Genomic DNA, 72,089 nt, shown 5'->3' with positions numbered 1-72,089 from the left:
TGGGTTTTTTCATCGCTCTGGGTAGGCATCTGTTACCCAACCCTGCTTGCCACTGAGCCCCCATGACCGGCATGTCCTTGTTCCATTTCCCCGAGCCTCCATTTGCTCCATTCCTGCTTGTCTCACCTTCTTGCTACGTTTTTATAGGAGGGGATCTCTCCCCTCCCACCCGTGTCTGCCATTTTCCTGTCAGCCCCATCTGGGTTCTGTCCACCGTTCTCCACTGGTCTCAACACTCTCTCCTGTCTTGATCTGGTGCATATGGCTACAGGCTACCCCTGCACCCTGTTTAAGGTTCAGGTCTACCTGAGGTGAACCGTTCTGGAGCCCTAACCCTAATCGTTTACCTACATTGCTTTTCGTTGCTCCCGCTCTCCACACACCTAAATAAGAGGCGATCAATTTTAATATTAATTATTATTATTAATAAAATTAAATAATATTATCATGGTCAATAACTATAGTCATATTGTGATGAAGATTGTCTTTCGACCTAATGTCACATTATGATAATTATGGTCATTCGTGGTCAAACATGGTCCAATGTCGCATTGTGCCAAAGATTGTCTCAATATGAAAATTAAGCATGGTCAACCATGGTCTAACATCACATCATGACAAATATTGTCTCAATATGAAAATCAACCATTGTCAACCATGCTCCAACATCACATTATGGCAAATATTATCTGAATATGAAAATCAATCGTGGTCAACCATCGTCCAATGTTACATTATGACAAAGATTATGTCAATATGAAAATAAACCATGGTCAATGATGGTCAAACATGTTTATTTTAGAGTTTTTAATATCTATTCAAACATCACATTGTAACAAAGATTGTCTCAATATCATAATCAATCATAGTCAACCATGGTCAATTATGGTCAAATATGGTAAAATATTGTCAATCATTGTCAATCATCATCGATATGAAAATCAACCATGGTCAACCATGCTCAACCATAGGCCAACAACGCATAGTGACAAAGACTGTCTAAATATGAAAACCAAATATGGTCAATCATGGTCAGCCAGGGTTAACCATGGTTAATAACCATGGTCACATTTTGATGAAGATTGTCTCTTCCTCCAACATTACATTATGACAACCATGGCCTTCGATGGTCAACTATGGTCCAAAGTTGCATTTTGACAAATATTTTCTCAATATGAGAATCAATCATGGTCAATTGTGATCCAATGTTGCATTGTGAGAAATATTGTCTCAATATGAAAATAAATCTTGAATAACCATGGTCCAATGTCACATTGTGACAAATATTGTGTCAATATGAAAATCAACCATAGTCAATGACGGTCAACCATGTTCATTTTATGGTTTATATACCTTGGTTTTATAATATTAAACCATTGGGTTTATAATCCTTTGGGTTTTGAGTATTGATCCCTTGCATTTATTAGTCCCTTTAGTTTATAATATCAATAACTTGGGTTTATAATCATGGTCAACCATGGTCCAATGTCACATTGTGACAAATGTTATCTTGATATGAAAATCAATGATGTCCAACCATCATCAACCATTGTCATATATGGTCAACCATGGTCGAATGTCACATTATAACAAATATTTTCTCAATATGAAAATCAACCATGCTCATCCATCTTCAACCATAGTCAACCATGGTCAAGTGTCACATTGTGAAAAAGATTATCTCAAAGTGAAAATAAACCATGGTCAACCATAGTCTAATGTCACATTGTGACAAACATTGTCTCAATATCAAAACCAGTCATCGTCAAGCATGGTCAACCATTCTCAACCATGGTCCAACATCACATTGGGACAACAATTGTGTCAATATGAAAATCAACCATGGTCAATCATGGTAAATTATCATCAATACCCATGGTCCAATGTCACATTGTCACAACCATGGTCATCAATGGCCAGCCATGGTCAACCATGGTCAAACTCCGCATTGTGACAAAGATTTTCAATATGAAAATCAACCATAGTCAACCATTGTCAATTAAGGTCAATGATGGTTAACCATGGTCCAATGTCACTTTGTCACAAAGATTATCTCAATAAGAAAATCAATCATGGCCAAACGTGGTCCAACATTGTGACAAATATTGCCTCAAGATGAAAATCAACCATGCTTAACCATATTTGTTTTAGATTTATAACATTTATCTTAGGGTTTATATACGATGGTTTTCGAGTATTAATCCTTTGGGATTTTTAGGCTTTTAGTATTAACCCCTCGTTTTTATTAGTTCCTTTGGTTTATAATGTCAATCCCTTAGGTTATTAATGTAAGGGTTCATATTCCTAGGTTATAATATTATTGATAGAGTTTATAATATTAATCCTAAGATTTAACATATATCCCTTGAGTTTATAATCCATTAAGTTTATAATATAATTTCCATGGGTTTATAATATTAATCATAGGGTCATATTCCTAAGGTTTAATATTAAGCCTAGTGTTTACGATAATAATCTCTTATGTTTATTAATTTTATGGTTTATATTCCTAGGGTTTAATATTCATCCTAGGGTTTAATGTTATTCGCTTGGGTTTATAATCCCTTGGTTTTTTAATATTAATCCTTTGTGTTTATTAATCCCATTTGGTTTATAATATCAATATCCTAGGTTTATAATCATGGTCAACCATAATCAACCATGATTCAATGTCACATTGTGACAAAGATTGTCTCAATATGAAAATCAGCCATGTTCAACCATCGTGAACCATGGTCAACCATGGTATCTCATTGTAAACCATGCCCGAACATCATATTATAACAAAGATTTTCTGAATATGAAAATAAACCATGGTTAATGATCTTCAATCATAGTCAACCATGGTCAAATGTCAAATTTTGACAAATATTGTCTCAAAATTAAAGTCAACCATAGTTAATCATGGTCAACCATGTTCCAACATCACATTGTGACAAAGATTGTCTCAATTTCAAAATTAGCCATCGTCAACCATAGTCCAACATCTCATTGTGACAAAGATTGTCTCAATATGAAAATCAACAATGGTCAATCATGGTCAATGATCGTCAATAGCCATGGTCACATTGTGACAAAGATTGTGTCATGGTCCAATATCACATTGTCACAACCATGGTCATCCATGGCCAACCATGGTCAAACTTTGCATTATGGCAAATATTGTCAATATGCAAATTAACCATGGTCAACCATTGTCAATTGAGGTTAACCCTAGTTAACCATGGCCCAACATCACTTTGTGACAAATATTATCTCAATATAAAAATCAATCATGGCCAACCATGGTCCAACATTGTGAAAAATATTGTCTCAAGATGAAAATCAACCATAGTTAACTATATTTGTTTAAGGGTTTATAACATTTATCTTAGGGTTTATGTGCCATGGGTTAGGGTTATTTGGGGTTTTAGTGTTAACCTCTTATTTGTATTAGTTCCTTTGGTTTATAATATTAATACCTTCAGTTATTAATGTAAGGGTTCACATTCCTAGGTTACAATATTATTGATAGAGTTTATAATATTAATCGTATGATTAATATACATCCCTTGGGTTTATAATCCATTAGGTTCATAATATAATTCCCCTAGGCTTATAATATTAATCATTCCTAGGGTTTAATATTCCTAGTGTTAATCATAATATTAATCCTAAGGTCATATTCCTAGTGTTTATTAGTTTTATAGTTTATATTCCTAGGGTTTAATATTCATCCTAGGGTTCAATGTTATTCCCTTGTGTTTATAATCCCTTGGTTTTTTAATATTAATCCTTTGGGTTTATTAATCCCTTTTGCTTTATAATATCAATACCTTGGGTTTATAATTAGGGTCAACCATGATCCAATGTCACATTGTGACAAAGTTTGTCTTAGTATGAAAATCAACCATGTCCGACCATCACCAACCATGCTCAACCATGCTCATTCATTGTAAACAATTCTCCAACGTCACATTATAACAAAGATTTTCTGAATATGTAAATCAACCATGGTTAACCATCTTCAATCATAGGCAACCATGGTAAAATGTCACATTATGGCAAAGATTATCTCAAAATTAAAAACAACCATAGTTAATCATGGTCAACCATGGTCCAACGTCACATTGTGACAAATATTGTCTCAATATCAAAATTAGTCATTGTCAACCATAGTCCAACATGGCATTGTGAAAAGGATTGTCTCAATATGAAAATCAACAATGGTCAATCATGGTCAATGATAATCAATAGCCATGATCAAAGATTGTGTCATGGCCCAATGTCACATTGTCACAACCATGGTCATCTATGGCCAACCATGATCAACCATGGTCCAACATCGCATTGTGACAAAGATTGTTAATATGAAAATTGATGAGCCCCAAAAATGGGTAGCTTTATGGGCTCAATTTGCATATTATTCTCATTTAATCAACCATTCTCTATAGTTCAATGCATGCTTTTGAATTTATTGATGTTAATTGAGTGAATGGGAATAGTCACTTGACCACAAAGTCTAATACGTGCTTATTGCAGGTTTTTGGACATTTTTTGGACTAAGGTCAGGCATTTATGAGCAAATTGGTAGCCAAATACGAAGGAACAAGGCTGAGGATTTATAGGAGCGATGTCTCCTGCACTAAATGACCACTTCCTCGAGTTCTCCACCATCAGCTCAAAGTTCAACAGCCCACCAAAGATGATTTCAAGGGGCAGCCAAGCAAGTCTAGTGAAGTGGCTCATTAACTGCAGTTTTGGGCAACCAAGCTCCTAAAGTTAACTAGGACTGTTGGGAGTCCTCGTTTGCATAAGTAGGAAGGCTTCAAGCCTTGGTAGTTTAGCTATTGAATAGTTTATTTTCAGACTTTAGTGCAGCTCTGCATTCAACTCATTTTCAAGCTCTTACTGTAAACAATTTTGTGACATGACTATTATTTTTTATTAATGAAGATGAATCTCGCTTTTCACCAGCTCTAAGCTTTCTTAGGAGGCTGTAGCTCTTGGGGTTCGGTCCAACCCAAGTGCCAATACCTCCTTTGTGTACTTTTATGTGTCTTTTCTTGCATTCATAGAATAATTTCTGTTATTTAGGTTAAAATCTTGCGTTGTTACTTAGGTTGTTTTTGATGGTTAAGATAGTTTTTCATGCTTCAAGTTGATTTGATAGTTCGATAACAGAAAAGATCCACAAAACTGCTATCAAGCAATCCTTGATCTCATTTCTCCCTCCTTGGGACCATGAGCTGAGACCAAGGCATACTTGTTGCCACAAAAACAATGTTTTTGCCTTCCAATGCAATTGCTAGTGTTAGACTGTAAGCTGGAAAAGTTGATATCAGTTGTGTTTTCATGTTTAGATCTGTTCTTGCTCAGTTTCTATAGCTATCTTGCAAGATTTCCTGTCTATAAACTTATGTTCATCATGTTTCTGGTTTTTAGGTCAGATTAGGTAAAAATAGATAAATCTATGTTTTTCTAGTCCTTGCTTGGATCAATTTTGGAAAGTAGTGCCCATAAAACCTGTAAGACACTCTAGCCTATCCTTCCTCCATCATAAAACCTACTCCAGTCTCTCTCTCATTATTTCTTTCACCCATTTGCCATACTTTCCCAACTTGCCCTAATTTCTACATTTTTGTGCAACATTGCTTCCTTCATCTTTGAACAGATCCAACCATCTTCATCACTCCTGAGCTTCATCTACCGGGTCCTAGACCCCTTAACATCCTTATCCATCTATCATTTCCACTTTCCCACTATTTTTCCACCATCAACCCTCTAAAATCCACTTTCGGCCTGTTCCTATAGAACTTCCTGTAGATCCCCTGCAGACTTCCTGTAGAAGTTCACCCGAGCAATTTTTCGAGATCTGATTGCTGTAGAATTCTCCATAATGGTGCTAGGGACCCCTTAGGTCCTCTTCTCACCCTCCCAACCTCCTGCAAGTGCCCAATCCATTTCCTTTCGCCAATAAACCTTTGCACAGTAAAAAATAGTTAAAGCACATGCATAATAATTCTACAAAATTACTCAAAGATACAAAAAGATGATTTTTCCATATTTTCCTTTAGAAGTAGGTTACACACATGCATTTTACCATTTCAAGAGTCAATGGCATCCATCTCAACAGCTTTCGCCTCTTTTCTTGCACTAGTAGGGTTATTTGGTAAAAGTAGGGTTTGTTATGGTTTGCATCTCCTTTCACCTTTCAGCTTCTTTCTGCAAGTAGACTAGCCTCTTTTGAGTTAGCTTTCATCCATCACAGTTAAAATATTCTTCTAAGAACTCATAGAAGTTGCCTTGAGCTCCTAGCAAACTTGTGCCAGTTGATGAAGTGGCAGCCTGCAGTGAGAGCTAGTACTTGTGCATATAGCACCATCGCTTCCAAGTTTGTTATGAACTACCGGGTTGATAAAAGTAAAGAAGGGAGTCCCAAGAGCTGCAACATCATTGCTGCAATATTGGAGCCCACCATATTTTTGGCACCATTATCGGGGAAGCGTCAGAGTATTTGTGATTACTGCTTTTCTTCTATTTTCTACTGCAAAATTCTGCTAAGTAGTTTATTTTTGCAAAAGTAAATTAGACATTTCCTGCTTTCATTTCATTTTAGCAAGCGTAGATTAGATATTTAAAGCTTTCATAGATTAGCATTTCAATTCCACAATTTCAATTCTGAAAGCGTAGATTAGCATTTCAATTCTGCAATTTCAATTCTGCAAGCCTAGATTAGCATTTCAATTCTGCAATTTCATTTTAGCAACATAGATTAGTCATTTCCTGCTTTCATTTCAATTCTGCAATTTTCATTACAGCAAGGTTTATTTTAGTTAGTTGAAATTTGTTGTTCAATCAATTTCAGTTTTGCAGGTACAAGCAAAAAAAAATTAAAAATCAACCAAAAATATTTCATTTCATGCCTCGTAGGAACAAAGACAATTCAGGAAAATTCCTACCCAACACCCCCACCACATCACTAAGTCACCCTTCTCTTTTCTTTGGTGGCAGTGATCTAGAAGAACCTATAGGTGAACCTCCAGAGATATACGAAGATCCTATAATAGAAGAAGAGCAAGAAAACATTTCTCCTGAGACCATGGCTGAACACAAAAACGGTATAGGAAATGAGGAGAGAATAGAAGGCACCTTTCCCATTCGAGAGACCAATGGGGACACAAAAATGAAAAACATAAGTCCCTTAGCCTTACCTCACTTCCATGGATTGACCACTAAAGACCTTGATACCTTCTTGTTTTAGTTTGTTGTCCTTTGTCGAACTTATGCCTATGCAGAAGACGAGAAAAAGTTGAAACTCTTTCCCTCTAACCTCAAGGATGCAGCACTCCGTTGGTTCATGGGGTTACCTGGAAACAATATCACAACTTGGGCTCAGATGCAGCAAGCCTTTAACAACAAATACTGGGATTATTGTAGGTCAAAGGAAACAAAGGGAGAAATCTTTCGAATGACCATGGGAAGTGATGAATCCTTAGAAGACTATGAAGAAAGGTTCCAACTCAGTTATAAAAGGGCTAGGTGCACACTTGAAACTGAATCTCTGAAGCTGTTTCTGCTTCGAGGAGTCCGTGAAGACCTTCTAGATACCCTCCATTTTCTGGCTAGGGGAGACATCTACCAGCTACCTTATGATGACATAAATACTGTGTTTAGAAACCATTCTAGGGCAACCTAGAAAAGAGGCAGGGGGAGTCAACTTTCAGCCAGTGCCAACTTATCCAAACATGAGTTTCCAAATCAGATGGAAGACCTCAAAAGTGAGGTGAGACAGACCATTGCCATGTGAATGGATACCTTTCGAATCCAATAGAAGCAAGAGGAAGCTGAGAGGGCTTTGGCCATATTTTGTCCCAAATGCACAAGGAAGCATCCTAGGAACGAGTGCCCATTGCACTCCGTAGAGGTATGTTTCGTTTGTGAGGCTTACCAGGATTTAAAGCTATGTACCAAGGGGCTGAAGGACCCACTGAACCACTCTACTTCATGAACCAAAGGAGGCCACATAGACCCCGACCTTACCAACAGGGGATGCAAGGGACATCCCAGACTTATTACAACCCCAACCAATCCACTCACATACCTTATTGGGGTCCCCCTGCTCATCCTTCATGGTTTGAACCCCCTCCTTGGTCATATCCATCTCAATACCATACTCAACCTGTTGCTCATTTGTTTCATTCTCATGTTCAACCACAACCTCAGTATAATGCACCTCATTAGGGGTGGAGGCCCCAGTACAACTCTCCTCCCATTATTTTGCCTCCACCACCTGCTCAACCACAACCATTACCTCCTGCTCCTCCAAGACAACCCTAAATACCTGCTCAACCAAACCCGAACCCCAATAATAGACAGGCCCAACAGGTATATACTAGAGAGACAACATGCCCTACCTATGCTTTGGATATTTAGGAGATCAACCTATGATTTGGGAAGGTCCTCCCAGATAGCCAACCTCCTCCTAAGGAAAATGAGGAAGAGAAACAGGAAAGTGAACCAAAAGCCATTCCCCCCTTTCTTGAGAGACTAACTGGAACCACGCAACCAAACCTAGAAGAGACTGAACTTTTGGGAGAACTTAAACAATTATGTGTAAAAATACCACTTCTCCAGGCCATAAAAGACGTACCAATATACAAAAAATTGATCAAAGAGAAGTGTTTTAGGCACCCAGTTAGGCACAAGAGAGATGCCCCAACTATCAACATCATAGGACAACTATTCGACCTGTTTTTGGGACAAGTAATCTATCCAAAATATCTGGACCCTAGGAGTCCTGTAGTCAATGTCCACATCAATGGCACCATAATCCCCCACACCCTGATTAATCTAGGGGCTGCGATTAACGTAATGACTAGGGACATTATGCTTAGACTCAACCTTTAGAGTTCCCTAAGAAAGACCTCGATAATACTGCAGTTAGTAGACCACTCAACCGTGACCCCCGAGGGGATTGTGGAAGATGTCATGGTCTCCATTGATTCTTGAAAGTACCCTGTGGAATTCTTGGTCCTTCAGCCAAAGGAAAAACTCACTGGGTACCCCGTCATCTTGGGAAGGCCTTGGTTAGCTACTGCAGATGCTTATATCAGTTGTCGAGTTGGCAGCATGACCATTAAGAATGGGCATATGTCCAAACAGCTAGTCCTATATCCTCCTTCCCAACCACTGTTAGAACATGACATACCTCTCTGGTTGGAGAAAGATGAGGATGAATTCTACTCTGCACCATTGTGCATAGTGGAAGCCACCAGGGGAGGTCCTCAAACCGAGGATGGCCTTATTGAGAATTTGATACAAAATCCACCTCCCAGTGTGCTGCCATTAGAAGAGTTGGTAGAATACACCCAAGCCAATGCTTTAGTGGATCTTTGCATGGCTAATCCGACCTCTCCTTGAGTTAAGAATGTGGAATTTGGCCTTGAAATAACCTTGAAGATCAACTCATCCCTATCCCCCTCTCAGGAGAAGGAGTTGTGTAGCTTATTGAACAGCCATTTGGATGCTTTTTCTTGGAGCTATAAGGAGATGAAAGGAGTCCACCCTTCAGTCTGTACCCATCACATTTACATTAAAGAGGATTGTAAACTAGTCAGGCAACCTCAGAGGAGAATGAATCCGGACCTTAAGGACATTGTCAAAGAAGAACAGAAAAAGTTGTTGGATGCAGGATTCATCTACCCCATCTCTGATAGTGAGTGGGTTTCTCCTTTGGTGGTCATGCCCAAGAAAAACATGAAGTGGAGAATCTATGTAGATTATCAATAACTTAACAAAGCTACCAAGAAGGACCATTTCCCTTTGCCTTTCGTAGATCAAGTGTTAGATGGCCTGGCAGGGAAGAAGTTCTTTTCCTTCCTAGATGTGTTTAGCTGATATAATTAGATCCAAATCAGCCTGGAAGACCAAGATAAGACCACTTTCACTTGTCCATGGGGTACCTTTTCCTACCGGGTCCTTCCCTTTGGGTTATGCAATGCTCCTGCCACTTTCCAGAGAGAAGTACTGAGCATATTTGCTGAGTTGGTTCATGATTTGGTGGAAATCTATATGGATGACTTTACTCCTTATGGGTCCAACTTCTAAGAAGCATTGACTAACCTAGGAAAAGTTTGAGCCAAGTGTATTGAAATGAATTTGTCCCTCAGTCCTGAAAAATGTGAATTCCTAATGACTGAAGGGACCGTGCTAGGTCATACAATTTCTCAGCAAGGATTATAGGTGGATCCCAGCAAGATTGCTATCATACAAAGGGTCCCACCTCCTCAAAAGGTAAGAGATGTTCAGAGTTTTCTAGGCTTAGCAGGATATTACAGAAGATTCATTAAATATTTCAGTAAGCTAGCCTCTCCATTGTTTGGTCTTTTGGGAAAAGATGCTGAGTTCATATGGACTGACAACTTTTAAGAGGCCCTGGATGCATTGAAAGGTAAGTTGGTAACTGCCCCAATTTTAAGAGGCCCAAACTGGGCCCTACCTTTCCACATTCACACAGATGCCTCAAACAAAGCCATAGGAGTAGCCTTAGGACAAGTTGAAGAAAAGCTACCGTATGCCATATATTTTGTCAGTAAAAACTTGTCCAAGTCAGAGTTAAACTATACTGTAACCGAGAAAGAGCTCCTAGCCGTATTCCATTCCCTAAACAAGTTCAGGCACTACATCATTGGTTATCAAACATTCATACACATTGATCATGCTGCAATTATGTATTTTATGAATAAACCTAATGTAAATGCTTGTATCATTAGATGGTTACTTTTATTGTAGCAATTTTATTTAACCATTGCTGATAAGCCAGGTAAGGAAAATGTTGTTGCTGATTTTCTGTCTAGACTAGATTTGCCTGCAGATGAAGAAGGGATGGTGGATGATCAAATGCTAGATGAACACCTATTTGCTATTTCAATACTCTCTCCATGATTTTCTAATATAGCAAATTACTTGGTTTCAGCAGAGTTTCTGCCACACCTATCCTCAAAACAGAAGAGCAAGATCGTGAGGAAAAGCACCCCATTCACTTGGATTGGGGGCAACCTATTTAAACTTGACCTAGATCAGATTTTGAGGCATTGTGTCAGGGAGGAGGAATTCTTTGACATCCTCCTAGCCTGTCATGATGGGCCCTGTGGAGGCCACTTTGTAGCAAAAATAACCACCTTCAAAATTCTACAGGTAGGGTACTATTGGCCCACTTTTCATCAAGATGTCAGGAGATACATTGGCCAATGTGACCGATGTTAAAGGATGGGGAAACTAACTCCAAGGGATGAGATGCCCCTGCAACTTCAAGTGACTTTCGAGCCATTTGAGAAGTGGAGCATGGACTTTGTGGGTCCTATCAACCCTCCTTCAAACCAAAATTCTTACATCATTGTGTGCACGGACTACCTAAAAAAGTAGGCATAAACAAGGGCAATCAAGGCAGCAACAAAAGAAAAAGTAGCTGAGTTCTTGAGGGAAAATATCTTCTACAAGTTTCGCTACCCAAGAGAATTAGTCATAGATCAAGGCAGTCAATTTACCTATAACCTGATTGAAGACCGAATCACTCATCACAAGATTAAGCACAGAACTTCCACTCCGTATCATCCACAAGAAAATGGATAGAGGAAGTCACTAACAGAGCTTTGCAAGAGATTTTGACTAAAGTGGTGAGCAGCAGTAGAAAATATTGGGCAAATCGCTTGGTTGAGGTCACCTGGGCCTATAACACTACTTGGATAACTACAATAGATTTCACACCCTATGAGTTGCTCTACTTGAAGAAGGCTTTGCTATCCATAGTTTCTGAATATAACACATTGAGGTTGGCATCTCAGCTAGACCTAGATCTCAGCCATGCACAATAGGAAATATTACTTCAGTTGAATGGAGAAATGCAATGACAATGTTTCAGTCCTTATCAGGACCATTGATAAAGAAGCCATCCCCATGCTCGTTAATGGGCATCGATTGAAAATATACAGGAAGCCCCTTTCTAAGTAGGAGTTCACTGAAGCTATGGGTAAATCAGTGTCGGTAGTGGAGTAGATCCCTGTCTCCACTCCACCCACACCTTGAACAAACACAAAAAAAGAAAAAAAAAGAGAGGAAAAAAAAGAAAAAAAGGAATAAAAGATCCTTGGGCGGAAACCTCTTGGAGGTACCCAGGGCAGACAGTGAGGGTGAAAACCTCCTGGAGGCACCCCAACTGTCTCAGATTAAAAAAAAGGAGAGAAAAATGAAGCTAATTTCTATTGAATAAATTGCAGGTTGCAGGAAGGTCATTACAGGATTTGGGAGGATCACACAAGACGAAGACAGAGGTCATGCCCAGGCTACATGCATCCCTCACAATCCATTCCTCCATGACCATTACCCTTTCCTCAGATTTGGTCTCATTCGGATTTCACCTTCTACAGGAAATTATGTATCTTCTACACGAGGATCCTGTAGAATCTATAGAAACACCAAAATCAATCTTAGAAGAGGACTCAAGGGTTGGGAATATGTACATGAGGCCTATAAACTTCCCTGCATCCATCCATCGCCATATGTTGCCTTTTTTTCCATCTCTGTACATCTCCATTGCACTCATTTTTATGTCCCTGCACAGTCACACACAGAAATCCTGTTTCCTTCATGCTTCCAGCAAAAAGGTTTTAATTACAAATCAAAGCAGCAGTTTTTCACTCACCATATCTGATACCCTCCATCTAGACTCCTTATCAGCCAAGACCCTCGTCAGCAGCTGTAGCCCTGCTCATTCAAGCTCACATTCCAGGAGGAGAAGCAGCTACAGGAAATCCTACAGGATTCCTGTAGCAGCTGATCCCTCTGAAAGACATACTCCAGAGACAAGGACAACAAAGTATGGCATATGAAACATGCATGGAGCTCTACTTGAACATGTGAACATCAGAAATAGCCCAAGGCCAAGAATGCAATGCGCAAGCAGCAACAACAATGAAGAAATGGGTTCCGAAATCCGAAATATGCATAACATGGCCACGACTACGCAAGTAAGTGCCTAAACCTATTCTTCAATTGCATAAATCATATTTCAAGGCTGTGTGACTATGGGAATGGTTTAGATTGAGTGGAATCGGTGGCCAGTCAAATGGCCACCCTCAGCCAGTTCCACATCCTTGTGGAATCCAAACGAGCCCCAATAAATTCAAAACTACCGATTAGATACGCAGCTAGCACGTGTGGAGTGTCCATTCAGGAAGAAATCTTCAGGACTGGTAGTGGTGGTGGTGGATAATGGGAGAAAGGGAGGTGATGGTAGTTAGATGGCATGTAAAAACATTATGGCTATGACATAGGATCAATGGTCCGGTCCAACCACCTCATCCCTTAACCACGAATCATGCCCACAGTTAAAAGACAACTCAATTCAAACATTCACCACCCTTTGTTCATTCTGTGCTCACGACGTTCTCGACTGGAGTATGCATCCACCACTTCCAGAGTAGCTAACCAGTCATCCTCCACCAATTTTCTGCCTGTTTTTGAAAATCTCCTGCCTATTGGGCTCTACACGAGGCACAGTTTCGTTCTACAGGAGCCGGGATATTTCTACATGAAGGGTTCTACAGGAAAGGCAGAGAACAACTCTGCAGAAAGGAAACCTGGGATTTTCGTTGAAATTCAAGCTCAAAATGAGGTAGGCTCAGGAAAACTTCTCTGTGCATGATTTGTTTGAGTAACGTGGTGAATTGAACATGATAGTAGATTGAAAAAGAGAGTGAAAATCTGCTTGAGCATTAAAAGAGTGAAAGTCTGCCTGCATATTTCCCTAAGCCTACACAATTTCTGTTTCTCTCTACATTTGAAATATCCCCATCCTCTTTCAAATTCTCCTGTAAGAAAGATACATGCAGCAATAAAGGCCAGCTTGTGTTTGTGTGTGGAAAAATGAATGTGCATATCTATCTACGTGCTGAGAAAAGAACCTATGTCCTTATCCTATGTTCTGTAGAAAAGAATTCCTTCTTTTCAAAACCAAGAAGTCAAATTCAGGGTGGCAGCAGTTTAAAACAAGAGAATTATTGCCATTTGATATTGCAAAGAAGCACCCGGGAAATTCCTTCTTGGGTTCAGAAGAAACCGAATTCATCTATCCTCTGTTTCAGTGATTAACTTTTTTTTCCCACTTGAGCATTTTATTTTTTGGTTAAAGCACAAAAAGAGCACTCAACACCATGCTAGGAGGATTCATAAGGAAAGAACCCTCAGACTCTAGCAAATTGCATGAGCACCCTGAGGTGGTGGACCTTTTCTCCAGGGAAAACTGGATATCATTCTTTGACATAATTCAGGGTTATGATGAGGAGATAATTGAAGAGTTTTGATGTCCCTGAGACCACATTCAAAGACACATGCCACAGTTATTTTTAGGGTTTGACCCTAGAACTTACACCCGATCTCATCAGTAGAATTACTGGTATATCACTGGGGCTCCCTTGGAGCAAAGAGGAGAGATCATTGGGATTAGTTTCTAAGAAAACATTTTTTCTGCCTGAGGAGCATCCTGTAGAAGATAAAAACTGGGTTAGAAGGACAAGCTTGCCTCCTCTCTGGAGTGAAATCAGTTACCAAATAATGAAGTATATCCCATGTGAAGGGAGGTTCAACATCATTTATGGATATCATTTCAGGTTGTTACATGAATTAAGGTATGGGATGGACTTGCCTCCAGCCAGAAAACTGAGCATCCCATATTTCCTCCTCCAGTCCTTAATTGAATGTGGTACAAAGCTAGATGAAGGGGTCCCAGATTAGTTGGCCCACCATGGGCTCATCAAAATATTGGTGGAAGATGCTTTACACACCTATACTATCCCTATAGCTTGGGAAATCTTCAAAAATATGTCCAGGGATGATGACATCATAACTTTGGCTAAGAACATTAGCCCATCCAACAGTGATGAGGGGGAGCAAACTGAAGAAATTGAGAAGAACAATGATGAGGGAGCACAAGACATTCAAGCAGAGGAAAAAATAGAGGAAGAACAGAAGGAAAAAGAGGAATTTGACAAGACTGCTGAACCTAAGACAGAGAAGGGAAAAAGGACATAGATTGGAGAGGAAAAGGCTAAGAAAGCCCAAAAGAAGACTGCCATAGCCAAAGCAGGCACCCAGCAAGAGAAGGAAAAGACACACCCTGAGATATCAAGGACATAGGCATAAATAGTGGGCATAGAGATTTCTATAGGAAGTGAAGGAAAAGAATAGAAGCAAGAGGAATCCCATGAAATGTTGGCACGGGAAGTAGCAACTGTGCTTGCTGCATTAAGCACACCTACAAAATAAAAAGGAAAAAGAAAGAGGCAAACCTCCATGTACTTTAAAGCAAGGAGAAGCACAAGGATCAAAGCGGGCAAACCCCAGCCACCATCAAAGGAACTAATTTTCATTGAGGACACAACCACTAAAAAGAAGGAAGAGTCTCCTTCCAAGATATCTCCTTCCAAGATATCTCCTTCCAAGATATCTATCACCTATGAAAGAGGAAGCCCAAAAACCTCCACATGGAAAGAGAGAATTAGGATGATGGACTCAAAGGCAGCTCTACAGGAAGCTGAAACATCTCTACAAGAAACTCTAGCCAAGTTAAAAGAGACTGAGAAATTGGAGGAGAAGGAAGCCAAACAATCACAAGGAGAAGACAAGACCGAGGAGATGCTGGAACCAAGCCCTCAGCCTAGTTTGGGCTCATATTACAACTTGTTAGAAAGTGGGAAGATCATCCAACAGAAGTTTGTTGTACTACTTTTCTTTACATTGGAATAGGAACGGGTTAGGACTCACACTTGGATGAGAATTGCCAAATCCAAGGGAGTTGCAGACATATGCTACCTGGAAGAATAGATGAAAGAATCAAGAAGAAAGTTGGCCATGGCGAGGCACATAGAAACCAGTAAAAGAGCCTAGCTATAGGAGGAGCATGAGCTGCTGAAAAAGAAGTTCCATCTACAAGAAGCTCATAAGGAAGATAGGTTGTCCATTTTTGGGGGGGCAACAGTAGAAGAAGGACCTCCAGCAGACAAGGAAACAACCGAGAAATAGTAGAGAGAGGAAAAGCTACAAGTTGATGTTGAGATGCTGACAAAACTGCTGCAAAAAAAGGAGTCTCAGGCAGTAGAAGAAATACAGGTTTTAAAACAATAGTTGCAAGAAAAAGAAGCCCAAATGGCCTACATGGCTAAATAGGCAGTAGAAGCCTTACAATGTAGGAAACCTGCTAAGTCCTATGCATTATATCTTAAAGACCAATGGTTGCAATTTCAAATTAACACATTGGCCCAAAGGAGCACCATTCCATTCTAGAATTACAATCAATTTATGTATTTGTGTGACAATAGCTCAACTGAAGATAAGGCCAAGTTAGCAGAATTCTATTTACACAACTTGGCACTTCCAAACATGAATCTATTGGACCCTAATGCTGCATTGGGAGATTTACAACTCATGGCTATGGCTTCTTGGTTGAGCCATGAGGAAAATAGGGCAGTAGAAATTCGGAAGGTTATGGACAGGGAGCTAAGTGAGCCACTCATGCTCAGGGCAGAACCAAAATATCCCTCAGCTTTAGTATATGCTCATCAACACCTTTCCAACAACCCTCAAGTTATCCCAGATTACGTTGAAAGGCAAGCTCAGACCATTTCTCACTTTGAAGTCATGGAAAGATTGTTTGGTGATAATTGCATTCATGCTTGCACAAGGAGATGGAACACATTTTCCTATAGTCTAAAAATAAGAGAGTACCACTCCCCAACCAGAATGAGGGAGGCTTTGGCAAGAGTGCCACTTTATAAATAGACAATGTAAAACCTGAAGGTCAACTAGATTGGCCTAAAGTTCAGTCCTCCATTACTTTTAGGACTATTGGAAGGGGTCAACGGAGAAGAAGAACACAGGCAATGGTAGGAAGTAGAGAGAAAGACAGGGTTTCATGACAGAGAAGAGGACATCACCTCAAAAGTCTGGGATGTTAGAGAGGCAGTCAAAGCAATCAAAGATGATGAACTGGATTAGTTGCTCAGAGGATGAGCAACACATTCAGTAGGGGGGTAATGATGAGCCCCAAAAATGGGTAGCTTTATGGGCTCACTTTTCCTATTATTCTCATTTAATCCACCATTCTCTATAGTTTTATGCATGATTTTGAATATATTTATGTTAATTGAGTGAATGGGAATAGTCACTTGACCACAAAGTCTAATACGTGATTATTTTATATTTTTGGACATTTTTTGGACCAAGGTCAGGCATTTATGAGCAAATTGGCAGCCAAATACGAAGGAACAAGGCTGAGGATTTATAGGAGGGGTGTCTCCTACACTAAATGAATCCTTCCTCGAGTTCTCCACCATCAGGTCAGAGTTCAACAACCCACCAAAGATGATTTGAAGGGGCAGCCAAGCAGGTCTAGTGAAGTGGCTAATTAACTACAGTTTTGGGCAGCCAAGCTCCTAAAGTTAAGAAGGACTGTTGGGAGCCCTCATTTGCATAAGTAGGAAGGCTTCAAGCCTTGGTAGTTTAGCTATTGAAAAATTTATTTTCGCACTTTAGTGCAGCTCTGCATTCAGCTCATTTTCGAGCACTTGCTATAAACAAAATTGTGACATGACTATTATTTTTTATTAATGAAGATGAATCTCGCTTTGCACTAGCTCTAAGATTTCTTAGGAGGTTGTAGCTCTTGGGGTTGGGCCCAACCCAAGTGCCAATACCTCCTTTGTGTACTTTTATGTGTCTTTTCTTGCATTCATAGAATAATTTTTGTTATTTAGGTTAAAATCTTGCTTTGTTACTTAGGTTGTTTTTGATGGTTAAGATAGTTTTTCATGCTTCTGGTTGATTTGATAATTTGGTAACAGAAAATATCCACAAAAAGGCTATCAAGCAGTCCTTGATCTCATTTCTCCCTCCTTGGGACTATGAGCTGAGACCAAGGCATACTTGCTGCCACAAAAACATTATTTTTGCCTTCCAATGCAATTTCTAGTGTTAGATTGTAAGTAGGAAAAGTTGATATCAGTTGTGTTTTCATGTTTAGATCTATTATTTCTTAGTTTCCATATCTATCTTTCATGATTTCCTGTCTATAAAATTTTGTTCATCATGTTTCTGGTTTTTAGGTCAGATTAGGTCAGAATAGATAAATCTCTATTTTTCTAGTCTTTGCTTGGATCAGTTTGGGAAAGTAGTGTGCAGAAAACCTATAAGACACTCTAGCCTACCCTTCCTCCATCATACAACCTACTATAGTCTCTCTCTCAATATTTCCTTCACCCATTTTCCATACTTTCACAACTTGCCCTAATTTCTACATTTTTGTGTAACATTGCTTCCTTCATCTTTGAATAGATCCAACCATCTTCATCACTCCTGAGCTTTATATACTGGGTCCTAGACCCCTTAGTATCCTTATCCATGCATCATTTCCACTTTCCCACCATTTTTCCAACATCAACCCTCTAAAATCCACTTTCGGCCTATTCCTCTAGAACTTCCTGTAGATCCCCTGCAGACTTCCTGTAGAAGTTCATGCGAGTAGTTTTTTGAGATCTGATCACTGTGAAATTCTCTAGAAGGGTGCTAGGGACCCCTTATGTCCTCTTCTCACCTTCCCAACCTCATACAAATGCCCACTCCATTTCCTTTTGCCAATAAACCTCTGCACAGTAAAAAATAGTTAAAGCACATGCATAATAATTCTGCAAAATTACTCAAAAATACAAAAAGATGATTTTTCCATATTTTCCTTCAGAAGTAGCTTAGACACATGAATTTTACCTTTCCAAGAGTCAATGGCATCCATCTCAACAACTTTCGTCTCTTTTCTTACACTAGTAGGGTTAGTTGGTAATACTAGGGTTTGCTAGGGTTTGCATCTCCTTTCAGCTTTCAACTGCTTTCTGCAAGTAGACTAGCCTCTTTTGAGTTAGCTTTCATCCATCAGATTTAAAATATTCTTCTAAGAACTCATAGAAGTTGGCTTAAGCTCCTAGGGAACTTGTGCCAGCTGATCAAGTGACAGCCTATAGTGAGAGCTAGTACTTGTGCATATAGCACTGTCGCTTCCAAGTTTGTTACAAACTACCGGGTTGATAAAAGTAAAGAAGAGAGTCCTAGGAGTTGCAGCATCATTGCTCACCAAAAATCAACCATGGTTAACCATGTGCCATAATGGTCAACCATCGTTAACCATGGTCTAATGTCCCATTGTGACAAATATTCTCTGAATATGGAAATTAATCATGGTCAACCATGGTCCAACATCACAATGTGACAAATACTGTGTCAATTTGAAAATCAAACATGGTCAACCATGGACATTGTAGGTTTATAGTATAATTTGTCTTAAGGTTTATACACCTTGTGTTTACAATATTGATCCTTTGTTTTCTTATATTTTTACTATTAATCCCTTGTTTTTATAAATGCCTTGGGTTTATAATATATTCCCTTGGGTTTATTAATGTAAGCGTTCATATTCTTAGGGTATAATATTATTGATAGAGTTTATAACAATAATCCTAGGATTTAATATAGATCCCTTGGGTTTATAATCCATTAGGCTTATAATACAAATTCCTTGGGTTTATAATATTAATCATAGGGTTATATTCCTAGGGTTTAAAATCAAGCCTAGTGTTTACAATATTAATCTCTTGGGTTTATTAATTTAATGGTTTATATTCCTAGGGTTTAATATTCATCCTAGAGTTTAATAGTATTCCCTTGGTTTTATAATCCCTTGATTTTTTAATATTAATCCTTTGGGTTTATGATATCAATCCCTTGGGTTTATAATCATGGTCAACCATGTTCCAATGTCACATTGTGACAAAGGTTGTCTTTATGTGAAAATCAACCATGTTCAACCATCCTCAGCCATCTTCAACCATGGTCCTTGATGGTCAACCATGGTTGAACGTCACATTATAATAAATATTTTCTCAATACGAAAATAAACCATGCTCAACCATCCTCAACCATAGTCAACAAAGGTAAAATGTCACATTTTGACAGCGATTGTCTCAAAATGAAAATTAACCATGGTCAATATGAATATCAACCATCATCAATCATGGCCAACCATGGTGCAAGGTCCCATTGTCACAAATATTGCCTCAATATAAAAATTAGCCATCGTCAACCATCATCAACCATAGTCAACCACTCTCAACCATGGTCCAACATCACATTGTGACAAAGATTGTCTCACTATGAAAATCAACCATGGTCAGTCAAGTAAATGATGCTCAATAGCCATGGTTACATTGTGACAAATATTATTTCATGTTCGAATGTGAAATTCTCACAACCATGGTCATCCATGGTCCAATGTCACATTGTGACAAAAAATGTCCATAGGAAAATCTACCATGGTCAACTATGGTCAATCATGGTCAAGCATGGTTAACCATGGTCCAACGTCACATTGTGACAAATATTCTCTTAATATAAAATCAATCATGGTCAACCATGGTTGGATGTGGCATTGTGACAAATATTGTCTCAATATGAAAATCAACCATGGTCAACCATGGTGAACGATGGCCCAACCATCTTTGTTTTAGGGTTTATAATATTTATCTTAGGGTTTATGTACCTTGAGTTTACAATATCAATGCTTTGGTTTTTTTAGGTTTTTATGTAGAAATTCCCACTATAGATCAACAGATTATGCAATATACTAAAGCAAAATACAAGATGTACTTCTACAACAAACTTTGTAGAAGCTTAATCGAATATGAGAAAGATCAATTTAGAACACATATAACTAAGAATGAGAAATCAATCACACATAACACAGAAGAATAACCCGGGGAAAGCCTCAGCCTAAAACCCCAATCTCTGTATTATCATACAAATGGAAATATGTTCAGATTACAAAAAGAATCAGCTCACAAGCTATCCCTCTCTCTCTATAATCAAACAATGCTGCTCATAGACAGTGAAAAGCTTCTCCAAGCCTTCTCCTCTACCATCCAAGCCTCTTATTTCCATGCGCAATTTTTCTTGGGGTCCAGTGCTGCCACCCGTGTGAATTGGCCTCTTCACACACTCACTAACCTCTAATCTAATTGCGCAATACTGAAAGAGATAATTCCTTTTGCATGGATGAGTTTCCTGTATAGGGAAAAACCTCCAACTGATAGTACATTGTCCCTTCCTTTGATCTCAACTGGGTCTCTGACTAAACTAACATGCATGAGTTATTTATGAGAGAATATTCAGTTATCTGAAGTGTAGTTGTTACATACATGCATGCATTAACTAACTGAACTCACAATTAATTCAACAAATTGTTTGAATTAATCTAACTGGACTTGACTCAGTTAACTGAGCCAACTAATTATAACTCAATATTACAACTCATCCTTATCTCTTTAACTAATGGATAAATTCCTCAATCAATGGGATAATTGTTGCATGTCCCCACATAGACTTCATGTTTGATTTTCTACAACTAATTAACTCAAGGTGAATTAATTAATTATTTTACAAATAGCTCCTAAGATCAAATTCGAATTTTACTTCTCAATTTTAGTTCAGGGACTAGCTAAAATTGGAATCTATCCCGAAATACTATTTATAGCAATGCTATTTTTAGCATTTCCATTTTTCATTCCTTGTTGCTATGTCCAACGTTGGTACCTGAAATGTTATCTATAGCAATGATATTTTTAGCATTTCTATTTTTAGTATTTCTTGTTGCTATTTTCAACACTCCCTCTCAATAAGAAAGGCATTCAACTCAAACTTGAACCTGAACCTTTGGAATGTTCTGCATGCAACAGGTCTCCCAAGTGTTATTGCTCCAGCAACTCTAGAAACAAAAAATCTCCCAAATGACCTCCCTATTGGGCTAGAAACATCCTCTAATCCTGAAGCTTCCTTTGTCGCTGACAAGTGCTCCCTTTGTGACCTATGAGCTGCTGTAACACTCCATGCATCTTGCATCGTTCCACACCTCTCTGTGCCATCCTACATTGGTGCAGCACTCATGTGCCTCTCAAATTGTTGCAGCCTGCTAGCTCTACACTTTCTTGGGATTCCTGCACTATAGCTCTCTTTGCCACTCCATCCGCATCTGTCTTTACCCACTCAATGAGTCCTGCTACTCCTCATCAAGGCTCACATAGTAAGGTATAATCAAAGAGGTTGGATACCTCAATGATCCTACCCCTATTCCATCCTTCTTGTGGCTGTCACTCCACATCGCCCCGAAGGTATGGATGCATGTGATCCCTCAGTCAACTTGACTCAAAATTCCCCCCTACTGGAGGTCTCTACATTAGTAGATATCTCTACTCAATCTCCTCTTAGCTTCTATAGTTGTGGCTGCTCTACAACCTTCTGAAGATTCTTCACCAATTGTGGCTCCTCCATAATTGTTTAAGACTTCTTCTGGTGTTGCATGTTGAGAGGTAATTTACTCTCCCTCTTGACCACCAAGTCTCCATCAGTTACCTTGCTCCTCAAGGCTTTACATGCATCTTGAACCTCAAAAGCATATAGGTTCTTGACTCATGAACCGATCTGCTTCACCTGTCGCAGGGTGATGTGTCGAAGGAAAACCTTTCCCTTACTGAAGACTACATCATAGCCTTTGTCTTCCAACATTGCGATCGACACCAAATTTTTCCTCAGTCCTGGTACATATTTGACATCGCTCAAGGTAATGCGAGCTCCATGCTCCCTCTGAAAAATAACCATGCCTACACCTGAGACACTATACTTTTCATCATTACCCATCACTATGAGTATATGGAGATCTTTCTCCTCCAAGGTACTGAACAAACTCTTGTTACCAATCATGTGGAAAGAAGCTCCACTGTCAAGAAACCAACCACATCCCACCATGGATGAAACCATGCATGCGAAGAGGGTGAAATCCAACTCAAACTGTGAGGCCAATGCCTCACCTTTAGATCCTTCCTTGGATCCCATCTTGGATTTCTTTAATGGACAATTTGTAGCAAAATGGCCCACCTCATGACAATGAAAGCATCAGACTTTTGATTGGTCAAACTTCTTCCCACCATTAGAAGAACTCTATTTGGGATGAGAATCCTTCTCCTTCCCTTTCTTTGCCTTACTCGCTAAGGCACAATTTTCTTCATCCTCCTTGGATTAAGAACCATCTCTAGTGCTTCTTCTTACCTCCTTCTGCATCAAATCTGACCAAAGTCATTCCCAATCTAGCAATTTCTCTCTTCCATTTACACTACAACAAAACCAGCGATTTGCGCCAGATTTAGCGCCAGATTTTAGTGCATTTTTTTTGTAATTGTGATGAGCAACCTGGCGCTAAATCTGGCTCTATTGTACAATTTTTAAAGCGTCCTTTTTTGCACCTGATTTTGCATCCTTTTTCACGCTAGATTTTGCATCATTTTTTACACCAAACTATGCATCATTTTTTGCGTCAAATTTTGAACCAAGATTTGCATCTTATTTTATGACAGGTTTTGCTTCTAGTTTTGTGTCATTTTTTGCATCTATTTTTCATTCTCTTTTGCTTCCTATTTTGTGTCATTCTTTGCTTCCATTTTTACACCATCATTTGCATCAAGTTTACACTGTATTTTGAATCCAATTTAACGTCTTTTTATGCATCTATTTTGTGTCAGTTTTTGCATCTAGTCTTACGCTAGGTTTTCTATCTAGTCTTACACTAGTTTTTGCTTCTATTTTTGCACCAGCTTTGGTGCCTATCTTTGCACCATGTGTTGAATTTGATTTAGCACCAAATTTTGCATCCATTTTTGTGCCCATTTTTGCATCTTTCTTTGGACCATTTTTTACATCCACATTTACGTTTGATTTGTCTCCATTTTTCCCATCTCATTTTGCACCATATTTTGCGTCATTTGTTTCATCCAATTTTGCATCATTTTTAACACCATCTCTTGCATCTAATGTTACATCATTTTGAGCATCCAAATTTGCATTTATATTTGCATCTTATGTTGAGTCATGTGTTGTGTCCCCCTTTGCATCTTATTTTGTGTCTAATGGTACATTCAATTTAGAGCCATTTTTTACGTCTACTTTTGTATTTGTTTTTGCACCAAGTTTTGCATCCAATTTTAAGCTATTTTATGCCCCTTTTTGCACCATTTTTTTGTGTCTACTTGTGTCGAATGTTGCACCATTATTTACACCGACTTTTTCATCCAATTTTGCATTTTTTTGGTGTCTAGTTTTACATCGTTTTCACCATCCAAATTTGCATCTTTTTTTGCCTCATTTTGTGTCCACATTTGCATATAATTTTGTGTCCGAGTTCGAGCCTAAATTTGCATGTGATTAGGAATCATTTTTTACATCCAATATGACATCCTTGGTTTCACCTTTTTCAGCCCCATTTTGCATCTTGTTTTATGTCTTTTCTTACATCTTTTTTTTTTCCTTTTTTGCACCCAAGTTTGCATCCCAAATTTACACCATTATTTGCATCATCATTTGGCATATTAATTTGTAACGTTTTTTGCTTCTTTTTAACGCTCAACTTTGCATCTTATTTTACATCTAGTTGTTGTCTTTTTTTGCATCTAATTTGGTGCCCATTTATGTGTCCTTGTTTTTGCCCAATTTGATATCCTTTTGTATGCCATGTTTTGTTCCCTTCTTTGTGTCAACTATTGCACAATTTTTCACTTCTAATTTAAAACACTTTGTATGTCAATTGTTTGCATATTGTATTAATTCCTAGTTTAACATCCAATTTTACTTTCAATTTTGCATCCATGGTTACATCCGCATTTGACTTCTTATATAGAGTATATTTTTCTTTACATATATGACCCCCTTTATAGATTCATAGTGAAATATATGATAGTTTCTAAATATCATTAAAGCAGATATCACAATTCAAAATCATTTGTAAAGAAATTTAAGAGAAATTGACAACATCCATCCAAAAAAATAACAATGTGTCATTAACAATTTTCAAAACATGTATAAAATAGCAACATAATACTAATAAAATCAGTATTATTTTTAATCAAAACAAGTAAAATTCAAATATGATTAACAAATCAAAATATTTCATGAATATCGTTATTCTACGATAAATTAACAACATACATAAATCAAACTCATCGTATGATTACAAAATCAAAATGTCTCATTGATATAGGGTAAATCCACAACACCCATCTAAACATAGCAATGTCATTCTACACAATAATTTCTTCATAAAAAACAATGCATGTGCATGCCTAGCTACCACCACCAAGATCATCCTCATGATCATCTTGACCATCCTCATTACTCTGATCCACATCATCACCAACACCGCAACTATCATCATCATCTCCTCCTTCACCACCATCATCCCCATCCTCATCCTCATCATCTCCTGATATATGTTGAACATAATTTGGATCGTCGTCTTGGCAATCATTACCTATAGCATTCTGACAAAAAAAATCAATATTACATGTTAGTATTAATTACATAACACAACGCATGTTTTTGTTATACAATGTTAACCATAAAATGAGGTAAGATATAATATCTAATAGTACTAAAAAATAAAATGAAAATATGGTTTAAAAGTATATTGGAAATCCAACTAAGATTACATACCATAGAGTCCATCCAAACAACAAATTCAACCCATCTCTTTTGCTGTAGCACCTCCTTTTCCAAATGATTTGGAGGTCTTCCATATTTTAGTTCCTATCAATCAGTAAATAGGGAGAAATTAGATAACAATGACTTTCTTCTAGTACAAAATTTATTAAAAAAATATCACATGTTTAATATACTTACAAAGGTTGTTATCAGTGCTTTTAAACCTTTCTGGCCACTACGATGAGTGACTTTTGTCTTGGTTAACCTCGCCTTGGATGCCTTGTCCTTAAACATAAACCAATTCAATTTATTTTCACACAAATACATGTCTAAGATACTTATAAGTATTAATACATTCTAAATAATGTTTAATGAAAAATTTAATACCTGAATGCTCTCATTGTCGGCTTTTCTTTGTGCATCCAACTTCTCATATGATTTTACAAGTTCTTTCCATACTTTAAAAGGTATGTCAATAGGTCTTTGTTTCAGTCTTTGATCTTGAGGCATTTTTTAAATTTTTCTTGTTTGGTTAAAAATTTTGGTTAAAAAAAACCGAACAAGTAATTCACATCAATGGCATGGGGACTCTATGGATATGTGTAAAAAAATGGCTATAAAGAAAACATCCAAAAAACATATGAGCTCTCCCTTTGATGGTCACTTGGGGCATATGGCTGGAAAGGAACAACTCCATTTTTGAAAATCAAGGACAATCCTTTCTCAAAGTCCTTCCTAATATTTGCTCCAAATGTCTTAAAATGAAAAACAAAATTCAAACGTCATCCTTAAACATCTCCCTTAATTATAACGTTGGACCATAAATTCTTCACTTTTATTGTTATCGGCTCTGGAATGAAATATGTGTGCACTAATGAAAAAACATTGAGTTTCATTTTTCATAATCACAAACAATGAAAAAAGAATCACACGTAACTAGCATCATTTTGGAAATTTTATATTTATTAAAAATCTTTAACATGTTTTCCTCCCATATCTCATAAAAAGGTGTGAAATTTTTTATATACTCTCCAATAAGCACTACAACAAAACCAGCGATTTGGAGGTTTTACACTAAGTTTTTCAACATCGAGCTTACTAGGGCTTGCACCACCGGGGTTATTAGTAAGAATCTCATGAGGTTTGCATAGCCATGATTATTAGAATCAAAATAGTAGGATTTGCACTAAAAAACAGTTTATAGAGCTTTCCTGCTGGGGAGAAAATCACAAGTTCAACTTCTGCAGTGCAGAGCACCGAGAGCTCGTAAGCTTTCTTCAGCAATCCACCTACGTTTCGAAAATGTAGCCTGCCTGCTGACAATGTTCTCAATCCTCTTCCTCTGCATCTTTCCCCTCCCTATTCTTGTATGTCCTCTTTCGTTTTTCCCTCCAAACAAACCCTCTCAAATTGAGAAAGCAGAACAACTCACTCGATGAGAATCCGAATCCAATTATCGCTTCTAACAATAACCCAATACGATACCAGAAGTGATTACACAAAACCTGATTGACTCTTCATTTGTTTGGAAAAGAGCCAAGCATATACTTCTGACGAGGGTTTCCGTCTCAAGTCTGGCTCGCAGGACGTCGCTTAGTCAATTGCGAGAAAAGTTTTCCACCTGCCTGTCACATACGGTTTGTCACACTATATATTAAAATAAGGTTGATCATACTAACAATAAGGTTGTATAGTTTAAAAGGAGGGCTCTCCTGACTGCATTTGGTTGGTTTATAGAAAAGATTGCTGGAATGTGTAATGTGAATGCTCTGCTAACTATTTTTTAAGCATTTGGAAGTATTAAAACCCCCTAGGATAATTAATGTAAGACCTGTTAATTAATGTGTAAAGATGGCTATTGTCCTTGGGCTACCTTAGTTGTTCGTGTTTAGTGATCTGTGGTATTATGACTCCTCAAGTCACTATTAAACCATGAGAACCATGCCCAGGCAGACTAGTGTGACATTGTGGATGAGAACCAAAACTAGACTCCTATAACCTCCTTTTTCATCCTTTAAATTGCAGAATTAACTGACTGTTCTAGTAATCGTTCTTGAGCACCTGAAGATGTGCACCCTAAATAATAAGAATAATACCCTGTAACATATGAATAGTACATCCTGTGCATGTAGGATATGCACATGAGGTCCAATAAAATCACTAACCAGAATACCAGGTGTTATTAAAGCCTCTACAGGTTGATATATATGAATGTTACAGTGTGCAGGAGTATGATTCAATTCCATACGAAAATACAAAACATCTGATAGGATTTCCTTATACCTCATAGGCAAACAACCATTGTCCCTTCTATAGATGAGCAGAATAAGTGCTTGGTTCTCTACACTAAATAAAGACAAAGTATAGTACTTATTGCTGACAAAATAGGATTTAAATCGCGGTTCAATTGCTTGACATTCAGCTGGTCACAGAATTGTAGAGTGCATAATCATAAGTGATGTTGCGAGCCAGTAGAAGTGCTCTCCTACAAAAGCCTGATCTAGCATATCTCTTACCTTTATTTAGTTGGGATCAGCAAGGTAGTTTTGGGCTAGCATATTGATTTTCACATGAGTTAGTTGAGGCCAACAAGAAGACCTAAACCTGGTTAGGTACAGCTAGGTGATTTCTGTTGTAAAACTGTTTGTAATTTGTGACACTGAGAGAGGTATGCTCCCGTAACTGTGCTCCCTTATCATATCATTAGCCCTACTTGGGTGTAACAGTCATGTAGGAATGTCTACGGCTGGGAGGTGAATCCATCCTTTGGCAACTTGTTTGACAACCCTTGTCTTTTAAATGATAGGTATTGCGGTCCGGAGCCCATTTTGCATGCTGCTTTGTAATTTATATTATGGTTAGAGATGAACTATATCAATGTGCTTAATCATTTGAGATGTTATAACTGGAATGTAATAGTTGATTTACGCTTCTTATATTCTTTCACGGTTACTAGTCTAGAATTGCATTACTGTTCACGCAATTATTAAGTTGGAGCTTGGCACCAAAGCTGATTATGAGAGCTAAGATTTAGGTCTGTGTGCCAGTTGGGCTGCCAGACCTAGTTAAGTGAATTTGGTTCTGTTATGAAAGCGAAGTTTTCATGAGCCCATTGTGATCTGGTTTTGAGAGTGCATTAGAGTTTGTCTATGTGAGAATCATTAGAAAGTTGTATGTGTATGTGTGTGAGAGCTCAATACGTTATAGAAGAAAGAGACAACTAGTGACTAAGACTTTAGTTGGTGTACGTCAGTCCAGATTGTTGGGTCGTAACCCTTCATAGTCACATGATCCAGAATGTTGGATCAACACGTTATATGTTGTCAGTCATTGTACCCAATGTGCTCAACCAATGAAGTCTATAAAACAAACACCTCAAAATGGCTGACCATAGCATTGGCAAAAATTGGCAAACTGCGGCTCGGATGGTACCGATGAAAAACCAATGATACCAATTTCATATCCCATGACGTTATTCAAGTTTCGATTGGACTCATGTAACAAATATGGGTGTTCCTGACAATCAGAGAACCTAGGGCTGCATGGCCTTGGCAAGCTCAAGATTAGCATGACATCTCCCCCTAAACACAGGGATAAGCAAAGGATGACCTTCTAATTGTTGGTTGGCAAAATGATCCAGCAGCAGTAGATGCACCGAATAAAATTGTGTCTATAAATGTTAAAAGCCATATACTGCAGCAACTACTTGTAACAAATTAACGTCATCAAATAAGGAAGATATTAGGCCATAGAGCAGCATCATTGAAATTGTAACACCACCCAACAACCCAACATGGTCTCAATGGGTGACGCAGATATATAATCTCCTTAAACTATGGATTCTAACTACATCATAGAGGAAGTTATTAGTTTGGTGTAAAAATCGGTAGGGGTCATCAACTCGGAAAGCTCAGGAGAAAATTAGCAAAAACTGGGAAATCATAAACTCGGAAAACCCAGGATAAATCAAAGAGTTTTGCAACTCAGTGAAAATTTAAAACATTGTACTGTATGCCAATAGACCAACATGATCTGAATGCTGGATATATATACAGTTTACCTCAAAGAACTAAGGAATATAATGACAGAGAAGCCAGATCACCAAATAACTTCTGTTTCCCAAATTTCCACTCAAATCAAGAACTTATACAGCATGAAAATAACCTAGTTTAAACTTTGACCTTTGTATTGAGGTCTTGAGATTCTATGAACTATTTTATTAGCTTCAGTAACTCGTTGAGCTTCTCAGATGTAAGTACCTGCTGGAGAGAGCTATTCTTAGTTATAGTGTAGTGGACTATCAGATTTCCAAAACTACTAATAAAATAGAGCTGGTACAGACACATGGAAAGCCAAAATATAAGGATGTACCTGATATTGACTCCTCCATTGAAAGCATAGCGTACGACATTGTCACGAACCCACATGTCAGCAGCTTCAGAAGACGAACTGAGAGTTTCCAGCAAGTCATTAGTAATGCCGACCATGACTTGAATATCAGAGCCGATCAGAGCCTCCAAGACCTTGGGATCTGCATCAAAGAGCTTGACTTTCATAATGTGATTGGCCTGTAGCAGCTTCACAACAATAGAGGGAGCCAGTCTTTGTGATGACAGAATTCCCCAGTTCACACCAATGTCACCCAACACACCAAAGCTGGATGCCCAGATTATCCATGTGAATGATACTAGTGTTCTTGCATTGTAATAAAACATCTTCATATGCTCTGTATGCCACAATGTCAATGTGCAAACTGCATTTCATGCTGTCTGTGAGGAAGACAGGGAATATGCTATAGCGTAAGATGTTTGGAGAGACCCACATTGCTATGAATATCAGGTATGATATCCCCATCTGAATGAAACTGACCCACAAGCTTCCATTGGGACTTGGGCATGGTTCACTGTGACCCACAGTAAGCATAGTTTTATTACGTTCTATGATTGAAGGTGAAACTTTACAAACTTCCATGGGATCTGGAAATAGTTTTAAAAATGACACACTAACCATAGATTTATTATTTTTTAACTGTATGATTTAAGGTGATACTTTACACGAGGAACTACATCTGTTCATCAATTTGTCAAGAAGCATGGCCTACAATTCAATTGCTCTAAGCCTATCACTTATTCCACCTATCAAATAAATTGTTTCTTGTTTGTTTAGTTGACTATGGTTCTAATAAATATACTATTGTTTGATGTAAAAAGACAAAACAAAACAAAAAATATGGAAAGTTGTGACCCCATTTTCTAACTACAAATTGAAATCGGATTACCATAGTGACCACCTCTGCTTATTGGAATAAAAAAGGGGGTGGGTTAACCCAATACAATACCAGAAGTGATTACACAAAACCTCATTGACTCTTCATTTGTTTGGAAAAGAGCCAAGCATATACTTCTGACGAGGGTTTCCATCTCAAGTCTGGCTCACAGGACGTCGCTTAGTCAATTGCGAGAAAAGTTTTCCACCTGCCTGTCACATACGGTTTGTCACACTATATATTAAAATAAGGTTGATCATACTAACAATAAGGTTGTATAGTTTAAAAGGAGGGCTCTCCTGACTGCATTTGGTTGGTTTATAGAAAAGATTGCTGGAATGTGTAATGTGAATGCTCTGCTAACTGTTTTTTAAGCATTTGGAAGTATTAAAACCCCCTAGGATAATTAATGTAAGACCTGTTAATTAATGTGTAAAGATGGCTATTGTCCTTGGGCTACCTTAGCTTTTCGTGTTTAGTGATCTTTGGTATTATGACTCCTCAAGTCACTATTAAACCATGAGAACCATGCCCAGGCATACTAGTGTGACATTGTGGATGAGAACCAAAACTAGACTCCTATAACCTCCTTTTTCATCCTTTAAATTGCAGAATTAACTGACTGTTCTAGTAATCATTCTTGAGCACCTGAAGATGTGCACCCTAAATAATAAGAATAATACCCTGTAACATATGAATAGTCCATCCTGTGAATGTAGGATATGCACATGAGGTCCAATAAAATCACTAACCAGAATACCAGGTGTTATTAAAGCCTCTACAGGTTGATATATATGAATGTTACAGTGTACAGGAGTATGATTCAATTCCATACGAAAATACAAAACATTTGATAGGATTTCCTTATACCTCATAGGCAAACAACCATTGTCCCTTCTATAGATGAGCAGAATAAGTGCTTGGTTCTCTACACTAAATAAAGACAAAGTATAGTACTTATTGTTGACAAAATAGGATTTAAATCGCGGTTCAATTGCTTGACATTCAGCTGGTCACATAATTGTAGAGTGCATAATCATAAGTGATGTTGCGAGCCTCATTGCTCAAAGTCTAAGGGTCTTGCGAGCCATAATCACAGCCATGTATGGCATATCTTGTGATTATGGCATTTTATGAGGTCAATTCTTGTGAAGACATTTAAGTTTATAATAAATTTTGAACCTCAACAGAGTTTTGGCAAGACCTGGCTGAGCTAGGACATCAACAACACAGCTGATATGAATGACATAATCTAGCCTCAAGAGGGAGCCTCTTTTGTTTCATCACTCTAACAATCTATGAAGTGGTGGAAAGCATAACAACTTCCCCTTGAATATGACACCTAAACTGAGTACAAATCCTAAATGATGCAGCCCTTGGTGCATGTCTCTCAAAGTATCGATATTTCAAATGTTGAAAGCTCTTGTGCCCATTTGATATGCATTCGATTGCAGTTCCCCTGAAGAAAGAATCTTATAAAGGTGAGGCCATGGCCAATATGTTAGCCATATCCATTGGAGTTGCCATTGCTTGACAACTTTAGTGTGATCAGTCCCACCATGATTCACATGGGCTTCTACTCAACACTGGCTGTTGCTATTGTAAGAGTCTTCAAGCTCGTTGAACCCATAGTATTGATAAGTGTATTCTTTGGGTCTCTGGTTTTCAAATTCTGCCTATGTTTTCCTCTCAGTATCATTATTTCAAATGCTGAAAGCTCTAATTCCCATTGCTGTGCATTTGATTGTGGTTTCCCTGAAGAAAGAAGCTTGATTGTGGTTTCAAAATATCAATGGGACATCAAAACAACAAGAAACTCACAAAATACACAGAAAAGCAAAACCCTAATTACCCGATAAAACAAACCATAGCCCGCTAAATGCATCTACCATAGAGTTTCTTCAGCACCCCATTGAAATGACAAATCCGATCATCATCAACAGGCGAACAAAACATCGAGAACTCGATAAAAACAAATCTTACTAAAAAGGAGAAAAATTAGAAGTAAATAACTGCCCAAATGCATCTTCCTTATAGTCAAGGTCCCATTTATGTGCACAGGAAAAGGGCCACCGAAGAGGCCATGAAAACAACTTTCAACTGAGAAAACAAAACTCGCCCAATATCAGACACGAATGCGAAACCCCGAGGATTTTGGACAAAGGATTTAACTGTGCAAAAATGCTTCGAAGGCAAAGGGCAAAGAGGTTGACGGAGAGAAAACACTCTATATAAGGGTTTTTGAGGTCGATGGAGAGAAAACACTCTATATAAGGGTTTTGAAGAGGGAAGGCCGGTAGCTGTTAAAGATTGAGAGTAAAAGTAGCATCGTTAAAGATAATATAATAAATCATTACAGGGATGGTTGGGGGGTTTTAAAGGGAGAGAAGGCCATGGAATAACCCCTAAATCATCTCCAACATGAGAGGCCTACTTCATTCATGTTGTCATGTTGGGACCAGAGGTTGTTGTGCGTTTTTTGTTTTTGCAATTTTGAACTCTTTCCTCGGTGATATATTATTGTGTTTATTGTAATAATAATGGGATGGGGTTGAGGGGTTTTTAAATGAGATAAATATGGAAAAGTAATTAGAAATATTGGTTTTAAATTATTATAATAAGTATTGTTGTGGTTGATCCATGATAAGTTGTAGGGTAGTTGGTTTGTATGGGGTTTAGTTGTTACGAGGTCTTAAGTTCAAATGTCATGGGGAGGGGTTGAGAATGGAAGTCATTTTGGGGGCATCAAAACTATTCTAAGGGGCATCTTCCACTGAGCTTTACACAATCCTCGATGTTGAGGATGAAAATAATATGAATATGCGAAGCTCACTCTATAGCCTAGTATGGTTACAGCCATGTTTGTCCATCATTCCAAGGGGCATCTTCCACTGAGCTTTACACAATCCTCAATGTTGAGGATGAAAATAATATGAATATGCCAAGCTCACTCTACAGCCTAGTATGGTTACAGCGATGTTTGTCCATCATCAAAGTTGAAATTTTGCTAGTGTCGGCCAAAATAAATTTAAAAAATTAAAAATTAAAAAAAAAAAAAATACAAAACATTTAAATAATGTTTGCTCATAAAAAATAATTGCCAATGAAGAAATTGGATCCCTCTCCGCTCATATTATATCTATATTTAAGATGGGTCTATGCTAGTGGATAACACAAAAATCACAAAGTGAAGAAGAGTTTAAATCAAGTCAAAGCAAAACTTTGGGACTAGCACAATTCATCTAACTTCTATTGAAATGCGGTATTTATATGTGTAATGTGATCTATATATATCTATATCTATATCTATATATCTATATCTATCTATATATATATATATATATATATATATATATATATATATATATATATATATATATATAGTGTAATTGCTATTATGTTGTTAAATGGTTGTTTAATTAATGTTGGTTATTCGATGGCAAGATGGTTTTGTAACTCTTAATGATGTAATTGTTCATCTTCTTGGTTGTAGTGTGCCATGTTGTTGACATATAAATATTGTAATGGAGCCAAAAGAAAATGACAGTAAAGCATAGTTGGAAGTTATAAGTTTATCCTCCTGGAAAAGCAAAATTGTGGAGTTAAAGAACCACTTCTAGGAAATCAATTTCCATCACATCCATAGGGAGCTAAATACAACTGTAGATTCTCTCTAAAAAAGAATTATTTGTCTGGAGACAGGTTACATATATTATGGTGAATTAGTTGGCAACCCAGTTCAAAGTTCTCATTCGATGCCCATATACTAATATGGATCAGCTTTAAGTCAAATTTTCAATTAGTTATCAACTAGCTTACTATAAATTTCAAGTGAGTCTACATTCAGCTTTCAATTAGCCTCAAATACAATGTCTTTCTTTTTCTCTTGACAGGGGCCTCTTCATGGTTGTATAATACACTTTCGGGAATTTTTTGTTACAGGCTAATGTCATTTCTAGTCACTGTCTTCATTTTTCTCATAGTAGGGCCCTCTTCATGGTTGTATAATACACTTTCTACAATTTTTGGTTGCATGCTATTGTCATTTCTAGTCAGTCTTATAATTTGCAGAAGAAAAAAAAATTGTAAAACCCTGGTTTTACAACAACTTCTTTTTCTCTTCTTCTGGGTCGTGATGCCTTGTCTTCTGGCAACCCATTGTAATGACAGAAGTTACAATCTTTTTGTCAATGTTTGTTCTTTTTTTCTTCCTCGTGAATAACAAAAGGGTCCTTTTTTTCTATAGTAATAAGAAGAAAGATATTGTAATGGTTATGTCATGGTTGGCATTCCTAAATATAAGCAGATATAGGATAAGCATGCATGCATATTAGAACTTGGTGCGCATGGATGGAATTCAATGTGCCAAATGATGTAGATGTTTCACAAGCATGGGGTGTGACATTTCAACCCTAGTTATCAATAGTGAGAGGCCACCAAGGACAATACCCCTTGGACCCTATGATAAGTGTTGCACATTTTGGTGTTAGGAGTGGAAGGGTAAGCTTGGTTCGAGGAGGTTGGTTATGGGATGTTTTTTGGTGCACATGAGGTTGTGCATCAACTACCATGGCTACACTTGAATTAGTGGGTCTTTACAAAAATAAAGTGGGAGAGTTAAGTTTTGTGAACAAAAGTAGCCTATGGGTGATATTTGCATTGATCACTTGTGTTAGGAACCTTTTTAGGCAAGTTAACTAATACTTGGAAGGTGTGAACCATGTAATTGAAATAATTCAATAGTGTCCTCCTTCCTTCAAATGAAGCAACAAAGCCAAGAACGTGACTATCAAATAAATATTAGCCCCCTATTGAGCCCTTGTTGCACATTTACAAATTGCTCAGACATTGATGTCATGGTGTTTCAGACTAAGTATATCTAAGATTACATGTGATAGTATATGCCTCATTTTAGTACTAACAACTTCATTAGTTTTGTTCTTATATATTACATACTTTTTTTATTTGTGGTTGTTATGTATGTGATGTTTATAATAATTACAAAACTAACTATGTGAAAGCATCCCTAACATAAATTTTCATTTGGCACTAATAATATTTTCCTTACAACCCCCTTCCTTCATTGGTGGTGGGAAGGAAGCTGATCCTTCCTTCCCCCCACACCCCCCTTCCTTCCTTTGGAAAGAGAGGTAAGAGCAAGAGTTGGAAAGATGTCGGAAAGAATGCCTACCTTTGGTAGTTGTGTTGTCGTATCGAGAGAAAGAAAGTCAGTTACCTGTCGTCCTCCCTTCGGTAGATGAATGCCTACCTTTGGTAGTTACCTTCGGTAGGAGAGAAAGAAAGTCGGTTACCTACGCTTTGCTTCGGTTCGGTAGGAGAGAAAGTCGGTATGAGTACTTTGGGTGTTGTTGGTTGTTCTTTTTTTTCGAACAACTGTTACTTGTTTGAAGAAAGAAGTCTATCTTACTCTGAAAGAGGTAAGGGGCGGCACCGCAGGAGAACGGAACGCTCTCCGGAGGAGCCATCAAAGGTACGAGTTCAAGAAAAAAGATAAGCGGTAAGCGATCATAGGGCGAGGATAGGGGAAGGCACGCTTGAGGGCCGTCCGGGCGAGGGTGGGGTACAGGTAGGGAGAGGGGGGAAAGGACAGGGGAATAAGAGAAAGGAGAAAAGAAAAAAGAATAAGAGAGAGGAAATAAGGGAAAGGAGAAAGCAATCGACATTAAATTCAACAACTAAAAAGAGGCTCTTTGAGCCATGGCTAGCTCTCAGAGAATTTCATTCTCTTCGAGCTCTATACATATTATACTCGTCTAGACATATGATACTCGCATCTCTACGTTTCACTTCTTTACTCTCTTCTCTATCGAGATAAAGATCTAGATCTAGTATAACTTAGCCATTCCAATAGCCAATAGTCTTTAGTCCTATCTAGTACCCTTCTAATAGTCCCCTTGGCATAGTAGGTAGATATTGATTCCTTGCCCATGCATTAAGTTCCATAGCAAGAGATTAGACCCAATTCACCATTGACCTTAGCATATGGAAGGATATGGTTTCCATTAGCGGTGTCTCGCTTTTATGGATCTTTTTATCCATTTGCGTAGGCTTATCTCATAAAAGCTCACCTTTCTCTCCCATGAGGATTTTCCTCATAGAAGATTGCCTTTCTCTCCCACACAACTTTTATGTTTTTCTCAATGGATATTTATCTCCAATCCATCCAACTTATCTAGAATTAAATCGAGAAGCTTTACCATGAGAGAATTATCCTTTCCCATTCACCAATGTGATTTGGCAAGAATCTCATCTCTTGGTGTCTCGCTTTTCCAAGTGATTAATTTATTAATAATGTATTTACTTTTTATATTACACATCATACCTAACTTTTCTCAGCATAGGTTTGCAAAGTTTGACACACAAGGGAGGGGTGTTACATTTTGGATCCCTCTCTTTCCTTAAGATCCCTCCAACTGCAGCTAGAGTTCTTAGATGAATGTAAGGAGGAAGCCCCTATTGGAAAGGGACAGACAGTTTGAAGGTGTCTATCTTGTTGGTAATTCCTATATCGAAAAGTTGTATTTTCATAGTCCAGGGGTTGGGAATACACAATTCCCATCCACTTGAGCTCAATTTTATCTCGCAAAACTTCATTGGGATCTACCTAAACACATATGCAAACATAGGTGAAAATGCCTTTCAAAAGTCTTTCCCTGTCTACTTTGACGAATCTTCCAATAAAATTGCCCACTTTTTCTAAGAGATCTAGATGGGTAAAGTGAATGGGAAAACTGGGAATCTTACCCATACTAGAGTAGTCATCGGCAACATAGTGAGAGGATTGAAGTTGGGAAACCATGGCTTCACTAGAAGACCAACTCATCCCCAAAACCATGGACCTTGGTCAAGGATTTTTTTCTTATCCTCAAGACATTTGAAGATCACCACAAAAAAACATGGGTCTACATCCACCCAAACCGGCGTTCATCCAATCCTATCATAATCGAACAGAAAAACGCTACTTTTTCAATAAAAAATGGGGAATAAAAGTATCACCCAAGGATAATGACCATCGCATCAAGCGCTCAATCATAAGGGAGGAGCAATAATTTGACAATCACACGTCCTTGATTTCTGTTGATTTAACTCTGAACACTCACGTAATATGCTCTTGCTTGGCGAATTAAACACCACTACATGGAATGGACGAGGATTGAGCCAAACCCTGGATGAAGCCCACTTCATTCTCATCTAAACACAAAACTATATATACGTCAAAGCTATTACAATAGATTCTGACTGTCAACACCTCGAGGTTCTGTTTATATGTGGCTACCTTTTATGGTTACTATTGAATGTGTGATTGGCAATAGTAATGGCAACTTAGGGCTGCCAAATTTCCTTCAATTCCCTCACTACATCCTAACGCAAATAGTTGTTCAATGCCTTGGTTGTCTTTCAAAACTGGTAGGTAGCGTCTTCTTTGATATTTCTCGATGGTTTTAATTCCACTACAATCACAACTTTCATTTACATAAACTTCGTGTTTTCGCACAAGCGACGATTGTTCCAAGGTGAAATGTCACTTGGATGGTTTCAATGTTGTTGACCCATCATAACTAACTAACGGATATGCCCATTACAATTTTATACCACCCCATTATCAATATCAATTATGCATGGGAACCAATTAAAGCAACTTTTCACATTAATTTTATATGAGCATGAGAACATGTGTTAACAAGCAGCCCATAAAGCCTCATTTTGAATGCCATAGTCACTTAGAAGGAATTCCTCTTGTAGTAGCATCTTCCCTACTAAACTTTGCTAGTGCTAACATTAGAACCACCATTACAACAAGATATCTTTCTAGTGTTGACAACACCATTATAGTAAGATACCTCAAGAGAGACAGAAAATTTAAAAAGTATGATAGTAATACGTATCCAGAAGATGGTATTGAAACTAGTAATTGTTCACGAATCCATAAGATTGTAAGGTCATTCTCATTATCATAATCATTGTCATCATCATCACCATCATCCTTGTCATTGTTATTGCCATCATTACATTATCATCATAATCACCATTCATGCCATCATCATCATCATTATGGACATTGTTTGCAATTGCTCATAATTGTAGATGTTGTAAGAAATATCATCAACCCAAAAAATGTGATCAGTGCTAGAAAAGGGTTGTTTAGGACACATTGATATACGTAAGAGAAATAACAACTCTATTTTTGACAGATGATCGATGATGATCATCATCACCACCATTATCATCGTCATTGTCATTTTTATCATCCCCATCATCATCATTAATGTAATTTCTATCGACATTGTTGTAATCATGCATCATCATCATTCATGCCATTACTGTTTTTGATGATGACCTAGATGAAAATGATGATCATGACACCAAAGATAATGCTTATGATTATGACAATGACAACATCTAAAATTGGGAAGATTCGCCAATGTCATTAGCATCGTCATCATCATAATCATTGCCATCATCATCATTGTCATTGTAACCACTATCGTCTTTATCATCATAATCACAATTCATGTCATCGCCATCATCTTCATTTTCATCATTGTCAATATTATTGACATTGTCATCAATTGTTCATAATTGTCAATGCCATAAGGAATATCATCAATGCAGAAAATATGATGAGTGTTGGAAAAGGGATGCAAAAGCGAACATAGAAATGGGGGCAACAATAGAAATAAAATTGGATGAAAAGTGGATACAACATAAGTAGATGCACAACAACATGAAAAACCTGACACAAAAGTGGATGCAAAAGTAGATGCAGTTGTCAATGCAAACTTGGATGCAAACATGAAGGCAAAATTGGAAGCAAACATGGGTCCAATGGTAGGTGTAAAACATGGCACAAATTGTGGTGAAACAAATGTGGATGCAACAACGGAAACAAAAGTATATGCAAAAATGGATGAAACAAAAGTGGATGCAATAGGGGATGCAAATGTGGAAGCAAATGTGGTTGCAATGGTAGGCGCAAGATATGGTGCAACAAAAGTGGATGTAACAATAGACAAAAAATATGCAAAGTGGAAGCAAACATTAATGCAACAGGCAAAACAAAATTGGATGCAAAAAATGGATATAATGTAAGTAGATGCAAAAGTAGATACAAAACGAGATGCAAAACCCAATGCATAAACCTGACATAAAAGTGGATACAAAAATAGATGCAATATTTGATGCAAAAGAGGATGTGAACATGGATGCAAAATTGGAAGCAAACGTGGATACAACAGTGAGTGCAAAACATGGTGCAAATTGTGGCATAACAAAAGTGGATGTAATGATAGATGCAAAAAAAGAATCAAAGTATGATGCAAATGAAGATGTAAAAAGGGATGCAAAAAGTGAAATTTAAAATGGATGCAACAGTGGATGCAAAATTGTGTGCAAAAGTGGATGCAATAGAAGTCGATGCAAAAGTAGATGCAAAACGAGACACAAAACCCGATGCAAATCCCGGTCCAAAATTGGATACAAAAAGGGATGCAAAAATAGATGTAGTAGTTGATGAAAACCTAGACGCAAATGAGGATGCAAACGTGGATGCAAAATTATAATCAAAAGTGGGTGCAAAAGGAGGTGCCAAACTAGGCGCTAATTGTGGCACAAAAATATTAGATGCAATAGTTGGTACAATAATAGATGCAAAAGAGGATGTAAATATGGATGCCAAACAAGAGGGCAAAGTGGATGCAACAAAAGTAGATGCAAAATTTTATGCAAAACTAGACACAAAACACGATGTAAAACTTGGCGCAAAAGGGATGCACAAATGGATGAAAAAATGGATGCAAAAAATGATTTAAAAAAGGATGCAAAAAAGGATGCGAAAGTCGATGCAAAAGTTGATGCAAGTGTAGGTGCAAAAAGTGGATGCAAATGAGGATGCAAAAGTATGTCAAACAAAATTAGGTGCCAAACTTGATGCAAAACTTGGAACAAAACCTGGTGTAAAGGATGACACAAAACTTGGCATAAAATTTGGTGCAAAACGTGGTGCAAAACCTATTGCAATACCTGGTGCTAAACTTGGTGTAAGATTTGGTGCAAAACTTGATGCAAATTTTGTGTCAAGTTTTGCACCATATTTGATAAATGGATGCAAATAGCACCAAAAATGGGCTCTAGATGCAAAAAAAGAAGTAAAAAGGGACGCTAATCACTGGTTTTGTTGTAGTGTTACCTAGTCTTGGTAGCTATGCCAGCTCTTAGGAAGACCGAGGAGAACAAGACTCACAAGAAGAGATCTTGTCGCCCTTTTCACACTTGATTTTCTAAAGCTTGTCTTTCAACACCATCTTCCTCTGATCGCTGTTGTTCTGATATAAATCTTTAAATGTTTTCCACATTGAAAATGATGTCTCCTTCCATGGAGGCTCGAGACAATGTGGTCTCGAACTCAGCCTAGGAGGATTCTCCTTGCTCTAGCCACACATTTCTTCCATTCCACCAATTCTGTAGCATTAGTCGTTGCTGGCTTGGGGATTTCTTGATCAATGAAGTCCTTTAGACCATTGTCCTCTAATACTGCTTCCATGTGATCCTTCCAAGCTATATAATTTGAGCTGCCAGCAAGGGCATACTCGAGTCTTAAACCGTTGAACGCCATTGGGGAAATTTGAGATGTGATAAGAATTTGAATTCTATAATCAAGAACTTAAAACTTTGAACTTCTCCCTTCTTTGTATATTGTTCTTCACTTTGATCGCCTTTGCTATGATACCATGTAGAAATTCCCACTGTAGATCAACAGATTATGCAATATACTAAAGCAAAATACAAGATCTACTTCTACAACAAGCATTGCGGAAGCTTAATCGAATATGAGCAAGATCAATTTAGAACACATATAACTAAGAATGAGAAATCAATCACACATAACGCAGAAGAATAACCCAGGGAAATCCTAAACCTAAAACCGCAATCTCTGTATTATCATACAAGTGGAAATATGTTTAGATTACAAAACGATTCAGCTCACAAGCTATCCTGCTCTCTCTGCAATCAAACAATGATGCTCATAGAGAGTCAAAGGCTTATCCAAACCTTCTCCTTTGCCCTCCAAGCCTCCTATTTCCTTGCGAAATTTTTCTTGGGGTTCAGTGCTACCACCTGTGTGAATTGGCCTCTTGACACACTCACTGACGTTTGATCTAACTGCACAATCCTGAAGGAGATAATTCCTTATTCATGGAAGAGTTTCCTATATAGGAAAAATCTTCCAACTGATAGTACACTATCCCTTCCTATGATCTCAACTGGGTCTCTGACGAATTGACATTCATGAGTTATTTATGAGAGAATATTCTGTTATCTAAAGTGCAACAGTTACATACATGCATGCATTAACTAACTGAACTCACAATTAGTTCAACAAATTGTTTGAATTAATCTAATTGGACTTGACTTAGTTAACTGAGCCAACTAATTACAACTCATCCTTATCTCTTTAACTGATGGATAAATTCCTCAATCAATTGGATATCTGTTGCATGTCTCCACATAGACTTCATGTTTGATTAACTTAAGGTGAATTAATTAATTATTTTACAAACAACTGCTAAGATCAAATTCGAATTTTACTTCTGAATTTTAGTTCAGGGACTAACTAAAATTGGAATCTATCCCGAAATACTATTTATAGCAACACTATTTTTAACATTTCCATTTTTCATTCCTTGTTGCTATGTCCAACACTAGTACCTGAAATGTGATTCATAGCAATGCTATTTTCAGCATTTCTTGTTGCTATTTTCAACATTTTATTATTAATCCTTTTTTTTTATTAGTGTCTTGGGCTTACAATATCAATCCTTTAGGTTTATTATTGTAAGGGTTCATATTCCTAGTGCATATTATTATTGATAGAGTTTATAATATTAATCCTAGTATTAATATAGATCCCTTGGCTTTATAATCCATTAGGATTCTAATATAAATTTGTTGGGTTTATAATATTAATCATAGGGTTATATTCCTAGCATTTAATATTAAGCCTAGTGTTTAAAATATTAATATCTTGGGTTTATTAATCTTATGGTTTATATTCCTAGGGTTTAATATTCATCCTAGCGTTTAATGTTATTCCCTTGTGTTTATAATCCCTCGTTCTTTTAATATTAATCCTTTGGGTTTATTAATCCCTCTTGGTTTATAATATCAATCCCTTAGGTTTATAATAATGGAAAACCATGGTCCAATGTCACGTTTTGAGAAAATTTGTCTCAATATAAAAATCAACCATGTTCAACCCACTTTCAACCATCGTCAACCATAGTCAACCATGGTCAGTCATGCTCAACCATGACCTAGCCTCACATTGTGACAAATATTGTCTCAATATAAAAATTAGCCATCATCAAGCATCGTCAACCAATGTCAACCATTCTCAACCATGGTTCAACATTGCATTCTGACAAAGATTGTGTCAATATGAAAATCAACCATGGTCAATCATGGTCAATGATCGTTAAAAGCCATGGTCAAATTGTGACAAAGATTGTCAATACGAAAATCAACCATGGTCAACCATTGTCAATCATGGTCAACCATGGAACCATGGTCCAATGTCACATTGTGACAAAGATTCACTCAATATGAAAATTAATCATGGTCAGCCATGGTCCAATGCTGCATTGTGACAAATATTGTCTCATAATGAAAATCAACCATGGTCAACCATGTTTGTTTTAGGGTTTATATACCTTGGTTTTACAATATTAATCCTTTCGGTTATTTAAGTCTTAAGTATTATTACCTTGTTTTTATTAGTGCCTTAGATTTATAATATAATTCCCCTGGGTTTATTAATGCAAGGGTTCATATTCCTAGTATATAATATTATTGATAGAGTTTATAATATTAATCCTAGATCCCTTGGGTTTATAAGATCCATTAGGTTTACAATATAATTTCCTTGAGTTTATATTCTTAATCATAGGGTTACATTCCTAGGGTTTAATATTAAGCCTAGTGTTTACAATATTAACCTGTTGGGTTTATTAATTTTATGGTTTATATTCCTAGGGTTTAATATTCATCCTATGGTTTTAATGTTATTCACTTGGGTTTATAAGCGCTTGGCTTTTTAATATTAATCGTTTAGGTTTATTAATCCCTTAGGTTTATAATATTAATCACTTGGATTTATAAACCCTTCCATTTTTAGTATGAATCTCTTAAGTTTATTAGTCCCTTGGGATTATAATATCAACAGTTTAATATTATAACACTCGATTGGTAGAAAAATGTATCCAACATCACATTGTGACAAACATTGTCTCAATATTAAAATAGTTCTAACAATCATTATCACAATTCCACATTACATTGTAATTTATTCAATGTTGCATTGTTACATTACAAAACTTGGGTTTAATACAAGGTTTATAATATTAGGGTCTTTTAATAGTGAGTTTATAATATTAAAGTTAACACTAGGTTTATAATTTGTACTATTAGGGTTTATAATATTATTTTTATGGTTTAATATAAATCCATTGGGTTTATCAATCACTTGGATTTTTAAGATTAATCCTTTGGTTTGATCAATCTCTTAGGTTTATGGTATTAATCGCTTGGGTTTAAAATTATTCCCCTTGATTTATAATCTATTGAGTTTATAATATAAATCCATTTAGGTTTATTAATTCCTTGGATTTATAGTATTAATCTCTTAGGTTTATAATATTAGTCTTAAGGTTTATAATATTAATATTAGGGTTTATATTTAGAGGGTTTAATATTAACGTAGGGTCAAATGTTATTCCCTTGGGTTTTTAATATTTACCCAATTACTTTAGTAATCCATTGGGTTTATAATATTGTCCCTAGGGATTCTAATAGTAATCGTAGAGTTTATATTCATAAGGTTTGGTATTAAGCAATGGCTTCTAATATTAATATTATGGTTTAATATTAATCCCTTTAGCTTAAAATCCCTTGGGTTTATAATATTAATCCCTTAGGTTTATTAATATTAAATCCTTGGGTTTATCATTAGCCATGGTCACATTGTGACAAAGATTGTGTCATGGTCCAATGCGACAATGTCACAACCATGGTCATCCATGGATAACCATGGTGTAATATCGCATTGTGAAAAAAATTGTCAATGCGAAAATCTAGCATGGTCAACTATGGCCAATGGTCAACCATGGTCAACCATGGTCCAACGTCACATTGTGACAAGGATTCCCTTAATATGAAAATTAATCATGGTCAACCATGGTCCAATGTTGCATTGTGACAAATATTTTCTCAATATGAAAATCAACCATGTTTGTTTTAGGGTTTATAATATTTATCTTAGGGTTTATATACCTTGTGCTTACCATATCAATCCTTTTGGTATTTTAGGGTTTTAGTATTAATGTATTTTTTTTATTAGTGTTTTGGGTATTTAATATCAATCCCTTGGGTTTATTAATGTAAGGGTTCATATTCCTAGTGTATAATATTATTGATAGAATTTATAATATTATTCCTAGGATTTAATATATATCATTTGGTTCATTAATCCATTAGGTTTATAATATAAATTCGTTGGGTTTATATTATTAATAATAGGGTTATATTCCTAGGGTTTAATGTTATTCCCTTACATTTATAATCCCTTGTTTTTTTAATATTCGTCATTTCAGTTTATCAATCAATTTGTGTTTATAATCATGGTTAACCATGGTCCAATGTCACATTGTGACAAAATTTGTCTAGATATGAAAATCAACCATGTTCAACCATCGTCAGCCATCGTTGACCATCATCAATAATGGTCAATCATGGTCAACAATGGCCCAACATCACATTATAACAATTTTTTTCTCAATATGAAAATCAACCATGGTCAACCATATTCAATCATGGTCAATAATGTTCAAATGTCACATTGTGACAAAGATTGTCTCAAAATGAAAAACAACCATATATGAAAATGAACCATGGTCAGTCATAGTCAACAATCGTGCAACATCACATTGTGACAAATATTGTATCAATATGAACATTGGCCATTGCCAACCATTGTCAACCATTGTCAGCCATCGTCAGCTATTCTCAACTATGGTTAAACATCGCATATGACAAATATTGTCTCAATATGAAAATCAGCCATGATCAATGATCATAAATAGCCGTGGTTCCATTATGAAAAATATTTTCAATATGAAAATCAACCATGGTCAATCATGGTCCAATATCACATTACGACAAATATTCTCTCAATAAGAACTTAATCAAAGTCAACCATTGTCCAACGTCGCATTGTGAAAAATATTGTCTCAAGATGAAAATCATTCATGGCCAATCATGTTCAACCATGTTTCTTATAGGGTTTATAAATTTATCTTAGGGTTTGTATACCCTGGGTTTACAATATTAATCTTTTGGGTTTTTTAGGTTTTTAGTATTAATACACTGTTTTTATTAGTGCCTTGGGTATATAATATCAATTCCTTGGGTCTATTAATGTAAGGGTTCATATTCCTACGGTATAATACTATTGATATAGTTTATAATATTAATCCTAGGATTTAATATAGATCTCTTGAGTTTATAATCCATTAGGTTTATAATATAATTTCCTTTGGTGTATCATATTAATCATTGGGTTATATTGCTAGGGTTTATTATTAAGCCTAGTGCTTAAAATATTAATCTCTTAGGTTTAGTAATTTTATGGTTAACATTCCTAGGGTTCAATATCCATCCTAGGGCTTGATGTTATTCACTTGGGTTTATAATCCCTTTTCTTTTTAATATTAATATTTTGGTCTGTTAGTCCCTTGGGTGTATAATATTAATCGAAAGGTTAATGATATGAATCTTAGGTTATAATGTTTATATTAGGGATTATAATATTTATCGTAGGGCCTATATCCCTTGGGTTTATAATATTAATATATTGGGTTTAATATTATTCCCTTGGGGTTATAACCCCTTCTATTTTTAGTTTATATAACTTATCTTTATTAGGGCCTTCAGATTATAATATCAACGGTTTAATACTATAACATTGGAATGGTACAAAAATGCATCCAACATCACATTGTGTCAATATGAAAATAAGTATAACAATCATTATCTCAATGTTACATTACATTGTAATTTATTCAATGTCGCATTGTTACATTACAAAACTTGGGTTTAATATGAGGTTTATAATATTAGGGAATTTTATAGTCATTTTATAATATTAAAATTTAACATTGGGTTTATAATTTGTAGTGTTAGGGTTTATAATATTAATTTTATGGTTTGATATAAATCCACCGGGTTTATCAATCACTTAGATTTTTAATATTTATCCTTTGGGTTTATCAATCCCTTAGGTTTATAATATTAATCCCTTGGGTTTTGAATTATTCCCCTTGATTTATAATTTATTGAGTTTATAATTTCAATTCCTTTAGGTTTGTTAATTCCTTGGATTTATAGTATAAATCTCTTGGGTTTATAATATTAATCCAATGGGTTTAGTAATGACTTGGGTTTATGATATTGTTCCTAGTGTTTATAATATTAATTGTCAAGCTTATATTCCTAAGGTTTAATATTTTTTTTTTCTAAGCAACATTATCTACTATGTATTAATATGTACAACGGAAAATTACATGCAGTGTATCATGCTGCCTAATGGCAGCTGTAGCAAAGTCCCCCAACCCATTACATTTCTGAGAAACCCCTCTGAAGATACCTGAATTGATCCCAAAACCTTCAGCAGAAAGATAAAAAACCATCTCTGTAAAGCCCTCGCAGGGGCAGAGATTGACCAGAGCTTGTGGATATAGCCCAGGCCAGACAAAACTCAATTCCATGACGGAAGAGTGACACAGAAACAGCAGACGATTTATATGACCGAGAATGACCGACATTGAACAGAAAAAACATACTAGAATCACTAAAGACAGCAGGAGAGAGAACCAACCACGAGCCCAACACGCGTCCAGTCTTCATGCATGAGAGCCATCTGGGCTTAGCCCTCTGTCTCGTCATCCTCGGGCTCGCACTCCCCTGGGTTAGCTTCCCGTATCCACGCCCAGCCTTGTCCTTCCGGCAGACCGTCCAAGAAAGCCGGCAGTACAGGTTCGTTCTTCTGCAATTCTGCCTCCCTCGAGCTAGAGGCCTCCCCCACTGGCCTTTTGCCTTTGTCCACGAGCCTGCACTCTGCCTCCAGAGCCTGAGGCAGATTTTCCGAGTGGAGTCGCTCTTCATTGACCGCGGGGTGCTCCATTGCAGAAGGTTGAGGCAAGCCTTCTTCCAGGTCCTCCGGAATTCTGGTAAACAAGACTGAAATGTGCGCATTGATGCCCAGATTTTCTCTGGGATTGCACAGCGAGAAGATGACAGAGCCGAATGCTGGTAGAGTTTGCTCTCCATTGTTGGACCCTCCGACCTCCGTGACTTGCCTTGCCTGCACCTGAGGTGCTCCTTCTCGTCGGTGGCAGTAAATGCAACAACAATGGTGGTGTTGGTTAGTTGCAGGCCCGCGAGCGGATCTGGCACTCCCTGAGCCTCTGCCCCGACGGCATGGCATTCTATCACGCACCATTTTCCCAAGCTCCACTTCCTCCAACCAAGCTTCCTCCCAATTCGTCTCACTATGGCAAACAAAAGACTGTAGGCATGAACCAGGGAGGACCAGGAGTCGACCAGTCTCCCCCAATTCCACCAAAACTCCAGAATTTTCAGGACACAGAGCAGGAGCACCATCACTGTGGGTTTCATCCCCGGCCAACTCTGCAAATTTAACGACCTCTGCATTCCGTCGGAATGTCCCCGCATTGAATGCGGCCATCCGCCTTCGCTGTGAACCCTGCGCCTTCATTAAGGCTCGAATGCTGCCTTGCAGGTTGATGGGAGGTGGCGGCGAGGAGCCTTAATGCTCTCTGTCCGTCGCGTGTCCTATCGACCGTGCCAAGTGGCTTTAACACTTCATGCCTGGTGTCACCCGCATCCGGGCATTCCTAAGGTTTAATATTAGGAATATGGTTTATAATATTAATCCCTTGGTTTTATTAATATTAAAACCTTGGGTTTATCAATAACCATGGCCACATTGTGACAAATATTGTGTCATGGTCCAATGTGACATTGTCACAACCATGGTAATCCATGGCTAACCATGGTTAACCATCGTCCGCTGTTGCATTGTGACGAAAATTGTCAATACGCAAATCTACAATGGTCAACTATGGTTAATCATGGTCAATCATGGTTAGCCATGGTCCAACATCACATTATATGACAAATATTCTCTTAATATGAAAATCTATCATGGCCAACCATGGTCCAACTTTGCATTGCGACAAATATTATCTCAATATGAAAATAAACCATGGATAACCATGGAAATTGATGGTCAACCATGTTTGTTTTAGGGTTTATAATATTTATATTAGGGTTTGTATACTTTCGGTTTACAATATCAATCCTTTGGTTTTTTAGGTTATCAGTATTAATCCCTTATTTTTATTAGCGTCTTGGGTTTATAATATCAATCCCTTGGGTTTATAATATCAATCCCTTCAGTTTATTAATGTAAGGGTTCATATCCCTAATGTATAATATTATTGATAGAGTTTATAATATTATTGATAGAGTTTATAACATTATTGATAGAGTTTATCATATTAATCCTAGGATTCACAATAGATCCCTTGGGCTTATACTCCATTAGGGTTATAATATAAATTCTTTGGGTTAATAATTTTAATCATAGGGTTATATTCATAGGCTTTAATATTAAGTCTGGTGTTTACAATATTAATCTCTTGGGTTTATTAATTTTATGGTTTATATTCCTAGGGTTTGATATTCATCCTAGGGTTGAATATTATTCTGTTGTGTTTATAATCCCTTGTTTTCTAAATATCAATCCTTTGGGTTTGTGATATCAATCCCTTAGGTTTATAATCATCGTCAACCATGGTCCAATGTCACATTGTGACAAACATTGTCTCGATACAAAAATAAACCATGTTCAAGCATCGTCAACCATTGTCAACCTTGGTGAATCATGGTCAACCATGGTCCAATGTCACATTATAACAAATATTTTCTCAATATGAAAATCAACCATAGCCAATAATCTTCAATCATAGTCAACAATTGTCAAATGTCACATTGTGATGAAGATTGTCTCAAAATGAAAATCAACCATGGTCAATCATAGTCAACCATTGTCCAATGTCACACTGTAACAAATATTGTCTCAATATAAAATTTAGCCATCATCAACAATTCTAAGCCATGGTTAAACATGGATTTGTGATAAATATTTATTAATATGAAATTAATCCATGGTTAATCATGGTCGATGACCATCAATAGCCATGGTCACAGTATGACAAAGATTGTCAATATGAAAATCAACCATGGTTAACCATAGTTAACGATGGTCCAATGTCGCATTCTGAAGAATATTCTCTTAATTTGAAAATTAATCATGGTCAACCATGGTCCAACATCGCATTATGACAAATATTGTCTGAAAATGAAAATAAACCATGGTAAACCATGTTTGTTTTAGGGTTTATAATATTTATCTTATGGTTTATATACCTTGGCTTTACAATATTAATCCTTTGGGGTTTTTAGGTTTTTAGTTTTAATACTTGTTTTTATTAGTGCCTTAGATTTATAATATCAATTCCTTGGGTTTATTAATGTAAGGCTTCATATTCCTAGGGTATAATATCATTAATAGAGTTTATAATATTAATCCTAGGATTTAACATAGATCCCCTGGCTTTATAATCCATTAGGTTTATAATATAAATTCGTTGGGTTTATAGTATTAATCGTAGGGTTATATTCCTAGGGTTTAATATTAATCCTTGAATTTGATGTTATTCACTTGGGTTTAAAATCCCTTTGCTTTTTAATTTAATCTTTTGGTTTTATTAGTCCCTTGGGTGTATAATATTAATCATAAGGTTAATGATATGAGTCTTAGGCTATAATGTTTATATTAGGGTTTATAATATTTATCTTAGGGTCTATACCCCTTGGGTTTAATATATTAATCTCTTGGGTTTAATATTATTCCCTTGGGTTTATAACCCCTTTAGTTTTTAGTATTAATCCCTTATAATTATTAGTCCCTTCGGATTATAATATCAACGATTTAATAATCTAACATTGGAATGGTACAAAAATCTAACCAACATCACATTGTGACAAACATTGTGTTAATATGAAAATAAGTCTAACAATCATTATCACAATGTTACATTACATTGTAATTTATTCAATGTCGCATTATTACATTACAAAACTTTGGGTTAATAGGTTTATAATATTAGGGATTTTTATAGTCAGTTTATAATATTAAATTTTCGTATTGGGTTTATAATTTGTAGTATTATGGTTTATAATATTAATCTTAAGGTTGGAAGCGAGAATTTAATAAGGTTTCCATGAAAATGTAAATGGCTCTGCAACTTTCAGGCTAGGGTTTCCTGCCTCCCTGTCACGGCACGACACACTGCAAACTGCTCTGCCAACAATCGCTGACCCAAGCTGCATCCGGGTCATCTCGTCCTACTAATCCCTTTCAATGGCATCGTCCCAGGGGGAGGCTCTTAATGCCTCCACCAAAATCAATCCTGAAATGCCCAAAAAGATGTCAGTAGACACAAACCATCTCATTCAAGGAAACGATCAGGGCTCTGAAACAGGCCAAAAATTGCAGGACAATAACTTGCAGAAGACTCCACGAGACGATAAGCCGAACAATCCAGAGAACGAAGTGACGGAAACGCAAGGCACTACAGAAGTTCCCAAAGTCACCTCTGCTACCTGCAGACCAATAGCAAAGGAACGCCCTAAGATCGAGCTACCAAGCAACAGGATCAATGGCCAGATCCAGTACATGAGAGATCATGCGCTGATTGGCAAATTCGTCGGGTTTTGGCCAATGGAAAAAGCCCTACATGGATGGATTAGGGCCAAATGGAAGCCAAAAGGGCAGGTAACTCTGCAACTCGGACCCAAAGGATTCTTTACTGCCATTTTTAACTGCCTCGAAGACAAGAACCGAGTCATGGATGGAGGCCCCTACTTTTTCAACTCCTCAGGTCTCTATCTCAGGGAATGGATCGAAAGATTCAACCCAGATAAAGAGGACTTCAGTTGGGCGCCCGTCTGGATTCGACTCTATTCCCTGCTGCTGGAATATTAGGATGAAGAATCCCTAAGGGATATTGGAAACGGTCTTGGCGAGTTCATTAAAACTGCAGAGGAAACAAAGCTCAGATGGTATACCTCCTATTCTCGGATCTGCATCTTCATGCATCTCGCGCAAGCCCTCCCCGAATCAGTAAGTCTCTTTCACGATGACTATGAATGGGTGCAAACCTTAGATTATGAACATGTGCCTTTTAGATTTAGGAAATGCCATACTCATGGTCATTTATACCAAGATTGCCCTTTGAATGTGCCTCTAAGTAAACCCTCAGACTCTGCTGCTACCTTGATGTTGAAGGCTTTACTAAAGTCCAGAACCGGCGCCGGCACAATAAGAAATCCCCTTCTCTAACTCCCAAACCCCCCTCTCAATCCACGCTTCCTCCCTCTACCAGTAATATTTTTGAAATCCTTGCCACCCCCATTTCTGATACCCCCATCTCGGACGTCATCCCCAAACCCCCGTCTAGCTCGAAGCCTGAATCTAGCTCTGGTCATCCTCTCAACATGGAGGTTGACAACATTGGAGATAATGAGAACCAGATCACTCCCATGAAACATGAAAATGACTCGATAGAAATAGGAGACCTTGACATCTTCACGTTGGAGCAAGCATGCAAAAAGAAGGATTTTGACCAGATCTCAGAAAAGCAGATCGAGAACCTAACTGTGGCCCTTGCTCGAGTGTAGCAAAATAAAAAATCCCTAGGCATCCAGTAGGGAAGCCCATGGGATGGTAAGAAACTCTTCAAAGACTCAAAGAAAGGAAATTTGATCTATGGAGGACTATTCTCCTAGGGGAGATGCTTGTAGAATCTGGTAGGTATCCCAAACTTACCAAGTTTCCCCCCCCCTGTGAAGGAAATTCTCAATGAAACTCATCTCGTGGAATATAAGGGGTCTAAATGGTCCCTCAAAAGTCCGTACGATCAAGAATCTGATACAGATGGAAAAACCTCAAGTCTTTTTTTTGCAGGAAACCAAATGCACAAGTCAAACCCTTGGCCCCATTCTTTCTAAAGCCTAGCCAGGATGCCACTCCGTCGCAGTGGATGCCTCCGGAGCATCAGGAGGTCTAGCGATCGCTTGGGATCCAAAAGTTGTCTCAATAAATGATGCCCACGCTACTCACAATCTAATTCAAGCCTCTTTCCACATCCATGAAACCAATCTGCATGGGCATCTTTCTAATGCATATTTCTCTCAGGAGGTTGCAAGGAAAATCGCACTGTTGAACACGATAGAACAGCTCAATCCTACCAGAGCTCATCCCCTCTGGATCCTGGGGGGAGATTTCAATATGATCACCAGCTTGGATGAAAAAAGAGGTGGCAGAGCTAAACTAGAAGTGGACAGTACCCATTTCAAAGAATTCATCCAGCGGAACTGGTTGATTGATCTTCCCTTTGCCAACGGAAATCACACCTGGAACAACAAGAGAGTGGGCGCTCAATAGATAGCATCTAAACTGGATAGATTTCTCCTCTTGGACAATGCCATACACATTGGTGGCGACTTCCAAGCCACAATCTTGCCTTTTTCAGGGTCGGACCACTGGCCCATTTCTCTGCACTGGACCAGACCAGGGGACCACATCAAAAGACCCTTTCGATTCGAGGCTTTCTGGCTCTCCCACCCAAGCTTCAAGGAAATGGTTCACTCTGCTTGGTAGGCTTTCACTCCTCCTCCAGGTTCCAAGATGTTCCAGTTTCAGCAGCACCTCAAAGATCTTAAAGCCCGCATTAAAGAGTGGAACCATTCTACCTTCGGCAACATCTTCCAACAGCAAAGGCTACTGGAACAGGAAATGAAAGACCTACAACTTCGTATCATCAAAGAAGGCTACAACGAAGAATCTAACCGGAAAGAGCAAAGTCTCCTCAATCAGTTGGAGGAAAGAAGGCACCAAGAAGAGATTTAATGGAAACAAAAATCCTGGATCAGATGGTTAAAGGAAGGAGAAAGGAACACCAAATTTTTCCACCGCTCGACCATTCAACGTAGGATGTGTAACAATATCAACTTTCTCCTTAGCCCAACAGGAGAAAGACTAGAGCAGCATCAGGACATCGAAGCGGGTTTAGTCTCTCATCTCAAATCAGTGGTGCAGGAAGACCAGACTGACAGGCGACCAGCTATTAACAAAATCCTGCAACACATACCAAAGCTAATCACAGAGGAGCACAATCATCTTCTTCTTCGCCCAGTCACTCTTTTGGAAGTTGAACAGGATGTCATCCAAAACAAGGAAGGCAAAGCTCCAGGACCCGATGGCTTCACTTCCAACTTCTTTCATCATTTCTGGGATTTGATCAAAGATGAGATCTGGAACTTAGTGGAGGAGTCCAGATCTATGCATTGGCTTCTACCTTCTCTAAATGCCACCTTCATAACATTGGTCCCCAAGGAGGACCTAGCTACCATGCTTGAAAAATTTCGTCCCATTTCCCTCTGCAATGTCATCTACAAGATCATCTCCAAAGTTGTTGCCAACAGGTTAAAGCCGCTGCTTCCCTTGCTCATCTTGCCTGAGCAAACGAGGGGCCACAAATCCTGAACGACATTATTCTCACTCATGATATTATGCATTCATTGAAGCAGACTAAAAATCCAAGTATGCTCCTTAAGGTTGATTTATCAAAAGCTTTTGACAAACTTAATTAGAATTTCATTCAAGAGAAGTTAGCAGCTTTGGCTTCAGCCCTCCTTGGATAATATGGGTCATGAGCCTGATCTCCTCTTCCTTTTTCTTCATCCTGGTCAATGGTATCCCCTCTCATCCCTTCTTCCCCTCTCGTGGCATTCGCTAAGGCGATCCCTTGTCCCCCTTTCTCTTTGTGCTCATGGCAGAAGGGCTAGGGTGGACCATCTCTTATGCCCTCCATTCACAATAGCTCCATGGCATCTCCATTCATGAATCCCCTGCTCACACTCACCATAAATTTGTGGACGACACCATGCTGTATGCTCATCCTTCTGCCCATGAAGCCTCCACCTTCAAGAGCTTGCTAGATTTGTTTGCCGATGCCTCTGGAATGTCAGTCAATGCCTCCAAGTCGCAAATCTTCTTCTTTAACATTGTTATTCTCATTCAGCATCATATCGCTAGAATCCTCGGATTCGCCATTGCCAAGCTACCAACCAAATACCTTGGAGCCCCCTTGATTGTCTCAGTGCTTAAGCACTCTTCTTGGAGATCTCTTTTGGATAAATTCGAAGCTAGATTATCGTCCTGGACCCTTCGCCCCCTCAACCTTCCTAGTAGACTTATTCTGATCAAGTCTATCCTTCAATCCTTGCCTCTATATCTCTTCTCCATCCTTGCAACCCCGAAATGGGTCCTCAATCAGATAAAATCTCTTCAGCGCAACTTCCTGTGGGGAGCATCTGGGAAGAGCAGAAAATGGGCCTTGGTCAAGTGGAATACGATATGCAAGCCAAAGCTAGGGGGGGGCTAGGACTCTGTGACCCTCAACACAGCAACGCGATCATGGGGGCTAAGATCTGGTGGCTATGGCTATCCTCCCCCTCCTCCCCATGGGCGAAACTCTGGAATGCCAAATATGCCAACCATAGACCCCACTTAGAGCTCATTCGAATGTCTACTGTAGAAGCAGGCTCTCTGATCTGGAACGCTGCCAAACAACATCATCTACTTATTCAGGAACATAGCTTCTGGGAGGTCTGCAATGGTCGCACAGCTAGGTTCTGGACAGACTCGTGGCATCAGCAACCCAAGCTCCTCTCAACCATCAAACCGCCCCTCCAGTATGATTTGATCGCTCCTCTGGAAGCCACGGTTCACCAATTCTAGGAGGAAAACCTTGATCAGGGGTATAGAAGTTGGAAATCGGCTGCAAGATGCTTGAACAACCAGCAAGTTCAGACCCATATAGCGTTGGATGCAGAACTAAGCAGCAGGAAAATCAGATACTCGGATAAGCAGGATATCCTTCGCTGGGGCCACTCTCCCAAAGGAAAATTCACCACTCAGGAAGCCTATGCCCTGATGACCCAAACTCTCGATCCCCCTGACCCCATCTGGAAAGTGTTGTGGTCACCGCAGCTCTGGCCCAAGGTTTCCTCGTTCCTGTGGTTTCTCTATCATAAGAAAATACTCACTTGGGATAATTTAATGAAAAGAGGCTTCACTGGACCTTCCCGATGTCCCAACTGTAACAATCAAGAGGAGACCATTCAACACCTTATGCTGACTTGCCCCCTGGCTGCCTTCCTCTAGGAAAGGGTCAGCTCCAAGTGCAAATGGGATGGTCGATAGTCCGAGGACTTAAACACTATCATTCGGAATTGGCCAGCAGCACCCTACCGAAGCAATATACTTAACTCTCTCTGGGAGCACATTCCAGGTCTCCTATTATGGCATATCTGGAAGGAGAGGAATAAATGGATCTTCAAGAACCAGTCTACCCCTCTGGAAATCCTCTGGCTCAACTACTGCAATAATCTTCAGGAAACATTGGCGCTGCACAATTGGCAGAAGGAAGACTGCCCTACTCTGCCCCAGGAGCAACAAGTTTGGAACAACTGGCAGCTCAAGCTCAATCTGAATCCTGAGTCAATTAGCCGAAGAGTCCCAAAGGAAAACTCTAATGTAAAATGGGTCTCACCCCCAGAGGGGGTCATAAAGCTCAACTTTGACGGAGCCTCCAAAGGCAATCCCGGGGAGGCGGGTTTTGGGGGTATCTTTCGCAACCATAAAGGGGACCCCGTGCTCGTTTACTATGGCTCTATGGGATGGGACACCAACAACTCTGCGGAGCTAGAAGGTCTATGGCAAGGTATGCAGCTAGCCCAGCTCCATAATTTTTTCCCTATCGAGATTGAGGGTGACTCCCAAATCATAATCAACATGATCAGTAAGATCCTCTCAGGCTCCCCTCCTTCAAGAGTGGCAGATAGTTGGAGGCTCATGGCACGATTGGAACTCATCGTTGAATGGTTGCAAGAGCGCAGAGCCATCTACCTCAAGCACACTAGAAGATCTGGCAACAAAGTGGCAGATCTGCTAGCCAACAAAGGGGTAATGTACCCTCAGACCCTCTCTGCAGGACCCCTCTCCGATCTCAATGATAGAAAACTCCTTAAGGAATGCACTCAGCTGGTGCATCAGGATAACTTCACCCCGGATGCGGGTGACCATTGAAGTGATGGAGGTTACGACTGGGCAGACAGGAATGTGGCAAGCCCAATGGTTCGCCAGCACAATGCAGATACACATCTCTAGTATAATTAAGATGACAGACAGTCACCCTATGCAACATTTAATTTGGTGGGGAAGCTGAGACACCAAGTGTCTCAGCATGAAAACTTAGGCCCCTGTCACCCCATCCTCAATTATGAACTCAGTTGCTTTGATCTGGTTTTGTGATGCTTTGCGAGTCTCCATGTCGAGACAGCTCCTGCCTGTAGGTTCTCAATGCTCATCGGAAGTCGAACTGCATAGCCTTCGCACCTCAGTGGGAAAGCGATGCCCGCTGGCCTCCTGCATTAGTTTTACCCCTAGATATCACCACTTGCACAGCCATTTCTGCGCTCAATTCATCCCTGCACTATTCGAATTTCACCCCCACCTTCCTCTGTTGGGCCCCGCTACCCCCTCCGCCCTTGATCACGAATACTGTGCTACAATGCCTAGGCTGAGGCACCGCATGAGAAGCCGTGGGGGGGCTCTAGGCCTAATCCCTCCCCTTCCCCTCCCTCTAGCTCACCCCCTGCTCGCAATCCCTATGATTATGTTCACCGCTATATTCGTAGAAGTGGGCAAGCTCGTCGCCTCCATCCCTCCTCGCGGAATGACTCCCTCCCCTCTTACCTATTCATTGACACTCAGCTTGCTTTCGTCGCCCGTCCACCATCCTCTGAGCCCCCTATCAACCCGCAGGCCTCCCCTTCTGCTCCTCATGCTCCTATTCCCGTAGATAACAATCCCTCTCGCCTGGCTGACAACAGTAGCTCTGGCCCTCTCCAGATCACTGGGACGACTACCGGCAAGAGTGTAGAGGTGGAGGGCGCTCCTCAAAGGATTCTCGACCCTGCTCCTGAGGACAACGGCTCTAGCCAGTTCCAGAACACCAGGATAATTGCAGGCCAGCGTGTAGCAATGGATGACACCTCTCAAGTGGTTCCTAAGCCAGACCCAGACGATAAGGAAGCTTGGTGGTGCAGAATTGAAGAGGAATCACCCTTGGGTGACTATAGAATCTAACGCCTCTATTTTTTCTCGTCATCATGACTAGTCTTTTGCGCTTTATGTTGGTTTGGTCGCCTATGTATCTAAGTGTGTCCAAGCTGAACTTTGTAGCTAATTTAGTTCTTAATCTATGTATGAATTGGTTTCCCCTGGTGGGCGGCTCAGTTTTTTTGCTTATTGTTGGCAACTCAACGTTGGTTTCCTCTTGCAAGGCAGCGTTCAAACGTTTCTTGGGCCGGTTTCCCCTTATGGGTGGCTCAATTTTTGATATTTTGTTGACTATATGGCATCACTCTGATGCCTAGAACTCTCTGTACCATATGTTTCCATAATAGATTTAAAATTACTTAGAAAAAAAATATATATTAATCTTAGGGTTTAATATAAATCCATTGGGTTTACCAATCACTTGGATTTTTAATATTAATCCTTTGGGTTTATCAATCCTTTAGGTTTATAATATTAGTCCCCCCGATTTAAAATTATTCCCCTTGATTTATAGTCTATTGAGTTTATAATATCAATCCCTTTAGGTTTATTAATTCCTTGGATTTATAGTATAAATCCCTTGGGTTTATAATATAAATATTAAGGTTTATAATATTAATATTAGGGTTTATATTCATAGTGCTTAATATTAATTCTAGGGTTTAATGTTATTCCCTTGGGTTTTTAATATTAACCTAATGGGTCTATAATATTGTTCATAAAGTTTATAATATTAATCATAGAGTTTATATTCCTAAGGTTTAATATTAATAATATGGTTTATAATATTAATCATAGGGTTTAATATTAATCCCTTAGTTTATAATCCCTTGGGTTTATAATATTAATCCCTTGGATTTATTAATAATAAAACCTTTTCTTTATAAATAGTCGTGGTCACATTGTGACAAACATTGTGTCATGGTCCAATGTGACATTATCACAACCATGGTCAACCATGGTCCACTATCGCATTGAGACAAAAATTGTCAATACACAAATCTACAATGGTCAACAATGGTTAATCATGGTCAACTATGGTCAACCATGGTCCAACGTCACATTATGACAAATATTGTCTCAATATGAAAATCAACCATGGCCAACCATGTTTGTTTTAGGGTTTATAATATATATCTTAGGGTTTTTATACCTTGGGCTTATAATATCAATCCTTTGAGTTTTTAAATTAATAGTATTAATACCTTATTTTTATTAGTGTCTTGGGTTTATGATATCAATACCTTCGGTTTATTAATGTAAGGGTTCATATCCCTAGTATATAATATTATTGATAGATTTTATAATATTAATCCCAAGATTCAATATAGATCCCTTGGGCTTATAATACATTAGGTTCATAATATAAATTCGTTTGGCTTATAATATTAATCATAGGGTTATATTCCTAGGGTTTAATATTAAGTCTCGTGTTTACAATATTAATCTCTTGGGTTTATTAATTTTATGGTTTATATTTGTAGGCATTAATATTCATCCTAGGGTTTAATGCTATTCCCTTTCATTTATAATCCCTTATTTTTTAAATATTGATCCTTTGGGTTTATTAATCGCTTTGGGTTTTTCATATCAATCTCTAGGATTTATAACCATTGTCAACCATGGTGAATCATGGTCACCCATGGTCCAACGTCACATTATAACAAATATTTTCTTAATATGAAAATAAACCATGGTCAACCATCTTCAATTATAGTCAATAATGGTCAAATGTCACAATGTGACAAAGATTATCTCAAAATGAAAATCGACCATGGTTAATCATGGTCAACCATCGTCCAATGCCACATTGTAACAAATATTGTCCCAATATAAAAATTAGCCATCATCAACCTTCGTTAACAATTCTCAACCATGGTTCAACATGGAATTGTGACAAAGATTTCTAAATATCAAAATCAACCATGGTCAATGATCATCATTAGCCATGGTCACATTATGACAAATATTGTCAATATGAAAATAAAACATGGTTAACGATGGTCCAATTTCACATTTTGACAAATATTCTATCAATTTGAAAATTAATCATGGTCAACCATGGTTCAACATTGTATTGTGACAAATATTGTCTCAAAATGAAAATCAACCATGGCCAACCATTTTTGTTTTAGGGTTTATAATATTTATTTTAGTTTTTATATACCTTGGGTTTACAATATTAATCCTTTAGGGTTTTTAGGATTTTAGTATTAATACCTCAGTTTTATTAGTGCCTTGATTTATAATATCAATCCCTTGGGTTTATTAATACAAGGGTTCATATTGCTAGCTTATAATATTATTGATAGAGTTTATAATATTAATCCTAGGATTTAATATATATCCCTTGGGTTTATAATATAAATTCCTTGGGTTTATAATATTAATCATAGGGTTATATTCCTAGGGTTTAATATTAAGCCTAGTGTGTAAAATATTAATCTCTTGGGTTTATTAATTTTATGGTTAACACTCCTAGGGTTTAATATTCATCATAGGGTTTGATGTTATTCGCTTGGGTTGATAATCCCTTTTCTTTTTAATATTTATCTTTTTGTTTTATCACTCTCTTGGGTGTATAATATTAATCATAAGGTTAATGATATGAATCTTAAGCTATAATGTTTATATTAGGGTTTATAATAATCCATTGGGTTTACGATATTAATATCTTTGGTTTAATATTATTGCCTCGGGTTTATAACCCCTTCTATTTTTAGTATTAATACCTTATATTTATGAGTCCCTTGGGATTATAATATCAATAGTTTAATATTGTAACATTGGAATGGTACAAAAATGTATCCAACATCACATTGTGAGAAACATTGTCTCAATATGAAAATAAGTCTAACAATCATTATCACAATGTTACATTACATTGTAATTTATTCAATGTCACATTATTACATTACAAAACTTTGGGTTAATAGGTTTATAATATTAGGGATTTTTAATAGTCAGTTTATAATATTAAATTTTCATATTGGGTTTATAATTTGTAGTATTACGGTTTGTAATATTAATTTTAGGGTTTAATATAAATCCATTGGGTTCATCAATCACTTGGATTTTTAATATGAATCATTTGGTTTTATCAATCCCTTCGGTTCAAAATTATTCCCCTTGATTTATAATCTATTGAGTTTATAATATCAATCCCTCTAGGTGTTTTAATTCCTTAGATTTATAGTATAAATATCTTGGGTTTATAATATTAATATTCAGGTTTATATATTAATAGTAGGGTTTATGTTCATAGGTTTTAATAATAATCCTAGGGTTTAATGTTATTCCCTTGGGTTTGTAATATCAGGCTTTTAATATTAACCCAATGGGTTTATAATATTGTTCCTAGGTTTTATAATTTTAATTGTAGAGTTTATATTCCTAAGGTTTAATATTAATCATATGGTTTATAATATTAATCATATTGTTTAATAGTAATCCCTTTAGTTCATAATCCCTTGGGTTTATAATATTAATCCCTTGGGTTTATTAATATTAAAACCTTAGGTTTATCAATAGCCATGGTCACATTATGACAAAGATTGTGTCATGGTCCAATGTGACATTGTCACAACCATGGCCAATCATGGTCCACTGTCGCATTTTGCCAAAAAATGTCAATATGAAAATCTATAATGGTCAACTATTGTCAATCATGGTCAACCATGGTTAACCATGGTCCAACATTATATTATGACAAATATTATCTTAATATGAAAATCAATCATGCCAACCATGGTCCAATGTCGCATTGTGACAAATATTGTCTCATTATGAAAATCAACGATGGTCAACCATGTTTGTTTTAGGGTTTATAATATTTATCTTATGATTTGTATACCTTGGGTTTTCAATATCAATCCTTTTTGTTTTTTAGGTTATTAGTATTAATCCCTTATTTTGATTAGTTTCTTGAATTTATAATATCAATACGTTCGGTTTATTAATGTAAGGGTTCAAATCCCTAGTGTATAATATTATTAATAGAGTTTATAATATTAATAATAGGATTCCATATAGATCCCTTGGGCTTATAATCCATTAAGTTTATAATATAAATTCGTTGGGTTTGTAATATTAATCACATGGTTATATTCCTAGGGTTTAATATTAAGTCTGGTGTTCACAATATTAATCTCTTTGGTTTATTAATTTTATGGTTAATATTCATAGTGTTTAATATTCATCCTAGGGCTTAATGTTATTCCCTTGCATTTATAATCCCTTGTTTTTTAAATATTAATCCTTTGGGTTTATTAATCACTTTGGGTTTGTAATATCAATCCCTAGGGTTTATAATCATGGTCAACCATGGTCCAATGCCACATTGTGACAAAAATTGTCTCGATTTGAAAATCAACCACGTTCAACCATCGTCAACAACTATCAACCATGGTGAATCATGGCTAGCCATGGTCCAATGTCACATTATCACAAATATTTTCTCAATATCAAAATAAACCATGGTCAACCATCTTCAATCATAGTCAATAATGTTCAAATGTCACATTTTGACAAGTATTTCTCAAAATGAAAATCAACCATGGTCAATCATGGTAAATGTTGAGTGATTTAATTGTCTGTTAAATCCCTTTCATTTAACTTGTCAACCTAGGGGTTTCGTAAACTTAGAAGCAAACCAGAATATATGAGACCTCAGATGAGACTATTGTAGGAGTTTTGTTTAGAATGTAAATAAAGAATGTAAATTCATATTACAAATAACTTCTAAAACTAAAAAGTTTCTAGTTCAAGATGCAATAAGCAAAGGAAGATGCTCCTAATTCGGGAGGTCATGGTTGTCCTTCCCCACAGTATTGTCCTCAAGAAGAGAAACTAAAGAGCAATAGTATGTGATGTATAGAAAGAAAGAGAAGAGGCTTCTAACTTAGGAGGTCTTGGTTGTCCTTCCTCATAGTTCTATTCCAACAACATTACCATTCCATAAACTTAAAAATAACTTGAAATAAAGAAAATAAATGAACTTTAATTATTGTTCATACCAAATAGATGGAGAGCCTAACTTAGACTCTTGGTTGTTCCCTCACATGCTGAATATAAATCAACTAAAATTCATTCATAAGCATCAAAAATCTAGAATTTAGAAATAACTTGAAACTAGAAAAAGAGAATGAATTTCAGTTATTACTCATATCAAATAGGAAGAGAGCCTAACTTAGACCCTTGTTTGTCATTTCACATGCTGATAAGATTTAAAGTAAAATACATTCATTAATAATGAAAAAAATATTCAAACAACTAAGTAATTAAATGAAAATAAAATCTATAATGAAATAGAATGTTTGTTTAATCCTTTTAGAATGAGCTCAATTCTCTTAAGAACAAAGTGACAAACTATTCCATAAATTCATATACTACATTAAGACAATTTATATCTAAAATTGTCGAAAGAAAACTTTATTCTATTCCATCATAAGTTAGGATACATTCTCCAAGAGTCCTCCTTTTGGAATGGAGGAGATACTCCTATTTATACAAAAACATAAGCAACTAACTCATTAATGGAGATCCACTAATGCCTCCTATATCCACAAATCCTTCATATGCTTACAACCAATATGAGATACATACTCCTTTATCCATGAATTTTTGTCCATGAGATATGCTTGACCCATATCCCAAATATCCTTCAAATCTTCAAGAGAATTCTAATTTGAGTCTTGGAGGCCACATAAGCGTGTCTTCGAACCTTCCAAATCACCTACACATGTCACCAAACTCATTCCACCTTTAGGTATAAGGACATTCATGTTATTTTTCTAACTTTTAATCATAAATTCACTTTAAATACATAGAATAAATAACTTTGGAAAATGAAAATATGAACCCATACGGTAATGGAAATATAATGATAATGTGATGAAATGAGGTGCAAAAATGACGATAAAGGTGAAAATGGAGTGAAAGTGTATGCTAATTTGGTGGCACAACATACCTCCCAACTTAATTTATTGCTTGTCCTCATGAAATATATTGCATTGATTTACTTTAAACATGATTTGATCCTTTGAATTTTCTTCATTTTATATGAACTTTGGCTGATGTTAATTATTCTTTCATCTTCGCATAATCATTTGATAACTTTGTTCCTTTTGCAAAGTCTCCTTTTGAAAAATATTTGATTGAAACATATTACTTTGGTCGGTTCTTGTGTGGCAACCAACTTTTATTAATATTGGTTCTTGTGTAACAATACTTTTGTTATTTTTGTATTGCATCAAAATACTTTGAAAACATTTAATCAACCATTCATTCTATCATCATCATTTCCAAAACATGTAATGTTTTGAATCATAATGCAATAGTAGTTGTTTGGAAAAGTATGTTGGTTAGGATGACATGTGTATAAAGGACATATATGACATATGAAAGGTGATAATGGAATATGAATGTGATATATATTGTGAAATGTGAATATGAGGTATGAATATGAATTCCCGCCCCCCCACATAGAGATATGACAATGTGAAAAAGGAAGTGAGGAACTTTCTAAAGTTACAATTTTAAGCATTTTAAGGAATTGCATGACTAAAAATTAGAAAACCACATACCTTCACTTACCCTTAACGTGCATGAGTTGTGGATGCTGAAGAGTGTGTTTGTTGATGCTGCTGGATCATGGAGTATGTAAATAAAGGAATTTGGATCTTCTTCTGTGTTCTATTTACTGATGACAAGGTTTAAATCTTTATTGCTGTTATAACAATTTGATCTACTGCAAACTGTTAAAATGATATAGTCTTCAATCATTACAACATCTGATGGTACAATTCTAATCATTAGAATAAATGTGTAGAGCATGACGAGAAGTCAATGCATTACCAACCATTGATGCACACCGTTAACCAATGCTAGGCAACTCACCATTAATGTCAATGAGTTCCAAGGTATCTAAGTACATCTTGCAAAGAGAAAATATATGAGCGGATGTCAAGCCACTTGCAAGGTCCAACGATTAATAGAAATTGGTGTATTCCCATGATTATTGGTGAGAGAGCCTGTCATTAAGGCATACAAGCCTCAAGGTAATACTAAGGACTCTAGCCTTGAACCTAGTGATGCACCTCGGTATTACAATAAGAATGTTGCAACTCTCAAGGCTACTGACTTTAATTATAAACCTGAGTTTCCTATAAACTAAAGAGGTGTTGGCACTATATTTACGGAATACAATGTGTCCTTCCTTTGCTTTCATGTTGTAATAGAGTGCATGTACTTAATTCAAATCCTAAACTAATTGCAAAAAATTAAATGTTTGAAATGGAACATTAACCTATTGCAAGAAAGAAAGTACAAGCAAAGAGACGAAAATTCAATGCTAAATCACCATTTCCTAATTAACTGCCAAGAAACTATGCTTTGCAATAATGCTAAATTATCATAAACAAAATTTTACTATGTAATCATGGAAGTAAGAAGCATCAATAATCACTAATGTGCAAGTAAAGGGATTGAAATAAGTCTGTTTAAATAGTCTTTTTTTCTTTTCATGCAAAATCAATTATGCAAACTCATTTCCTTTGGTGATGTGGAAGGTGAATTAAGGATGTTGGAGGTTGGATGGAAGTGTTAAGACATGGTTGGATGTTGTGGGAGACCCTTGGGAGGCTTTTGGTGACCTCCTAGAGGTTTTCCATCAATTCGGCCTCAAAACAGACTATTTTAGGAAAACCTATAGAGTCTACTACAAATCTACAGGATGACCTTGTAGGAATTACAGTGAACCTACAGGATACAACTGAGAGAAAAATGTGAGGTGTTGGAGGTGATGGAAGGCTTAGGGAAGGTGGTAGATGGGTGGAATGGAGTGAGAAAGTGCCTAGGATCACTCAGAACTCAAAACGAAAGTTGGGAGATGGATGGGCTCAAAAAGCTTGGAGAAATTTCCTTGTGAATGATGAAATTGGTGAGGGTTTAGTGACCAAGAAAATAAAATACAAATTATATGGGACAATTTTTTTATTAACTAGGATGTTTTAGGTCCCTATTCCAAGTGGAATCACTCAAAAATACCTCAGTTGATGTATGGAAAAAAAATAAAAAACATTACTAGTCGAAAACATAGAAATTCAAGAACTAGTGAGCTAGCAAATCTAAAAAATGCCTAACCAAATAAAGTGAAAATTCAATGGGGTAATTTTTTTTATGAGCTAGAATGTGTTTTTGATCTAATGCATGTGGAAAATTTTTTATTGAATCTCGTTAGCAAATCTAAAAAATAGCATAAATTTATTGTTCTTTGCTGAAAAGGAGACCCAACAATCTAGATTTGGGAATAAGAAAACTAATCCAAGAAAATCAATGATTATTATGAACTTCCAAATCTTCTCCAAGGATGAAAAAATTCTTGCGATCTTGAAAAACAACTTACATAAACCATTTAACTCGATCCCACAACAAGAAATCATTAATACTAAATGCAGAAATAGAAAGAAATAAAAGCTAGAGATGCATGTGAATAAGAAATGAAAAGAAGGAAAGAAAATTATACAAAAGGGCTTTGAGGTTCTTGGAATGGCCAAGCCAAAGGAAACTCAGAGACCTATGGTGGAGAAAAAGATTTAAAAGTTGAACATGAGACCAATCTTCATTATTTCCATCAATAGAATTACATCCCTGCAAGAAAATACAATGGAGCTGCAAAAATACAAGCTCTCTCCACAATAACACTAATGAAAAACCTCTCCCGTAGAGGAAAATTCGACTTGGTATTTATAAAAGATGATTAGGAATCATTCCCCATGAATAGAGGAAGCTTTCCCCACCAAAATCCCTTTATTAGTGGATCTAGTCCCCAATACTAGGAATTTGCATTAAATCGCAGGGAACACATTCCTAGATTTTTGCAATCATTCCCTAGATGAAAATTTGACTTGGTACTTATACGAAATGGTTAAGAATAATTCCCCATGGATGGAGGAAGCTTTCCACACCAAAATCCCTTGATTAGTGGATCTACTCCCTTGATTGGTGGATCTTCTCCCGTGATTACTGGAACACATTCTAGATTTTCTCAAACATTGGAGTTCCACAATTTGTGCCATAATTCCATAATATCTTATTGAATTATTATTTATTATTGATCCTATAGTAGTAGCGAACAAGTCCCTAAATTATCTCCTCCTCTAACTCTTCATAATTTTCCGAATGTTCTCATAATATTCCACAAAAAATAAATAATATTACGCACAAATATTCAATTATTCATAAACCTTTGTAATGAATATATTAAGGTTAAAAATAAATTATCTAATGCAAAAAGAGAGGCTTAATGTGCTAAAGGATGGTCATAGGCCTTACTTTATGTTTTAAATTAGAGGCATGATCCTTAATTTATGTCTAATTTAGAGGCTCATCATACCCCCTGCCAAAAGTGTTGCTCATCCTTTGAGAAAATTAGTGACCTCATTGTGCCTCATCCATGGCTCTGGTGGGCTCTCTCTTTTGCATTAAGAATCTTGGTTGTAAGCTTTGCAAGGACAAACCCAAAAACATATTTGTTCAAAGAAAAATCATTGTTTCTTGAGACCATTAGCTTGCTTTCTTGCCCTTATTCAAGATGAGTTCTTGAATATTTTTTAGTTTGGCAAGGTCTTCCACACCCTTATCAACCATATGCTACCTTGTTACACCATTTAGACACCTCTTGTAGGATTTATGGGTCACTGTAGTTCCTACAGGATCATCCTATAGAAAACACAGTCCCTTTGTAAACTGAAGTAAAGGACTGGAAAAAATGATAGAAATGGTGCAGGAATGAATGGTAATGAGTGGTAAAATAAAAATGTGAGTGATAGGGGTCTCTTTGTGATCCTCCTTTTCTCTTTGACTGTCGTTCTTGCTGACTTGCAAATGGAAATTTCATGAAAATGGAGAGGATGCGCTCTTTGTTTTTTTTTCTACAATGAAATGGGATGGATGAATGATGAATAGATAGTGAATATGAAGTGGATGGAGGGATTGGATTGCGATAGTGACTTTTCCCTTTGCAAAAAAATCTTCTTTTAACTGTTGTCCGCATTCCTTGAAATCATCACCCTTCCTAATTTGACTTTTCAACATTGCATGAGTGAAGGAGTAAGTTTCAACTAACTAGCTAAAGGTGGCTAAGACTGATGACCAATACTTAGCTTATAAAACCTTATCTCTCATGCAGTAACAACAAATTTCTAACTATAATATGCTCTAGAGAAGAGGTCAAGAATATTGCATACTTGTACCTACCTCATGATTGTTGGAGAGACATTCATGTTGCTGCTGAGTTGAAGTTGATGTGTAGGTGTTGGATGGTGATGTTGATGATCCTGATGTTGCTGCTAAGCACTGGAAGAGATTCTTTGACCTTTGGATCTCCTTTAAAACTGCTCACTGCCAATCCTGTAGGTGTTGTTTTGTTCCTGTAGGTTTATAGGACAATGATTTGTTTTGTCCATATCTCCCAAATAGTAGACTGGATTGAGCTGAAATTTTTTGAGCATGTTGCCATCATCATTATGCACCTTCCCATAGAAAAATTTTGGTCAATGGATGCACGGATCTCAAGAAAAAATAAAAATAGCTGAAGGTGGTGGAGGTCAATATCTTGGAAACAGTGCACTAGAATTTATTGAAATTGCTTGGGTAGGTCACCATCATCCATATGCATCCCCCAATGAAACATTTTTTGAATCAATGCATGGATATTGAGAAAATGTAAAAATGGCTAAAAATGATGGAGGCCAATTTCTTGGAAACCGTGCACTAGAATTTTCTAAAATTTCTTGATCATGTTACCATAATACATATGCATCCCCCCTAAAACATCTTGGAAAATGGATGCATGGTTTTCAAGTTATGGAAAAAACAAATTTTTTCTCTATGTATTTTTATATCCTATAGTAAAACAGAGCATTCTGTAGATTTTTAGGACAACAAGGAAAATGAGTGATAGAATATTCAGAATGATGGGTAGATGGTGAAATAGATGGGGTGATGAATTGGCATGACATTGGCCTTGTTGGAGCATTTGGGCGAAGTAGGAGAAAGTCAAAATTTGACTTCTTTTGACTAGGCTTGACCAATTTTCCTTTTGGTACCAAATTGTTCTTGTTGCTTGCATATGTTGGAGATTACATGCATGCATGGAGAAATGATTCTTTTATTTTTTTTTTCTTTTTTTTTATTGTAAGCCTACTAGCTGCCTCAATGAGGTTTTCAACTAGCAGGTTTACCTAGGCCCCTGAAAGGATGTTTTCAACTAGGATCTTATTTTTTTTTTTCTTTTTCTTTTTTCCAACCCATTGATTGCCTCATAGAGGTTTTCAATCAATGAGCCAATCTGAGGTGCCTCCAAGGAGGATTTCACCTTAGATTTTAATTTTTTTCTCTTATTTTTCATTTTGTTTTTTTTTCTACCCTACCCTACTTGAAAGGCAAAATCACTTTCAAGTATAAGAATACTTCCAATGGAGCCATGTGCACATCAAGATGACAGGCAAAATGATGTGTAGGCTTGAAATGTATGCTTTGACATGTACCTGGACTTCAGAGACCAAATGATTTGACCTTGAAAGGATCAAACATAGTTGAAGAAGAGAGTGATGATCCATCTTGTTGATTTTCTGGAACCAAACCTCAATATAACTTTGATGTCCTTGATTTTCTTACTTATCTAGATCATTATTCATGTCTTCTTTTACCATGACCTTCAAATCCTCCTCTTTTTGTTGATTTTTCTCTTGAATACATGAAGGATTTGATGTTAACCATGAGGTAGTTCTCTCAATCTTTGATTTTGATGTCTACTCTTCATCAATCGCAACCCATGGTTCTGTGGTCTTCTTATTTGAATCTTATTCTTTTGGATGTGGTCCTTTAATGATATCAAGATGATATCTTTTTTGTAATACTCTTCCTGAGCTATGATGAATACCATTGATCACAAGAGGAGATGTTTGGAAGTGTTGTACCTCAAAATTATAAGTTGGTTGAGCTACTTCAATGTGTGGGTTTGGGAATGGTGGTAAAGGTAGTTAAGTGGGAGTGTATATTTGAGATGGATGTGGATGGGGTTGTGTTTGTGGTGGAGGTGAATGGTAAGGATAACATGGAGCTTCGTATGGAGGATATTAAGGAAAATACTGAGGATATTGTCGATGTCTCCCATAAGTTCCTTGCCAACGTTGTTGCCAAGATTGGTTTGGGGTTCAGATGACCAATGTTTCCAAGGAAAGGGTGTGTTCCAATTTCTTTTAGGTGGATATGCATAACCTTGAAATTTTGAATTAGGTTCTTGCATCATATCAGGCTAAATAGGCTACCATGCTCCTCATAGAGCTACATAATGTAGCTGCATTGGCAATTGACTTGCTCCAATGTCCTCTTGGTAAACTTCCTTCAACCTTGGTACTGATGGAAAATGTTTAACATCATATGATTTTGCAACACAAATATCAACATTTTCTTTTCCTTCATCTTGCATTCTTAACATTTCTACTTGTTTGGTTAGATTGTAAAAAAATTCTGTTTTAAAATCATTAAACAAATTTCCAAGTTTACCTTTACTTACCGATCTTGATGCTGATTTACCTACTCTTGATTTTCCTCTTGATATGTGTTTTCATGTTTCAAAAAATTTCCTCAATTATATACATCACCTATACTCATGATATTAAGTAGACCAATCAACTCATCCCTAATTGTTCTAAGTAAGAGTGTTTTTAGTATGTTGGATCCTAAATGATGTAGTTTTTCCCTCTTAATATTATACATGAACATCTCTATTAGATCATCAAGGCTCTCATATTCTCTTTGATTCCCTCTAAAGATTTCTTATTTAAGATCATGATCTTTATATTTTTCTAAAAATATATTTTCCATCTCACTCCATGATCTTACTGAAATAGTCCCTAAACTCATGAACCATTTAAGAGCTCTATCCTTCAATGCTTCTGAAAACAATCTCAATTTTAAGTTTTTAATAAGTAACCATAAGATCTACAAAAAAATTCAAATTAAAAGAGAAAGGTTTCCAGATCCTCTGACCTTAGACCACGAAATTTTGGAAGAAAAGATGGAGGGATGTTTTTCATGCGCACATTAATATTAGTATCTTGAATGGGAAATCTGAGAGGATCTTCCTCATTGTCATCATGCCCATCCATTTCTTCTACATTATTTTCCATATTCTTATTCTACTTGCAAGAGTGAATGGTGATGTGGCTCTTACTACACCACATGATCAAATCGGGGGGGTGGGTTGGTGTTGGAGACATTATGTTTTTGTTTTTATGATTGAATGAAAACACTAATGCAATGCACTTTCCTATTTTTGAAATGTAATATGCCTGATGCAATTATTTTTTTGTTTTTGCAAAAAGTAAAAATAAATGAATCAAATAGGGAAGAAAATAATGCAAAACTTTGACACCTCCCCAGCAACGGCATCAAAAAGTGATGCACCTCGCAACAAGAATGTTGCAAGTCTCAAGACTACCGACTTTAATTATCAACCCAAGGTTTGTACAAAATTAAGAGGTGATCCAAATTAGATCCATAAATGACTGTCAAAGAACCATGACTGTATCGGGATGAAACAAATCCTTGAAGAATCCAAAACAGCAATCGGAAACACCCTGAACCAGTGGCCATGGCAGCTAGTGCAGAACAACGAGGACCTCGGTCAAAGTGCACTGACCGAGGCCCATGGAGACTGTGCGGGAGGTCGATGTAGCCCTTGGGAGCCCAAGAACAAGAAAAGGAGCTGATTTTCGATGCGCGATTATCGCTGGGCGAACAAGGCCGAAA

The 72,089-nt window shown here is 37.2% G+C and overlaps 1 long non-coding RNA gene across 1 annotated transcript; it reads right to left on the bottom strand.

Moving 5' to 3' along the window:
- Positions 1–25,225: 25,225 nt before the first annotated feature.
- Positions 25,226–30,157, bottom strand: LOC149236580 (uncharacterized). The gene is made up of 4 exons (XR_016268411.1): positions 29,968–30,157; positions 25,795–25,881; positions 25,609–25,701; positions 25,226–25,436 (listed from the first exon to the last, which is right to left on the bottom strand). It is a non-coding gene; the product is annotated as an uncharacterized LOC149236580 (long non-coding RNA).
- Positions 30,158–72,089: the final 41,932 nt, after the last annotated feature.

The sequence above is a fragment of the Pinus tabuliformis genome, chromosome 8, assembly GCF_031772625.1.
Source record: "Pinus tabuliformis cultivar Carrire ecotype Pingquan chromosome 8, CPIR1, whole genome shotgun sequence".
NCBI lineage: Eukaryota > Viridiplantae > Streptophyta > Pinopsida > Pinales > Pinaceae > Pinus > Pinus tabuliformis.
This window is presented reverse-complemented; position numbering and strand designations above follow the sequence as displayed.